This window comes from Nicotiana tabacum, chromosome 3, assembly GCF_000715075.1.
Source record: "Nicotiana tabacum cultivar K326 chromosome 3, ASM71507v2, whole genome shotgun sequence".
NCBI lineage: Eukaryota > Viridiplantae > Streptophyta > Magnoliopsida > Solanales > Solanaceae > Nicotiana > Nicotiana tabacum.
The window spans coordinates 213,723,605-213,795,693 of record NC_134082.1 but is presented as its reverse complement, the minus strand read 5'-3'; the positions used below and the strand labels follow the sequence as shown (position 1 = coordinate 213,795,693).

At 37.4% G+C, this 72,089-nt stretch overlaps 3 protein-coding genes across 3 annotated transcripts; 2 read left to right on the top strand and 1 right to left on the bottom strand.

Annotated features, from left to right (window-relative positions):
• The first annotated feature begins 27,014 nt into the window (after positions 1–27,014).
• Positions 27,015–31,119, top strand: LOC107803251 (protein NUCLEAR FUSION DEFECTIVE 4). Its single transcript, XM_075250577.1, has 3 exons — positions 27,015–27,793; positions 29,252–30,186; positions 30,295–31,119. The coding sequence occupies exons 1-3, from the start codon at positions 27,449–27,451 to the stop codon at positions 30,800–30,802; spliced, it is 1,788 nt and encodes a 595-aa protein (XP_075106678.1). The 5' UTR covers positions 27,015–27,448; the 3' UTR covers positions 30,803–31,119.
• A 354-nt stretch (positions 31,120–31,473) lies between these two features.
• Positions 31,474–33,016, bottom strand: LOC107799807 (peroxidase 55-like). The gene is made up of 3 exons (XM_016622957.2): positions 32,636–33,016; positions 32,289–32,480; positions 31,474–32,194 (listed from the first exon to the last, which is right to left on the bottom strand). The coding sequence occupies exons 1-3, from the start codon at positions 32,843–32,845 to the stop codon at positions 31,619–31,621; spliced, it is 978 nt and encodes a 325-aa protein (XP_016478443.1). The 5' UTR covers positions 32,846–33,016; the 3' UTR covers positions 31,474–31,618.
• Positions 33,017–49,052: 16,036 nt separating this feature from the next.
• LOC107793185 (uncharacterized) lies at positions 49,053–52,109 on the top strand. The gene is made up of 4 exons (XM_016615477.2): positions 49,053–49,261; positions 49,344–49,408; positions 50,620–50,818; positions 51,269–52,109. Exons 1-4 carry the CDS (start codon positions 49,127–49,129, stop codon positions 51,635–51,637), a joined length of 768 nt encoding a protein of 255 aa, XP_016470963.2. The 5' UTR covers positions 49,053–49,126; the 3' UTR covers positions 51,638–52,109.
• The last annotated feature ends 19,980 nt before the right edge of the window (positions 52,110–72,089 follow it).

Genomic DNA, 72,089 nt, shown 5'->3' with positions numbered 1-72,089 from the left:
GATAGTAGCCTGCCAATCCCAAGAAACTCCGAATTTCTGTAGCTGAGGTTGGTCTAGGCCAGTTCTTGACTGTCTCAATCTTTTTCGGATCAACCTGAATACCCTTTGCTGATACAATATGACCCAGAAATGCAACTGAACTCAACCAGAACTCACACTTCGAAAACTTAGCATATAATTGACTATCCTTCAGAGTCTTAAGAACCACTCTGAGCTGCTCCTCATGCTCCTCCCGGCTGCGGGAATATATCAAAATATCATCAATGAAGACGATCACGAACGAATCCAAATAAGGCATGAACACTCGGTTCATCAAACCCATAAAAGTTGTTGGGGCATTTGTCAACCCGAATGACATAACCAAGAGCTCATAATGCCCATACCGAGTACGGAATGCCATCTTAGGGACATCAGATGCCCTAATCCTCAACTGATGGTAGCCAGATCTTAAGTCAATCTTTGAAAATACCTTGGCCCCATGAAGTTGATCGAACAAATCATCAATCCTCGGCAATGGATACTTATTCTTGATTATGAACTTGTTCAACTGCCGGTAATCAATGCATATCACATGACATAACACTTCATAAAATCTCATGAGAGATTTATGTACCTGAATATATGAATGAAGAGATCTCTATGTTATGTCTTTATGAAAAATTATTGGAACCGATATAAAATGTTTGTCGATGACATCTATCATAGCGCTAAATATAGATGAGGATCTTAAGTCTATCGAATATAGACACAAAAGTATTGGCCAAATGGAACATAATTCAAGTAGAATTGATTCTATATGAAAGACATATAATTTTGTCTATGTAGTTCAAATACTTGAAAGTATAAAGTCAATGATATGTGCAATCAGTTTTCGATATCTTATATGTCTATCATGACATGAAAAGTTGATATGCATCTAAAGTCTCTTTAAATAGCTTATTTGACTATACTTATATGACAATCCCCAAAAGGATTAAACTACTTAAATCATATACAATTCTTGATCTTGAAGTACCACTTCCTCAGTGCAATTTGTGTACAAATGTATCTTGCTATAACTATAAGCATGATAATGTGATAGCGAGAATACCTCTATGAAGATATTGAAAATGCCATTTCATGGCAGTTTATGAAGACATTAATCTCTATCAAGAATGATGATTTCAAGATGCAATATATTCATTCAAGTTAATATGGCTAATTTATTTATCAAATCTCTACCAACGATCTCTTGAAGATGGTGTACAAAATTGAGATGCGAAGGCTCAAGGATGTGAATTGATGCTCTCATCAGGGGGAGTTAATGCGCGTTGCACTCTTTTTCCCTTACAAGGTTTTGTCCCACTTGGTTTTCCTTGCAAGTGTCGCACCTCCTTTTTACATACCCGAGAGGGTGCAAGGGAGTTTTCTCCAATTAAAGGACAGTCGAAACGGGATTTGTTTGTTTGTTTCAGAGTCGCCACCTGGGAATTTTAAGGCGTCCCAAGTCACCGGTTTTAATCCCTGAATCGAGGAGAATATGACTCTGTCTATTTAACAGTCTGCGTACTAAAAATCCGGATAAGGAATTCTGTTAACCCGAGAGAAGGTGTTAGGCATTCTCGAGTTCCGTGGTTCTAGCACGGTCGCTCAACTGTTATATTCGGCTTGATTATTTTGATTTGTAAAATACATTTTTATTGCATGATTTTATTGTTACCGCTTCTATTTATATTTAAAGACCCTTCTTTGAATCGAATCACGCGTACGTATATTCGTGTTATAAATTATATTTTTAAAAATATGCGGAGTTGTGTCACGCGCACGTGTACACAATAAAATAGATAATATTTTTATTATAATAATTATTTTTGAAATTATGCTTTAATAAAATCAAGAACATTCGCCCTTTTTGTATAATTAAGTAGTGAACCTCACATCTCGGTTTTTTATGAAATTAATAATGATATTCTCCGAGGAATCCCTTTTATTAAATATTCGATCGAAGTTGCGCGAACGCATAATCCGAATTGCTTTTAGAAATATAATCAGGTTACGCGAACATATCCCTAATCACAAAAATATTCTTGATAAGGTTCTCTACAAATTGTTATTATGTGTTGACCGCGAGCCTTGTTTTACACATATGAATCATATACCTCAAATTTTAAAGAATTAATGACGTGAAAAAGAAAACAGACAATATGTATCTAAAACTAACATTTTTTCGTGGATACAATATTTGGATGTCCATAAATCGAATCGTGTATAAAATTGGGAAAGAACTTGAAAAGTAAACAAATTAATAGTTTCCGCAGAATCTTCATTGTTTCATTTAAGGCAAACTCCTCTTCTATATATTTTTTTACATAAAATGCCATGATTCGTTTATAAATCCTATGTCCTTCTCATGTATTTGTTTTAGTCCAAAGTTGCAATGGTTTGGTTAATGTTTGCAATGGAAGATAAGAGTCAAGTTGATAAGAAAGAGAACTATTATACAAATTGATTCAATAAAATTACATCACATGCAATATAGTTGTACGTTTGAACCATTCCTAATATTGTATCAACTCACCTTCCACATATGATTATATATATACTCATCATCATGCCATATATGAACATACAACTTATATTAATCTAAACCAAAATCAGATTTTTTACAAGATATACTAATAATGTAATTTCTTGATACTTCCATTCTACTTTACATTTAGCTAACAATATTACGGGATGTAATTAATGGCCCATTTTATGCCATGTTCCCTACCTTGATATTTCAATCATGACTTCACTTAATGAAAATTCCGAAATAGATGATATTATTACAACACTTAAACGAATTTTAAGAGGTAACAATTATCTTATATTCATTACGCCAAACGTACTACTATATTAATCAACTGAAACAAAAACCAAATTTTTAACTAATGAACTTGAACGAATGGAAAACAGAATTATAATTCCCGAACTTCATTAATTTGTCATGTTGAAGCTTTTCGTGACATGAATTTACAGATATGTACCTGATATTGGAAGCAAAAGAAAATGAAGATGAGAATCAGCAGCAGTAATAACAGTACAACAGCAACAACTGCCCAACAACAGTAACAACCCAGTAACAGACCGGTGGAGTAGTAATCCCAAAAACAAAAGCTTTAAGCTTTAAATGAAACAACAACCATTAATACTAATTTCAAACAAAGAAAGAAAGCAGTAGATTTTTAGTTTTATTTTTATTTTGAAAGCTTAAATATTTTTCGGAATTTTTCTCTCTTCTATTCTCTGTCCGTTTTTTCTCTCTATCTGTGTGTGTATTTTATTTTGTCCGTATTTTGTTTTGATATTTTTCGAATCTAAAATCGGCGAATGTTTGTTTTGTTCATGTCTATGGTTAGATATTTGATTTTTGGTTTTGTTCATGTTCATGTTGTTTGTTAAATTAATTTTCAGATTTCAAAATAGAAGTTTAATTAGTTGTTTTCATATTCATTTCATGTTTGTATTATTGTTTAAGTGAATATTTGTTAGTTTGATGTTTGTTAGATTCAAATTGAAATTTAATTAACTATTTCTTCAATTTGTTTCATGTGTTTATGTATTGTTAGAAATTGTTAATATTGTTAAGTTCAAGTTTAAGTTCATAATTGTTTCTTCGTCGATCTTGTTATTTGTTTAAAGAATTTAGTTGTGTTAGAGAAATATGTTGGTTTAATCGTTTAAATCCATCATGTTTGTTGTTTAAAATAGATTTAATTCATGTTCATACTTTGTTTGATTGTTCTTGAATCCGAAATTTGTATAGCTTGATTTCTTGTTTACCATTTGTGATTATTTCTTGAATTTGTCTCATAAAGTTTAATATAGGAATTGTTGTTGTAATGTTGTTAGAGTAGTTGATTTTAAGTTCAATATGATTGAAGTTAGAAATCTAAATATACTTGTTTGTTGTAGTTATTGAATCCGAAAATAGGATTGTTTGTTGCTAAAATATTGTTCAATCAAATTTTAGTTGTTCTTTGTTGTTCAATTTGTGTTCATGTGATTTGTTGTTGAAATGTTGTTAAAATCGTGTTCATGTGATATTGTTGTTATGATGTTCATCCGTGTTCATATTGTTGTTTGAACATTGTTAGAAATTGATCATATTGTCTATATTTTGGTTAAGTTTGATTAATTGATGTGTTATAGCTGATGGGTAGTTTGGTAAATTTGTAATACGTTCAAGGGTAGTTTGGCTCTGTTTATTATTCTGCGAACTAGAAATCTGGATAAGGAATTCTGTTAACCCGGGAGAAGGTGCTAGGCATTCCCGAGTTCCGTGGTTCTAGCACGGTCGCTCAACTGCGAACCAGAAATCCGATACATTGCCATTCCTTTCTTTAGGTTGGCAAGATTTCAACAACTTTTAAAAATGCCTTTCCTCTCTTCAGGCGGGCTCCTGACTTCAACAACAACTTTGAAAATAATCGCCATTCCTCTCTTCAGGCGGGCTCCTGACTTCAACCAATACATCGCCATTCCTTTCTTTAGGTTGGCAAGATTTCAACAACTTTTAAAAATGCCTTTCCTCTCTTCAGGCGGGCTCCTGACAACAACTTTGAAAATAATCGCCATTCCTCTCTTCAGGCGGGCTCCTGACTTCAACCAATACATCGCCATTCCTTTCTTTAGGTTGGCAAGATTTCAACAACTTTTAATAACGCCTTTTCTCTCTTCAGGCAGGCTCCTGACTTCAACAACAACTTTGAAAATAATCGTCATTCCTCTCTTCAGGCGGGCTCCTGACTTCAACCAATACATCGCCATTCCTTTCTTTAGGTTGGCAAGATTTCAACAACTCTTTAAAACGCCTTTCCTCTCTTCAGGCGGGCTCCTGACTTCAAACCTTACATCGCCATTCCTTTCTTTAGGTTGGCAAGATTTCAACAACTTTTAAAAATGCCTTTCCTCTCTTCAGGCGGGCTCCTGACAACAACTTTGAAAATAATCGTCATTCCTCTCTTCAGGCGGGCTCCTGACTTCAAACCATACATCGCCATTCCTTTCTTTAGGTTGGCAAGATTTCAACAACTTTTAAAAACGCCTTTCCTCTCTTCAGGCGGGTTCCTGACAACAACTTTGAAAATAATCGCCATTCCTCTCTTCGGGCGGGCTCCTGACTTCAAACAATACATCGCCATTCCTTTCTTTAGGTTGGAAAGATTTCAACAACTTTTAAAAATGCCTTTCCTCTCTTCAGGCGGGCTCCTGACAACAACTTTGAAAATAATCGCCATTCCTCTCTTCAGGCGGGCTCCTGACTTCAACCAATACATCGCCATTCCTTTCTTTAGGTTGGCAAGATTTCAACAACTTTTAATAACGCCTTTTCTCTCTTCAGGCAGGCTCCTGACTTCAACAACAACTTTGAAAATAATCGCCATTCCTCTCTTCAGGCGGGCTCCTGACTTCAACCAATACATCGCCATTCCTTTCTTTAGGTTGGCGAGATTTCAACAACTTTTAAAAATGCCTTTCCTCTCTTCAGGCGGGCTCCTGACTTCAACCACAACTTTGAAAATAAATCGCCATTCCTCTCTTCAGGCGGGCTCCTGATTTCTTCTTTAATTATTCATCCTTATTCTCCAGGTGGATGCCTGATTTCTTCTTAATTCTCATCCTCATTCTCCAGGTGGACGCCTGATTTCTTCTTTAATTCTTCATCTTCATTCTCCAGGTGGACGCCTGACTTCTTCTTAATTCTCATCCTCATTCTCCAGGTGGACGCCTGATTTCTTCTTTAATTCTTCATCCTCATTCTCCAGGTGGACGCCTGACTTCTTCTTTTCATCCTCATTCTCCAGGTGGACGCCTGACTTCTTCTTTTCATCCTCATTCTCCAGGTGGACGCCTGATTTCTTCTTAATTCTCGTCCTCATTCTCCAGGTGGACGCCTGATTTCTTCTTTAATTCTTCATCCTCATTCTCCAGGTGGACGCCTGACTTCTTCTTTTCATCCTCATTCTCCAGGTGGACGCCTGATTTCTTCTTTTCATCCTCATTCTCCAGGTGGACGCCTGATTTCTTCTTAATTCTCGTCCTCATTCTCCAGGTGGACGCCTGACTTCTTCTTAATTCTCATCCTCATTCTCCAGGTCACCAATTTTAATCCCTGAATCGAGGAGAATATGACTCTGTTTATTATTCTGCGAACCAGAAATCCGGATAAGGAATTCTGTTAACCCGGGAGAAGGTGCTAGGCATTCCCGAGTTCCGTGGTTCTAGCACGGTCGCTCAACTGTTATATTCGGCTTGATTATTTTGATTTGTTAAATACATTTTTATTGCATGATTTTATTGTTACCGCTTCTATTTAGATTGTTTATAATTAAAGACCCTTCTTCGAGTCGAATCACGCGTACGTGTATTCGTTTTATATATTATATATTTTTAACGTGAAAAATCAAGTCACGCGTACGTATACACAATATAATAATTATTATTTATTTTTTTTTCGATTTTTTTTTTATTATAAAAAAAGACTTAAGTTCGAAATTGTGCTAAAAATAAAATTAAGAACGTTCGTCGCTCTTGTATAATTAAATATTGAACCGCACATCTCGAGTTATATGAAATTAATATTGATATTCTCCGAAGAGCCCCCTTTTTATTAAATGTTCGTTCGAAGTTGTGCGAACGCATAATCCGAATTGCTTTTAGAAATATAATCAGGTTACGCGAACGCATCCCTAATCACGCAAAATGTTCTTAATAGTAGTATAGATTTTCCATAAATTGTTGAATGTTAACCGCAAATTATATTTTTTGCGTAAGAATTATATTTCTCCAAGTCATTCAAATTTAAAAGGGTAAAAATAAACGCGGGATTAATAATACCATTTTTCCGTATATACAATATATGCATACCCAAAAAATGAATTGCATATAAAACTAGGAAAAAGAATTAATTTGATAAACAAACTAATAGTTTTCGAAGAAATTATATCTCCTTCTCATCTACTTGTTTTTAGTCCAAAGTTATAATGGTTTGGTTAATGTTTGCAATGGAAGATAAGAGTCAAGTTGATAAGAAAAAAAGAAATGTTACAAACTGATTCAACAAAATTGCTTTATATACAACGTAGTTGTTCGTCGGAACCATTCATAATATTTTAACGTCGTAACAAGCTAATCAATTCGTCGGAACCATTCATAATATTTTAACGTCGTAACAAACTAATCAATTCACCTTTCTTATGGTTATACATATACCCGTTATCTTACCATATATGAAAAAATACAATCAACATCATTTTAACCTTATTCAACAACAGAGGTTAGAATGTAGTTTTCTTGATATTTCTATTCTACTTTACATTTAGCTAACAATGTTACGGGATGTAATCAATGGCCCATTTTTATGTCATATTCCCTATTTTGACAATTCAAATATAACTATACTAATGAGATTTCGAAATGGACAATATTATTACAAAACTTATGCAAACTTTAAAAAAAAAACGATTAGATAATAGTCTTCATGTCAAGCATACTACTTTGTTAACCAACTGAAACAAACTGAAACTTAAACTAATAGACTTAAGTGAATATAACTCCAAACTTCATTTATTTGGCAACGTTGAAGCCTTTCGCAATATGAGTTTACAGATATGTACCTGATATTGGAAGCAAAAGAAAATGAAGATGAGAATCAGCAGCAGTAATAACAGTACAACAGCAACAACTGCCCAGCAACAGTAACAACCCAGTAACAGACCGGTGGAGTAGTAATCCCAAAAACAAAAGCTTTAAGCTTTGAATGAAACAACAACCATTAATACTAATTTCAAACAAAGAAAGAAAGCAAAAGATTTTTTTAGTTTTTATTTTTATTTTTGAAAGCTTAAATATTTTTCGGAATTTTTCTTTCTCTTAAATGTTCAGCCCTTTTTTCTTCTCTCTTTTTCTTCTCAGATTCGTGTGTATTTTTTCTTGTCTGTCTGTGTGTGTATTTTTTCTCGTATCTTTTCTGTGTGTCTCTTATTTGTCTCTCTCTATTGTATTGTGTTCAAGACTTCTTCTTATAACCCATCCCATAAACCTTTCAATTAATTAAAATCCATACTTTTTCTCTACTCAACCCATTATCTTTCCACTCATCTCCATTACATTAAATAAACATATCACACCACCCCATTATATTTTGTCCCCCATGCTTCAAAAATAATGCAAGATTCCCCCTTTAAATTAAATCTTGTCCCCCCTTTATATTAAATAACCATATCACAACCCACCCCATTTTATTTTGTCCCCCATGCTTCATATAAACAATTACAAAATGTACAATTCTTAAACTACCCCTCTGACCCTATTGCAAATTACTATTTTACCCCCGAAAGTACTATAAATTACCAAACTACCCATCAGCTATAACACATCAATTAATCAAACTTAACCAAAATATAGACAATATGATCAATTTCTAACAATGTTCAAACAACAATATGAACATGGATGAACATCATAACAACAATATCACATGAACACGATTTTAACAACATTTCAACAACAAATCACATGAACACAAATTGAACAACAAAGAACAACTAAAATTTGATTGAACAATATTTTAGCAACAAACCTATTTTCGGATTTAAACAACAACAACAAACAAGTATATTTAGATTTCTAACTTCAATCATATTGAACTTAAAATCAACTACTAACAACATTACAACAAACAATTCTTATATTAAACTTTAAACAAGATTATGAGACCAATTCAAGAAATAATCATAAATGGTAAACAAGAAATCAAACTATACAAATTTCGGATTCAAGATCAACCAAACAAAGTATGAACATGAATGAAAATATTTAATAACAATAACAAACAAACTTTGTTCAAACTTCGAATTAAACTTAAACAAAACAAATAAACATATTCAAATCACTAATCTTCAAATAATCAACTAATCTTTCTTAAATTAAATCCAACGAAACTTATAACAAAGATGCATGATCCAAAAATTAAAACCAAAACATAACTTCACATTAAATCACTAAATTAAAACCAACTTCAAAAAATGAATACGAATTAAATCTATATTAACAACAAACAACGGATTTAAACGATTAAAACTAAATCCTCTTAAAATAAATAAAACAAACTGAAAATAATTAAATTGAATCTTCAACTTAAATCTAACTACAATATAATTAAACTAACAATTTTTATCTAAAACAAAATAAGAAAAATAAAGCAAACTAATGCTAATTAAAAATCTGAAAATATCAAACAAATTATGGACGTAATAGAACTTAGAATAACTAACCGTGAATGACCAACGACGAACATCGAACGAACTCTAAACGAAACCAACGAACTTGGGCATAAACGGACTTGAAGACGACAAAGAAACAAGCATCATTTGAGGTGACAGATGAAGAAAAACGCAGCAAGAAGCAGCTGGAACGGAGCAGCTGTAACGCGATGGAGTTGGGCTTCGATGAAGAAGAAACAGCAGCGTCCATGGATGTCGAGCTCAAGCTTGAGCTCGACGAAGAGGATGAAGGCAGACCCGGCGAGAAGCAGCTGAAGCAGAAACGTGAGCAGCAGCAGCAATGGTGAAGCTGAAGACGCAGCGACGCAGCAGCACGACGGAGCGATAGTGGAGCTCGTTTTTGGGCTGGTTTCGAGCAGCTCTCATTGCTGTGTTTTGGAGAACGGAGCAGCTTGGTCATTTGGACTTGAGGTTGAGAAGATGGAAGCAGAAGGACCTCCATGGATGACGAAGGAACAGCAGTAGCAGCTGCAACGACTGGAAGAAAACGCAGCAACAATGGCGGACGTGAAGCTACTCCAATGGTCGTTTGGTTTCGACAACGGGAAATGGGGGGGAAAGCAGCCATGGCTGCTCGTGTTGGGGTCGATGGGACGATGGAGAATGTCGTATGTGTGTGTGTGTGTTGAGGTGGTGGAGGTGTGAGGAAGGGCTGCCATGGATGTGTGCTTGAGAAAGCTTGAGGAAGAAGAAGAAGATAGGAGGGGGCGGATGGTTTAGCAATTTTTTAGGGTTTTCTTCATTTTGTTTTGATTTGTTTTGTAAAATGTAAGACAAAAGGGTTTGGGTATTTTGGGTTATGGACTGGGTCGACCCAGTTCAAAATGGACTGGGTCATAGGGAAGATTGGGCCATTTTTGGGCCTATGGCTTGAAATCGAAGAAGAGGCCCAATTCCGACTTTCTTTATATTTTCGCTCTTTTTTCTTCTTTTATTTCTCTAAAACTAAATTATAAAAATACTTAAACTATTATTAAGAATTAAATTAAGTTATAAAAGCGCAAATTAACTCCCAATAACAATTAACGCACAATTAAGTAATAATTAAGCATAAAATTGTATATTTGGACATTAAATGCTAAAAATGCAAACGATGCCTATTTTTGTAATTTTTAATTTTTGTAAAACAAATTTAATTACTAACAACTATAGAATTAAATCCTACATGAAAAATACGACATATTTTTGTATTTTTTATTAATTTATCAAATAAACACGCACAGACAAATACAAATAATTATTCAAAATATCACAAAATTGCACACCAAAGAAAAATCATTTTATTTTTGAATTTTTTGGGAGTAATTCTCATATTGGGCAAAAATCACATGCTTACAGCTGCCCCTCTTTGCCCGAAGACACGAAGGGTTTTCGTGCAAAGATAAAGCGAGCGATTTTTTGCCCATCCGAGTACTCCGTGTGAAGCATTTTTTGAAAAAGATTTGACCGAACCTTTGCTTCAAAGGTTTCCTACATATCCTGGGCTAAACAGGAATCAGGTCAATGTAGTTCGGGAAGTTTTGATAGCTGGGACTACCGGGGAACTGCATTGTTACTGTTGTTGCATGCTATTACCACTGCTTACCGATCTCCTTGTTACACCATGCTTAAAAGAAAACAAGAATCTAGGCTAGAGTACAATTTGTTTTTGTTGCCTTGCTTCCTTGTCTGCTTGCATTTCTTCCGGTGCTGTTCTTCTTTTGACACATGTACTTGAGTTTGTACTGTGACCTCTTGTTGCAACCTTCTGTTTCCCGGTGCTGGGGATTTTTATTGTTTCCTGCTGGGGATTCCTATTGTAACCCTCTATTTTATTGTCCTCTGACTTGATTTTGAAATGTATGCCTCTGTTATCTGGGCGGGCTCCCAACTTCAATACTTGAAAATTAAAGACTTGAAATGTATGCCTCTGTTATTTGGGCGGGCTCCCAACTTCAATGCTTGAAATATAAAGACTGAAATGTATGCCTCTGTTGTCTGGGCGGGCTCCCAACTTCAACAACTGAAATGTAAAGACTGATATGTATGCCTCTGTTATCTGGGCGGGCTCCCAACATCAATAACAACTTTAGAAATAAACGTCATTCCTCTCTTCAGGCGGGCTCCTGACTTCAACCAATACATTGTCATTCCTTTCTTTAGGTTGGCAATATTTCAACAACTTTTTAAAAAAACGCCTTTCCTCTCTTCAGGCGGGCTCCTGACTTCAACAACAACTTTGAAAATAATCGCCATTCCTCTCTTCAGGCGGGCTCCTGACTTTAACCGATACATTGCCATTCCTTTCTTTAGGTTGGCAAGATTTCAACAACTTTTAAAAATGCCTTTCCTCTCTTCAGGCGGGCTCCTGACTTCAACAACAACTTTGAAAATAATCGTCATTCCTCTCTTCAGGCGGGCTCCTGACTTCAACCAATACATCGACATTCCTTTCTTTAGGTTGGCAAGATTTCAACAACTTTTAAAAATGTCTTTCCTCTCTTCAGGCGGGCTCCTGACAACAACTTTGAAAATAATCGCCATTCCTCTCTTCAGGCGGGCTCCTGACTTCAAACCATACATCGCCATTCCTTTCTTTAGGTTGGCAAGATTTCAACAACTTTTAAAAATGCCTTTCCTCTCTTCAGGCGGGCTCCTGACAACAACTTTGAAAATAATCGCCATTCCTCTCTTCAGGCGGGCTCCTGACTTCAAACCATACATCGCCATTCCTTTCTTTAGGTTGACAAGATTTCAACAACTTTTAAAAATGCCTTTCCTCTCTTCAGGCGGGCTCCTGACAACAACTTTGAAAATAATCGCCATTCCTCTCTTCAGGCGGGCTCCTGACTTCAAACAATACATCGCCATTCCTTTCTTTAGGTTGGCAAGATTTCAACAACTTTTAAAAATGCCTTTCCTCTCTTCAGGCGGGCTCCTGACAACAACTTTGAAAATAATCGCCATTCCTCTCTTCAGGCGGGCTCCTGACTTCAAACAATACATCGCCATTCCTTTCTTTAGGTTGGCAAGATTTCAACAACTTTTAAAAATGCCTTTCCTCTCTTCAGGCGGGCTCCTGACAACAACTTTGAAAATAATCGTCATTCCTCTCTTCAGGCGGGCTCCTGACTTCAAACCATACATCGCCATTCCTTTCTTTAGGTTGGCAAGATTTCAACAACTTTTAAAAACGCCTTTCCTCTCTTCAGGCGGGCTCCTGACAACAACTTTGAAAATAATCGCCATTCCTCTCTTCAGGCGGGCTCCTGACTTCAAACAATACATCGCCATTCCTTTCTTTAGGTTGGCAAGATTTCAACAACTTTTAAAAACGCCTTTCCTCTCTTCAGGCGGGCTCCTGACAACAACTTTGAAAATAATCGTCATTCCTCTCTTCAGGCGGGCTCCTGACTTCAAACCATACATCGCCATTCCTTTCTTTAGGTTGGCAAGATTTCAACAACTTTTTAAAACGCCTTTCCTCTCTTCAGGCGGGCTCCTGACAACAACTTTGAAAATAATCGCCATTCCTCTCTTCAGGCGGGCTCCTGACTTCAAACCATACATCGCCATTCCTTTCTTTAGGTTGACAAGATTTCAACAACTTTTAAAAATGCCTTTCCTCTCTTCAGGCGGGCTCCTGACAACAACTTTGAAAATAATCGCCATTCCTCTCTTTAGGCGGGCTCCTGACTTCAAACCATACATCGCCAATTCCTTTCTTTAGGTTGGCAAGATTTCAACAACTTTTAAAAATGCCTTTCCTCTCTTCAGGCGGGCTCCTGACAACAACTTTGAAAATAATCGACATTCCTCTCTTCAGGCGGGCTCCTGACTTCAAACCATACATCGCCATTCCTTTCTTTAGGTTGGCAAGATTTCAACAACTCTTTAAAACGCCTGAAGAGAGGAAAGGGAAGTAGAGAAAATGATTTATGTATATAAGAAATCGAACTAGGAAAAAGATATAATTTCTTTGAAAACTATTAGTTTGTTTATCAAATTAATTCTTTTTTCCTAGTTTTATATGCAATTCATTTTTTGGGTATGCATATATTGTATTTACGGAAAAATGGTATTATTAATCCCGCGTTTATTTTTACCCTTTTAAATTTGAATGACTTGGAGAAATATAATTCTTACGCAAAAAATATAATTTGCAGTTAACATTCAACAATTTATGGAAAATCTATACTACTATTAAGAACATTTTGCGTCCTCATTTTGAATTATTGGAAAACCAGAGCTGTCGCACCTCCTTTTTACATACCCGAGAGGGTGCAAGGGAGTTTTCTCCAATTAAAGGACAGTCGAAACGGGATTTGTTTGTTTGTTTCAGAGTCGCCACCTGGGAATTTTAAGGCGTCCCAAGTCACCGGTTTTAATCCCTGAATCGAGGAGAATATGACTCTGTCTATTTAACAGTGTGCGTACCAAAAATCCGGATAAAGAATTCTGTTAACCCGGGAGAAGGTGTTAGGCATTCCCGAGTTCCGTGGTTCTAGCACGGTCGCTCAACTGTTATATTCGGCTTGATTATTTTGATTTGTAAAATACATTTTTATTGCATGATTTTATTGTTACCGCTTCTATTTATATTTAAAGACCCTTCTTTGAATCGAATCACGCGTACGTATATTCGTGTTATAAATTATATTTTTAAAAACATGCGGAGTTGTGTCACGCGCACGTGTACACAATAAAATAGATAATATTTTTATTATAATAATTATTTTTGAAATTATGCTTTAATAAAATCAAGAACATTCGCCCTTTTTGTATAATTAAGTAGTGAACCTCACATCTCGTTTTTTTATGAAATTAATAATGATATTCTCCGAGGAATCCCTTTTATTAAATATTTGATCGAAGTTGCGCGAACGCATAATCCGAATTGCTTTTAGAAATATAATCAGGTTACGCGAACGTATCCTTAATCACAAAAATATTCTTGATAAGGTTCTCTACAAATTGTTATTATGTGTTGACCGCGAGCCTTGTTTTACACATATGAATCATATACCTCAAATTTAAAGAATTAATGACGTGAAAAAGAAAACAGACAATATGTATCTAAAACTAACATTTTTTCGTGGATACAATATTTGGATGTCCATAAATCGAATCGTGTATAAAATTGGGAAAGAACTTGAAAAGTAAACAAATTAATAGTTTCCGCAGAATCTTCATTGTTTCATTTAAGGCAAACTCCTCTTCTATATATTTTTTTACATAAAATGCCATGATTCGTTTATAAATCCTATGTCCTTCTCATGTATTTGTTTTAGTCCAAAGTTGCAATGGTTTGGTTAATGTTTGCAATGGAAGATAAGAGTCAAGTTGATAAGAAAGAGAACTATTATACAAATTGATTCAATAAAATTACATCACATGCAATATAGTTGTACGTTTGAACCATTCCTAATATTGTATCAACTCACCTTCCACATATGATTATATATATACTCATCATCATGCCATATATGAACATACAACTTATATCAATCTAAACCAAAATCAGATTTTTTACAAGATATACTAATAATGTAATTTCTTGATACTTCCATTCTACTTTACATTTAGCTAACAATATTACGGGATGTAATTAATGGCCCATTTTATGCCATGTTCCCTACCTTGATATTTCAATCATGACTTCACTTAATGAAAATTCCGAAATAGATGATATTATTACAACACTTAAATGAATTTTAAGAGGTAACAATTATCTTATATTCATTACGCCAAACGTACTACTATATTAATCAACTGAAACAAAAACCAAATTTTTAACTAATGAACTTGAACGAATGGAAAACAGAATTATAATTCCCGAACTTCATTAATTTGTCATGTTGAAGCTTTTCGTGACATGAATTTACAGATATGTACCTGATATTGGAAGCAAAAGAAAATGAAGATGAGAATCAGCAGTAGTAATAACAGTACAACAACAACAACTGCCCAGCAACAGTAACAACCCAGTAACAGACCGGTGGAGTAATAATCCCAAAAACAAAAGCTTTAAGCTTTAAATGAAACAACAACCATTAATACTAATTTCAAACAAAGAAAGAAAGCAGTAGATTTTTAGTTTTATTTTTATTTTGAAAGCTTAAATATTTTTCGGAATTTTTCTCTCTTCTATTCTCTGTCCGTTTTTTCTCTCTATCTGTGTGTGTATTTTTTCTCTCGTATCTCTTTCTCTGTATTCTATGTCTTGTGTTCAAGACTTCTTCTTATAACTCATCCCATAAACCTTTTAATCAATTAAATCAATACTTTTTCTCTACCCAACCCATTATCTTCTCACTCATCCCCATTACATTAAATAAACATATCACACCACCCCATTTCATTTTGTCCCCCATGCCTAACATAAAATAATGCAAGATTCCCCCTTTAAATTAAATCTTGTCCCCCCTTTATATTAAATAATCATATCACAACCCACCCCATTTCATTTTGTCCCCCATGCTTCAAATAAACAATTACAAAATGTACAATTCCTAAACTACCCCTTCCGATCTTACTGAAATTACCAAACTACCCCTGAACGTATTACAAATTTACCAAACTACCCATCAGCTATAACACATCAATTAATCAAACTTAACCAAAATATAGACAATATGATCAATTTCTAACAATGTTCAAACAACAATATGAACACGGATGAACATCATAACAACAATATCACATGAACATGATTTTAACAACATTTCAACAACAAATCACATGAACACAAATTGAACAACCAAGAACAACTAAAATTTGATTGAACAATATTTTTAGCAACAACAAACCTATTTTTCGAATTTAAACAACAACAACAATCAAACAAGTATATTTAGATTTCTAAATTCAATAATATTGAACTTAAAATCAACTACTCTAACAACATTACAACAAACAATTCTTATATTAAACTTAAACAAGATTATGAGACAAATTCAAGAAATAATCATAAATGGTAAACAAGAAATCAAACTATACACATTTCGGATTCAAGATCAAACAAACACAATATGAACATGAATTAAATCTAAAAAAAAACGACGGATTCAAATGATTAAAACCAACATACTTCCCTTATTACAACTAAATTCTTTTAGGCAAATGACAAAACAAAACCTAAGAAGAAACAATTGTGAATTTAAACTTGAACTTAACAATATTAACAATTTCTAACAATACATAAACTCATGAAACAAATTGAAGAAATAGTTAATTAAATTTCAATTTGAATCTAACAAACATCAAACTAACAAATACTTACTTAAACAATAATACAAACATGAAATAAACATGAAAACAACTAATTAAACTTCTATTTTGAAATCTGAAAATTAATTTAATAAACAACATGAACATGAACAAAACCAAAAATCAAATATATAACCATAGACATGAACAAAACAAACATTCGCCGATTTTAGATTCGAAAAATATCAAAACAAAATACGGATAAAATAAAATTCAAAATCTACCAACCGGATTGAAACGACGAACAACGACCAAACAACGACGAACGGACGACCAGTGATCGACGACATCGACCAAAACTCATCCATGTACGCGAACTCGACTGGAGTTGACGCCGAAGTGAAGCAATAGTCGACGCAGCAACGTGGTTTGTTTTAACCTCGGCTGCTCGTCGTGCACAGTAGGGTCATGTGGGCTGCTTAAAGCAGACGAAGTGACGAAGGAGTAACAACAGCAGCTACTGCCGTGACGAGCAGCAACGTTTGGTTGTAATGGCTGTTTTAAACAGTCTTTCAAAGCGGACGCATCTTGACGCAGCAGCATTTTCGTTGGTGTCGAAGAAAGATGACGAAGCAGCGGGCAGTCCATGGACGAGCTGGAAGGAGGGATCGTTTACAGTGGGGTTTCCACCATGGGAGGGCAGTTATGGCGAAGTCGGGGCAGTAGATGAAGCAGCAGCTGCGGCGAGGCAGCGATGGCGACGGGGTCTGTTTGGGTCTGTTTGGTAGTGGTTTGGACGTGATGCTGGTGCAGGTCAGCCATGGATGTTGATGGCGAAGCTCAGAGATGACGGGGATGAAGCGGGCAGCGGTGGGTTTCCTAGTTCTTTGGTTGAGGGTTTTCCGGCGATGCAACGGGGAGGTCGACGTGGATAGTGGTGACGTTGGTTGTTCTGGGTGGACGAAGAAGAAGGTAAGCACAGCCATGGGAGGTGAGGTTTTAGGGCAGCCATGGCTGTGTAAGATGGAGATGGAGAAGAAGGAGCAAAGGTTTGGGGGGGGCGGATGACTTAGGTTATTTTTAGGGTTTTCTTCATTTTTTCTTTTTGTTTTGTGTTGTTTGTAAGATAATAGGGTGTTGGGTTATGGACTGGGTCGACCCAGTTCGAAATGGACTGGGTCGTAGGGAAGATTGGGCCATTTTTTGGGCCTATGGCTTGAAATCGAAGAAGAGGCCCAATTCCGACTTTCTTTATATTTTCGTTCTCTTTTCTTCTTTTATTATAAAAATACTTAAACTATTATTAAGAACTAAATTAAGTTATAAAAGCGCAAATTAACTCCCAATATCAATTAACGCACAATTAAATAATAATTAAGCATAAAATTGTATATTTGGACATTAAATGCTAAAAATGCGAACGATGCCTATTTTTGTAATTTTTTTAATTTTTGTAAAACAAATTTAATTACTAACAATTGTAGAATTAAATCCTACATGCAAAATGCGACATATTTTTGTATTTTTTATTAATTTAGCAAATAAACACGCACAGACAAATACAAATAATTATTCAAAATATCACAAAATTGCACACCAAAGAAAAATCATTTTATTTTTGGATTTTTTGGGAGTAATTCTCATATTGGGCAAAAATCACGTGCTTACAGCAAGGTTTTTAACGAGGCAACTAAAAGGCGTATTGTTAGATATGTGTACTCTTTTTCCTTCTCTAGAATTTTTTTCCCGCTGGGTTTTATTTAGTTAAGGTTTTAACGAGGCACATTATCTGTTGAATAGACATTCAAGGGGGAGTGTTGTAAATAGAATTTTATTTATGGTGAATGTTTATATTTAGAGAGATCTTAGGGTTTGTTACTTGGTGGCTAAGTCACTCTTCCCCTATAAATAAAGGAGTTCTATTCCATTGTAATTGATCCCAAAATCAATAAGAGTTCTCTCTCCCTACTTTTCTCTACAATACTATTCTTCTTCTTTTATTGTTTCATAACAGTTAGAGATTTGTTCAATATCGATTGATATTTTCGAATATTATGTAATAATTATTACTATTATTACCAATCTTTTATATGAAATACTTATCGACTGAACTTTAAAAATGGCCAATAGTGATATGAAAGGACATATATATAGATGCAATCTTGACCTTGATTGAAATAAAAACAAAAAATACAAAATTTATTGTGGAATTTCGTTGTTGGAAAAGGTATTATATAGATTGTTTTTACGTATATGCTTTTATATGATTTTGTGTTTTAGTTCATATCTTTAGATTGCGATAGTTTTCCCTTTTACATTTTTAACGATTTATAGAAAGAAAATTTTAATTGATTATAATATCCTAAATATTAGGACTTTGTACTAAATTCAAATAAGGAATGATTTAATAAGTAAGATTTTAATTGATTTTGAATTCCTAAATATTAGAAAAATAACTTAAATTATAATTTTGTTCAATATGATATATATTTTTAAAGGGCAAAACGGCGAACGACATTTCGCTAAGGGCCTTCGTGCTTTTAATATAGTATAGATAGATTAGTCTTTTCCCGAAAAAATGATATATATATATTTGAAAATAATTTAACTTTAAATTTTTTATTTATCCATATTACTTTAATAAGAAACTTTTATAATCACATTAATGCTATGATTCCACAAAACTTTTACTCTTTAAACTTTAGAATAACAAGTTTTAAAACGTTTTTTCAATAAATTTCGTGCGGAATCAAATTATATCATACTCCCTCCATTTTAGTTTATGTGAACCTATTTCCTTTTTAGTCCGTGCCAAAAAGAATGACCTCTTTCCTTATTTAGAAACAATTTACCTTTACACACAAAATATATGTGCATCATTTTACACCACAAGATTAAAAGTCTTCTCTCTTTTCTTAAATTCCGTGCACAGTCAAATGGATTCACATAAATTGAAACGGAGGGAGTATAAATTAAAACAGAAGGAGTATAAAAATATATAATTAATCTCAATATTTTATATATTTTTTTGATTATTATTTTTATAGCGGCTATACTGTATTTTTTTTTACCTAGTATTTTTGTGCTTGGGAGTTGGGACAGCTTGGGTCCAAGTGGAAGCTGCGGGCTGCGGCTAATCATCAACCCCACATGATATTATTGGCATAGGATCCAAATAAAACGTTTTATTCCTCTATTTTCTGCAACGTCTGTCGGCTGCACGTGGTCAAGAAAATTAATATTGTCCTTCTTCCAATTAATTTCACTCTCTAATTTTTTTTCCCCCCAATAATGTCTATTTTAAAAAGATATTTTTAAGCTTTACGCTTATTAACATCTTTTAGTAGTTTGTTTATAATAGAAAGAATACATTGGATCCACTTGAACCTTGTTTCTTTGGTATACAACAAAATTAAATTATTTTACAATGACAATAACATCTAAATTTTAAAAGAGGCAGTATCATGACTCGTTAATGTCATGCATCCTCTCCAATTTCAATATCTAAATAAAAATGTCCCTTTGACGGCAAACAATACAACTTACTATTTGTCAGTGAAGCAGATCAAGCCACATAAAAGTTCATCTTAAGATCTGTTTGTCTCTTTGCCACATTTCGTGTCCGTAATAGTGGTTATAAGTAATAGACCTAATACTGCTGGATTTACAGCTTAAATATTTTTTTCTTGTTTATATATTTACAGCTTATATATATTTTCTTTCTGTTTTAAGCGGTTAATCCAGCAGTATTAGGTCTATTACTTATAACCACTATTACGGACACGAAATGTGGCAAAGAGACAAACAAATACACACACACAACAACAACAACAACGACCCAATGAAATCTCATTAGTGGAGTCTGGGGAGGGTAGTGTGTACGCAGACCTTACCCCTGCCTCGAAGGGTAGAGAGGTTGTTTTCGAAAGACCCCTGGCTCAAGAGGACAAAAAGAAGACAAAGATAAAAAGAAACAATATCAGTATCACCACAAAAATCATAAGAAAAAAAGGAATAACATGAAATCCAGAAGAAAGATGCAAAGCAAAAGTGATAACTGGTAAATAGATCCGGCACTGAAAAGCGAAATAGTAAGACACGACATTGCCACTAGCTATCTAGACAAAAACCCTATCAGACTAGTCTAACAACGGTACGAAGTAAGATAAGACTCAACTACCTCCTAACTTACAACCTTAATACTCGACCTCCACATCTTTCTATCAAGTGTCATGTCCTCGTGTTACACCCTATGTTTTCGTACGTAAGAATACGTCGTAAGTCAATTGATGTAACCTCAGAAATGAAATCATCTTTGAGAGGTTTATAAAGTAAGTTAATCATGTTACCATGGAAGTTACAAATATTTAAGCTCATGAATAACAATTACCAAGATGGTTGAAAGGCTTAGAAGCTAAACGAATTGAAGAGGATAAGTTTTGTCGAAAGTCGACAAGTTTGGTGTTACACCTTGTGCGTCCTAAGATGATGTATAATGAATATGAGACTTGTCAATAATGATTTGAATAAGTGTAAAGTGATAATATGACTATATATGATGTTTGGAAATAAAATATAAAAATTGGAAAAAATTGGATTTAACTTACGGAAAAATCGAGTTAAGATTTGCCTTATAACGAGCCGTTTGAGAAATTAAATCGTAAGATTTATGATGTCATTTTAGGACATATCTCATACCAAAATGAAGGTCTTGGAACCTAGTTTCCAATGCTTCAAACCATTTATTCATACGAGAGAAATATGGGTTTTTAAAATAGGGTCGCTAAGTCACGTTGCCGTACTTTGGAGAAACTGGCAGATTTATAGGCCATGTTGCGACGCCATTTTCTCCTAATCTATTGAGAGTTACTAGGAGATCTTTATATGGAATTAAATATCTATGTCTCTAGTTTCTAACGCTGAAAACCGTTTGTCAATACAATATCAGAGTAGAGAGATACAAGTGTCCGAAGTTGCACTACTCAAGCTGCCAAGCAGGCAACTTACCCACCTGCTTGGAGAATTGAGGCGGTGGGCTTATAAATTATCTTTACCCATTACATTTCGTCAATATACAGAGATATCTTACACCAAAACACTCTCAAGCTCTCTAAGAACTGGTCCAAGATCCCAAGAACAAAACTCAAGAGAAATCAACACAAATCATCATCAAAGGTGTTAAAGACTACAAGAGAATGCTTCTATGATGTTGTGGTGTAATTGAGGGCTATTGTGAGCTAAGTTGAGATAAGGTTTCGAGTTGTAGATGTTGTACAAGGTATGTATAATATCTTCTTGATTGTGCCTAAGGTTAATCTTGTATTGGTTGTGTTGTTTGAGTGGAGACCCATAAGATAGCACTTGAAAGAACGTGGGATATGGTTGTCTTTTTTATTGGACTATTTTGTGGCTAAATATATAGTTTGTAGTGGCTGGAAATTGTAAAAAGTAATTTGATATTGTTGTGGCTGTTGTTGTTAATCTTTTCTAGGTGTTAATTAAGTTGCTTGAAGAAGAAAAGGTAAAAAACAAGTGATTGACGATAAAAATTAAGGTGTTAGATGTATGAGGCTGTTTTGGAAGGCATTTTGTGGATGTTTTAAACTAGAAATAATATGGAACATATAATCATGATGTTATGAAGGTTGTAAACTAATTTATGAAATAAGATTTGGATTAAATTTATATCTTGTTATGAGTAAAAACGAGCTTGCCGCTCAATATGATTGTTAAGATAATCAGATAAACTCATATTGGATTATATTGTTGTTGTTGCTATTATTGGTTATAGTTGTTATTGTTGGGCTGTTGATGAACCTTAGTGGTCTTTGGGATGTATTAGAAAATAGGGGAAGTTGCTTCCCGATTTTCCTTAAGTCATACGACTAGCCAAATACGATGGTACGATATTATATGTTAATGGCATTATCATTTCACTTGTTGTAGAAGTTGTGTTGAGCTTGGTTGAGTAATAAGAAAGATATCATACAGGCATGTTAAAGCTAATCCTTCCTTTTTTGGCATGATTCAAGTAATGATACGTAAACGTAATGCTATTCCATAAGTGGTTCTACTCTTAGTAGTTTATAATATAGTGATACATGCATCTTCATGCATTTACCATTGTGTTACGGCCGATTGGGCAATCATGCATACTAATTTACCACCGTGTTGCGGCCGGTTGGGCAATCATGCATCTTCATTTACCACCTTGCTACGACCGGTTGGGCAGACATGCATCTTCATTTACCACCGAGCTACGGCGGGTCGGAAAGTTACCACTTATCAGTTGGGCAATCATGCATCGATATGGATAATGATTTCAAAGAGGTTATATATATATATACATGTACATATAAATATAATAAGTATACATATACGGTAGCACCTCAGAGGTTCAGGTGATTCTTATATCTCTTCCATTAATGTTGACTTATTATTATGTTTCAGTTCTTCCTTACATACTCGGTACATTATTCGTACTGATGTCCTTTTTGTTATGGACGCCGCATTCATGCCTGCAGGTATAGGTAATCAGTTTGGCGAGCCCTCATAGTACACGAAGTTAGCATCCAGTGAAGGATCGGTAAGACTCCACTTCATTCAGAGTGCAACTGAGTCTATAAGTCATCGTGTCAAAGTTTTTCTACAGACTTATTGTTAGGCAGGGGCCCTGTCCTATTTGATGTCGAATAGTCTTAGAGGCTTTATAGATAAAGGTTCATTTTACAGTATGTCAGAGGTCTTGATGGCCCATATGTATTCATGTTTTAAGTCCAATGGTTTGCTAATACAGTGTTTCCCCACTTACAGTTGTACATTACAAGATAAGGCCATGTTGGCCCATGATAGTTACAAAAAAAGAGTTATAGAGTGGTTCGCCCGAGCCAACACGTCGTTGGGTGCCAGCCACGCCTCCCTAGGTTTGGGGCGTGACACCTCGGAAATCTGAAGCCTCGCCATATCCTGCCTGATCACCTCTCCCCAGTACTTCTTAGGCCGCCCTCTACCTCTTCTCGTGCCCTCCACAGCCAGCCACTCATACCTCCTTATTGGAGCATCTGGGCTTCTCCTCTGTACATGCCCGAACCATCTGAGCCTCACTTTCCGCATCTTGTCATCAATGGGGCCACGCGCACCTTCTTCCGAATATCATCATTCCTAATCTTGTCCATCCTAGTGTGCCTGCACATCCACCTCAACATCTTCATTTCTACTACTTTCATCTTCTGGATATGTGAGTTCTTAACAGGCCAACACTCAATCCCGTACATCATTTCCGGTCTAACCACCGCTTTATAGACCTTGCCTTTGAGTATCAGTGGCACTCTCTTGTCACACAGGACTCCAGATGCTAATCTCCACTTCATCCATCCTACCCCAATACGGTGTATGACATCCTTGTCGATCTCCCATCCTTCTTGGATAACCGACCAAAGGTACTTGAAGCTGCCTCTACTTGGGATGACCTGTGAGTCAAGCCTCATATCTATGCCAACTTCCCCCGGCTCAGCGCTGAACTTACACTCCAAATATTCCGTCTTCGTCCTGCTCAACTTGAAACCCTTAGACTCAAGAGCCTGTCTCCGAACTTCCAGCCTCTCGTTAACACTGGTTCGCGACTTATCAATCAGAACTATGTCCTTGGCGAATAGCATGCACCATGGCACCTCCCATTGAATATAGTGTGTTAGCGCGTCCATCACCAGGGCGAACAAGAACAAACTGAGCGTAGAACCTTGGTGTAACCCTATAACAACTGGAAAATGTTCAGAGTCGCCTCCTACTGTCCTTACCGAGTCTTAACCCCATCATACATGTCCTTAATCGCCATATGTAGGAAACCGACACACTTTTTGCTTCCAAGCATCTCCAGAGAACTTCTCTAGTAACCTTGTCATATGATTTATCTAGGTTAATAAACACCATATGCAGGTCCTTCTTCCTATCTCTGTACTTTCACCAACCCCCTAACAAGGTGTATAGCTTCTGTAGTAGAACGACCCGGCATGAACCCGAACTGGTTGTCGGATACAGACACCGACATCCTCACCCTCGCTTCAACCACCCTCTCCCACACTTTCATGGTGTGACTCAGTAATTTGATACCCCTATAATTGTTATAACTCTTGATATCACCTTTGTTCTTATACAATGGAACCATCATACTCCACCTTCACTCATCCGACATCCTCTTTGCCTTAAAAATAACATTGAACAACCTAGTCAACCACTCCAAACCTGCTCTCCCTACACACTTCTAAAATTCCACTGGAATCTCGTCAGGCCCGGTCGCTTTGCCCCTACTCATCTTACTCATAGCTCCCACGACCTCCTTAACCTTGATGAGCATGCAGTACCCAAAGTCACGGTGACTCTCGGAATGCTTCAATTCACCTAACACAATATCCCGATCCCCTTCTTCATTCAGAAGTTTATGAAAGTAAGTCTGTCATCTCCTCTTAGTCTGGGAATTTTCCATCAATACTCTACCATCGTCGTCCTTGATGCATCTCACTTGGTCCAAATCCCGAGCCTTCTTCTCTCTCAACTTGGCCAGCCGAAATAACTTCTTCTTCCTGCCTTTTTTCCCTAGTTCCTTGTACATACGACCATAAGCTGCAATCTTAGCCTCCGTGACCGCCAGCTTAGCTTCTTTTCTAGCTATCTTATACCTCTCTATGCACACTCGCATCTCCTTCTCACTTTTGCTCCTCACTAACTTCAGGTACGCCGCCTTCTTCGCTTCTACCTTACCTTGGACCATTTCATTCCACCACCAGTTTCCTTTGTGTCCGCCAGAGATGCCAGTCGAGACCCCTTACACCTCTCTCGCAGCCTCCCTTATACAGTATGTTGTCGTTGACCACATAGTGCTCGCGTCACCACTGCTCCTCCAAGCTCTCACAGCCGACAACTGCCCCTCTAACTCTTGGGCTTTATCCTTAGTTAAGGCTCTCCACCTGATTCTCGGTCTTCATCGAGCATACCTTTTCCTCCTCTTTAACATAATACCAATGTCCATCACCAAGAGTCTATGCTGCTTCGCGAGTATCTCACCTGGAATCACCTTGCAATCCTTGCATAACCCTCTATCACACCTCCTGAGGAGGAGATAGTCAATCTGAATCTTCGCCACCGCATTTTGAAAAGTGACCAAATGCTCCTCCCTCTTCGAAAAGGTAGAGTTCGCAATCACCAACCCAAAAGCCTTAGCGAAGTCCAACAATGAGGTACTTCCTCCGTTCCTCTCCCCAAAACCGAAGCCTCCATGCACCTCGCCATAACCACCTATGGTCGACCCAATATGACCACTGAAATCCCCTCCTATGAATAGCTTCTCAGTAGGCGGAACCTGGCGCACAATCTCATCTAACCCCTCCTAGAAACATCGTTTAACCTCTTCATCTAGGCCCGCATGTGGCGCATAGGCGCTAACAACGTTTAAAGTGTACTCTCCAACCACCAACTTAATAATCATCAATCTATCATTCACTTGTCTAACCTCAACCACAAACTCTCTAAGTTCCCTATCCACCAAGATACCCACTCTATTCTTACCTTTCTCGACTCCTGAGTACCAAAGTTTATACCCGTCCGCGTTCCTCGCCATCGACCCTATCCATCTTATCTCTTGAACATACGCTATATTGACCCTCCTCTTCTGGAGGATCTTCGCCAACTCTATAGACTTTCCCGTCAATGTGCGTACGTTCCATGACCCAATTCTCAACCAATGGACTCACTTGTTCCCTTTATATATATATATATATATTTCATTATTCATTTAAGAGAATAGCTTTATTAATACTGTGATGATCAATATAAAAATTAATTCTCATATTTATAAAAAATCAATAAATACAAGATACATATATTTTATACAACTTTTGTAATCATCAAACATTACTGTGTCTGTAACTTACTAGAGGCTCGGAAAACAAAAGGAATATGTGTACGAACGAGATATCCAGCAAACAAAAGGATTCTTTTCATAACTCCAAATGTTCCATACTAACGTATTCGAGTCCATAACCATGTGTTTTAATGCACGAGATCTTGTAGCACTTACCAATGAGGTCCCATCGATTAATATTACACAAAAGAAATTAATTATAGACACTAATATAATTAAAATCCATTCTTCATAGACAAACTTGAGATTCGTGATCCGGATAAGATCGGTTCACGATCATGGTTCCTTTCCTATCAGATAGGAAGGGTTATAGCACAAAATGTACTTCTAAGTAATTATCCCCATAGATCATATATCTATCTATATACTAAAATAGGCATATACTAAATTACATGATAAATTCAACGATTATGTTCAATTTGACGATGTGGTAGAATGAAGGTGTTCTTGGCCCGACATATTGGTTTTGTTATCAAATAATCATGATTTAGTGATTTGCTTTAATTTTAACTATTAAAGTAAATTATTTAATTTATAAGTGGTTACCCAAAGTTTGCAAATCTCCCGATACAACAACTCAGCATGAAGTTGACGTAACACAAATCCACAGCGCCGTGCCGCCGTCACTACCAGTCCTGGGAATGCAATAGTGCTCTCCAATTTGTTTCTTCTCTAACAAATACTACTATACTGAAAATGAAACATTTTACTGTTATCTTTGAAAGGTCATGGATCATCACAAGAAATGAGTGACGTTTCAATGTTATCTTCTATGCCATATTTTTCTAGCTTATTTAATTTAATGGGCGACAATTTTTCTTTGCTCAAGTTGGCCTTTTTTATTTTTATTGGTTTATTTATATCACCGTAATGCATTATGCATCCAACACAAAACATCATTGGACCCAAAATATAATCTTATTTTATACTCCGATTTTCGTGCTTGTTCTTCATTACAAAAGAAAAAGGTGAAACATAGCCAGGTTCTTTGACTTCCCCCAAGAGAAATTCTAGAGATAATCTGAAAGACTCTTAAATGTTTCAAATGGTTCGTTTGAAAGAGAAACTCTGTTTATTCTTCAACAATAGATGGCTCGTATTCGTTGCAGCAATGTGGATTCAGAGTTTTGCTGGTATTGGATATTTATTCGGCAGCATTTCTCCGATCATTAAAAGCTCTCTTAATTATAATCAAAGGCAACTTTCACGTTTGGGTGTGGCTAAGGATTTGGGAGATAGTGTTGGATTTTTGGCTGGAACTTTATCTGAAATCTTGCCGTTATGGGCAACTCTTCTTGTGGGTGCTATTCAGAATTTTATTGGGTATGGCTGGGTTTGGCTCATCGTCACCGGTCGATCTCCTATTCTTCCCTTATGGGTTGTGAGTACCTATCTCTTCTCATCATCTCTTTAGCCAATTTGTTTAGTGCTGAATTTCAAAACTTTCAATAGTTTATTTCTTTATACTTTATCCCTTTGATATTATAAAACCCTCTGATGTGATACTGGATCACCTTAAAAAAAGGTGAGTCCAGTGCACTAAGCTCCCGCTATGTGCGGGTTCTGGGGCCGGACCACAAGAGCCTATGAGACCTTGCATTTCTGCAAGAGGCTATATCCACGCGCTCGAACCCGTGACCTCCTGGTCACATGGCAGCAACTTTACCAGTTACGCTAAGTCTCCCCTTCAAATACTGGATCACCTTGTAGTAGTCAATTATCACCTAATTAGCAGGGGCAGAGCTAGTAAGGGAGAAAGGGGTTTAATCGAATTCCCTTCATCTAAAGGTTATAGTGTGCAGATAGGATAAAAATGTAATGTTTTGGTTATATTTAAACCATTGAATCCACTTTAACATAGGAGAAAATTCTAATGTTGTGGTAAAGGGGGTCCAAAAGTTGCTTTGAGTCATAAGTTCAAGTCTCAACTATGACATTCTAATACATTTTGAATCTCCTTATATAAATTCATGGCTCTACCACTGCTATTTAGGATGCGATGCTCTAATCGAGTTATGAGGTTACTATTGGTAGTATCAGGGGTTTATAAGTCTATTGATGTCTCATTTCTGTCTTCTGAATTGCAATTTTGCTTCTAGAGTATCACACTTTCAGTTCAAATTTGGTCTTGGTGCTCCTGAATTATGCAATTTGATCAATGCACTAGTTGCAGTCATCAACTTACTATTAGGGTATTTGATTTGCTTTTTCTGAAATTTAAGGCCTTGAACTCAGGTAGGCAAGAAGAACCTGCTGCTCTATCTACATTGAGTTTCATCAATCTGATATTGTTCTTGTCTGACATTTCTATTTCTGAAGAACTTCAAATATAACTAAAGTTACAAGTCTGGATTAAGGCTGAAGTGCAATGGGTTTTACTTGTGAACCAAATAATTATCAGCTTGCCTTCTCTTCACGATTTTATCAGCATGAAACTCCATCATCTATCATTTCCTCTCGGAGTGTAATTAGTGAAGACGAAGATTGCATGTCTTTGAATGAATGAAGGAGAACAAAACTGAACCGAAGTCTACCATTTTCCTAGTATGCATGGGCAAGAACTGCTTGTTTTCTCCTTATCCAACAAAAAAAAAGTGCTTGTTTTCTGTTGTGTAGCTGAATGCCTTTCTCGAAATATGTCTGGTCACTCACCCGAAGATGTTATTCACTACTATTTTGTTTGATGGATCAAATCGTTTATTTACTGACTGCTATAAACAATTTGGGCCATATCCATGGGATATTTGCATAACTTGTATGTGTTTCTTTTAGATCACTACCTTGGCATGTACTTCTAGTTTTGTCTGATAATTGACTTATTTCAGCTATTTCTCTGCAGATGTGCATTCTTATATTTATAGGTACAAATGGCGAAACCTACTTTAATACAGCCGCACTTGTCTCATGTGTGCAAAATTTCCCTAAAAGTCGCGGTCCTGTTGTGGGAATACTTAAGGGGTTCGCTGGCTTGGGTGGTGCAATTATGACTCAGATATATGCGCTAATCCATTCCCCAGATCATGCTTCCCTTATATTTATGGTTGCCGTTGGACCTGCAATGGTGGTTATTGCTCTCATGTTTTTAATCAGGCCTGTTGGTGGCCACAGACAAGTCAGACCTTCTGATGGATTCAGCTTTTCATTAATTTACAGCATTTGCATTATTTTGGCTTCTTACCTGATGGGTGTCATGCTTGTTCAAGACCTTGTTGACGTGAGTCACACCATCACTACAATCTTCACAGCTATTTTATTCGTTCTATTGGTAATCCCGGTGGTGATTCCCATCTCCTTGAGCTTCTCTCAAACAACAAGAGGACCATCAGAAGAGGCTCTTCTATCCGAGTCACAAAAACAAGATCCTGGTGTATCTAAACATAATGATGATCAGGAAATTATATTTAGTGAGGTTGAAGATGAGAAGCCTAAGGACGTAGACTTGCTTCCAGCATTAGAAAGGCAAAAAAGAATTGCCCAACTGCAAACAAAACTAGCTCAAGCAGCCGCAGAAGGAGCAGTGAGGATCAAAAGAAGGCGGGGCCCCCATAGAGGGGAGGACTTTACCTTAATGCAGGCTTTGATAAAGGCAGACCTTTGGATTATATTTTTCTCACTACTTTTAGGATCTGGATCTGGTTTGACTGTGATTGATAACTTGGGTCAGATGAGCCAATCTTTAGGATATGATAACACACATGTATTTGTTTCCATGATCAGCATATGGAACTTCCTCGGTCGTATTGGGGGTGGATACTTTTCTGAAATAATTGTGAGGTACATGACATTTGCTTCTTACATATTGACGATATTGACTGAACTTTACAATGTTCTTCATTTCAATGAATATTTTTCTCATACAACCTTGTCCTATTGACAAAACAGGGATTACGCCTACCCAAGACATGCAGCCATGGCTGTTGCCCAAGTTATAATGGCATTCGGGCATTTCTTCTTTGCTATGGGCTGGCCAGGGGCTATGTACATTGGTACTCTTCTGGTCGGGCTCGGGTATGGAGCTCATTGGGCTATTGTGCCAGCTGCTGCTTCTGAATTGTTTGGCTTAAAGAATTTTGGAGCTTTGTACAATTTCCTCACTGTTGCGAACCCAGCTGGTTCATTAGTATTCTCAGGTATTATTGCTAGTAGCATATATGACAGTGAAGCTGCAAAGCAAGCTCAAGAGCGTCATCCCAGCCAATGGAATGGGGCATCTATTTTGTCAAGTTTTCTAGCTGTGGAGGAACCTCTAAAGTGTGAAGGTGCCATATGCTTCTTCTTGACTTCCTTAATACTATGTGGACTCTGCATTATTGCTGCTTGTCTAAGCATGATTCTAGTTTATCGAACAAAGGCTGTATACAATCAGCTTTATGGAAAATCTCGTACATAATCCATCACTCAAGTGAAGCTTGGATAGAAGTTTGAGTAATTTGCACAGATACTCTCAACCAGCTTATGGATCCAAGCATTTCACTGAGGTGACATTGTTAGCCATTACCAGAAAACATCCTCCTGGATGAGAGCAAGCAACAATGGAGATGGCGCAACTGATTTTTTTGGTGTTAGAAGCTGTTCCTCGTACTGTGATATAAATGTTTGATTGCAATTCTTGATTGGTGTATATTTTGCTTTGTCTTTGAAACTTGAAATTGTTATATTCTGGTTGTCAACCATCATTTATTGAATGAGATCTTCCATTTTTTTAAACTTTATTTCTTTAAATTATCCTTGCACCAAGTTCTTTTAACGGGTGAAAAGCTTTACACTGCACAACGCAGTGACATTGACCGCTTACTATGTTCTGAAGAAAGTTGTGAATCGTGATAGCTGATGGTAATGGCGTCTAGCTAAATACCAGTACCATGAGATACAAGCAGATTAACTATGTTCATGCTTGTGGATGATGCAAATTATTGCACCAGGTGCAGGTCAAGATTAAAGTCAGTAACACAGATTGGATTAGGGTATCTTTATGTTAAAACTTGTTGCTTGTCTCAACTCACTAATTATACTGTTCATATGGTTCCACTCAGCTCATATAAATGTCTAGTATAAGAATTATTGCAAAACTCAAAACACGTGATTTATTTTGCAAGTTACATCAAATATATTGCCAAAAACAAATTATTTTAACTTTTCGGACTTCTAACATGGATTTACAAAGTAGTAGCAGTTGTTCCTTTCGTTGAAAGCTAGAACTTGGGCCTCATGAGTTGAACCTGGTGCAATCCAGTCTTATTTCACCTTGATTACCAGTTTTGACATCAACTCTTCCTAGTTTTCTCATTGCAGTGACAAAAGCTCCATTAAAGTCGAAAGCATTATTAGCAAAATCATTAACAGTGCGTTGAGACGCTTCATCAGTGAAGAGCACCTGATCTGAGGTGAACAAACCCTTTCCTCCAACCAGATTCTTGTAATACTCATTGTCAAATGTTCGCGGAGTCACAGGATCCATGTTTATAGCAATGGAAGGATCTACTTTTTGAGGGCACATTTGCATTAGTTGTTTAGCATATTCAGGATCCAAAGAAGGGTCAACGGGGTTGGATGAGGTAAATGAGTAGAGACGGTTTGCAAAACGGTCACAGTGAGAGAAGCCAAGTGTATGAGCACCAGAAAGAGCTATCATGTCAAACTGGCTGAGATTGTGGTTGGCAAACATAGTTGTTAGTTGATTGAGATTGAATTGAGGTTCTGGCAATTTTCCAGCAACCCGAGATGCCTTGGAGATGAGCCCATCGCGACGTCCCAATTCTACATTGTATGCAGGGCCTCCTGCCTGAATGTTTTCACCAGAAGAAATCAACAAGTCAAGTGACAGTTTACATTTTAAGGTAAATCAAAGAGAAAATGGTTTCTCTGTCCTCTATTACCAGCACTACAACATCTCTGGTGGCGATAGCTAAAATATCTGCGCATGATACTACTCCAGGGCACTGAGCCTCTACTGCTTCTTTTGCCTTTATTACAGTGTCAAAGCCATCTCCTGCAAGGGAAATATTATCTGAAGAATCTTTTTCCGCGTCTCCGTTTGGTGAAGCTATGAGAACAGAGGCGTCACATCCCTGAGAAAATATGCAAAGAATATAAATCTTGGAAATATTGATCACTTGAGACTCTAGTACTGGACATCCCAAATCTGTTAACATACTGAGATAGTTTTCTCATCATCATATCCTATTACAGAGAATCAAATTGTAGAAGAAGATTAGGCTGTTACCTCAACAAAACAATCATGGAAAAAGAGACGCAGAGTTGCTGGAATAGTGACAAAAGTCTGGCTGAACTTTGTAGACACAGCCTGTTGAACTATGAATTCCACATTTGGACAAGTAAAACCATAGAAGTTCTCTACTAGTTGCCCTTCAGCTCCACTCACAATAATTATGACTGCCACAATCAACACATACAAGCCCCTCCTTCTCTCCATTTTTCACTTTCTTGATGAAAATTTGACCCTTTCTTTCTCTTTACTTTTCCCTCTCTACCATCCAGTGGCTGGTAGAAACAGAACAAACTTGTGCATTTATACTAAAAGTAAAGTATTGAGGAAGGTAGATGAAGGCTGATTCTTGTACCACTATTTGTTATAGGCCGTTATACTTGTTCCAAGTTCAAAAGGTCTAACATTTATAGTTGTCCTAGTTCTATTCACGTGACGTAACCGGTAAAGTTGTTGCCATATGATCAGGAGATTACGGGTTCACGTGGAAACAACCTCTTGCAGAAATGTAGGGTAAGGCTGCGTACAATGGACCCTTGTGGTCCGGCCCTTCCCTGGACCTTACGTATAGCGGGAGCTTAGTGCACCGGGTAGCCCTAGTTCTATTCACTTGTACCTAGTGTTTACACCGAACCAATTAACACATGAAACCTCACTCATACTAAGTGTTTACGTACACCGAACCAATTAACTCATGAAACCTGTCTTTTTTATGCCTTTTAGTCACTGACCATGGTTATTTAATATATATTGTATCACCTCAATCTTTCTCTTAATCGTAGTAAGCTAATGTGGTTTGGTATAAACACGAGTAATTTTTTAATGAGTGTGAGGGTAGAGCTCCATTTAAAATAAGCAGCTCACCCTATTAAGTAGCTCCACGTGACTATTTCCATCATCATACTTCATACATATTTCCTTAATTAGCCTCTTTAAGTATAAGAGGTTAATTCTAGTTCTTTTCACTACACTACATTTGTGTTATGAAAAATGTAAATTATTTGCGGATGATCGAACCAGTCAGATCTGACGGCTGAGGGAAAAGGAAATTTCAACAATCGAAACAAATTCTCGTTTTTACTGGAATTTGAGCATTTTATAATTTGTAAGTTGATTATTCTTGCTAATGTCTACGTGTTTGCGTGTGAAGATTGAGTATTTAAATCTGTTTCTTATTGGCAAATTAAAATTCAACCCTGTTGTTTGGTGACATCGAACATGGAGAGTAGTTTCTTTTTTGTTGCCCAATTTGATCTACTCCCACCTATCAAGTTATTGTGACTTTAAGAAAATGACATTTTAACTAATCAGATTACAATAATCTAAACGATCCTTATTTGGGAAAAGGCTATAATCTGAAATAAACTAACAGCTTGAATGATTGTTACGTGTTGTTTCATAATGTATTGTATTGTATTGTACTTCATTGTATTGTATTGTTTGATGAATACAATGTTTGAATATATTGTATCGTTTGCCGTTGTTTATGATGTCATGCACCAACAATATGAATAATAAACTTGCAATATTATTAAGAAAAAATAGGACACGAAGTAGAAATATAATATAAAAAAGTAAAATAAAAGATAAAATATGATTATTTAATAATAAGAAAGGGCAAGATGAGGAAAAAAAAAGCAAGGTAACGACACCACCAAACCAAATCCGTCGTTACATAAAGTGGAACACAATAAAATTTAAGTAACAATTAAATCAAATATTGTAATTAAAGTAAACAATACGATATAATACAGTAGGTAACAACCATCCAAACAAGTTGTAATACGGAAGTTGTATCCAGATCTCAGTCCCTTCTTCTACTTAGATCAAATCTAAAGCATATGCAATTCAAGAATGGCATCTTCAACAGAACATCATACACGATGGAATATAGCAGAGGCAGAGCTAGAGTTTTAGATATGCGTTCGGCCCAAAATCTTGTATATATACAAATAATTTATTCAGAACCAAGTAAGCTACTATAATTTTTAGAATCGAAACCCGTAAACTTAAAATTCTGAATCTGCCTCACGTACAGAGTCGTACAATTTATCGTACCTCAAGCCGTTGATGGTATAAGTTAATTAAACTCTAGGTAAAATTTTTTGTTAATGATAATATCACGAGCCGAAATGTGACGTGCATCTGCAGCTGGTAACTTTTTTCAGGTCAAAGTTTGGACACTGTTTTTAAGCAAAGGCTTTTCTGAAATAAGAAATTGTTTTACGCCTTATGAAGTGTAGCGGGGGCCTGGAAGAGACAAACGTGGGAGCTATTAATTTATCCTCCCGTTTCAATAGCGGCTACACTAATATTAAATTAAAAGATGGGGGGAAACAGGGGAAGTTTGTATCTATTGACCAAAATATTGAGAACCCAACTCGAATGCACTTGATTCGGGGCAAATTCAAAAATAGCTAGATTTACATGCGATAATTGAAAAATAGCCATAGTTTTAAAAGTAATTGAAATTTAGCCATTTTTCATGTTAAGATAAATTTGAACGAAAACACTGTTCAAAATCTGAAAAATATTCCAGCATAGCATACTGGAATTCCAGCATAATATACCGGTCCAGCGTAATATGCTGGAAATTCATACACAAGTGCTCCAATCTCCAGTATATTATGCTAGAACTTTCCATGTGTTGGAGTTCCAGCATAATATGCATGAAGTTCATACACAAGTGCACAAATCTCCAGTATATTATGCTATTTTTCAATGACTTTGCAAATGCTGACTATTTTTCAATTACCAGTTCGAAAACTAGCTAGACCGTGTTATTTTCACCTTGATTCTATTGGTTTGTACTATGCGATTATTTTGTGAATCACGTGAATTTTGATACCATACACTTCATTTGCCATTATGGATGGCAAACGGGCGGGTCGGATCGGATATAGGACAGGTCAAAAATAGGTAATGAAAAACGGATAAATTATTCGATCTGATCCATATTTAATACAGATAAAAAATGAGTTAACCGCCGGATAATATGGGTAACCATATTATCCATAGCTTCATGAATATGATCACTTTTAGGAGAATTCTTAGTCTGCCAAACTTGAGGAACCCCCTATTTGATGTTTTACAAATGTAAAAGTTAAACTCATTAGTTATTCATTGGTTATACATTTTCTAAATGGATAATATGGTTCTTATCCATATTTGACCCGTTTTTAAAAAGTTTATTATCCAACTCATTTTTTAGGGAATAATATGGGTGGTTAACTATTTTTTCTTTTAACTATTTTGCCATCACTATGCACAATACTTATTCACATATCTAAAAGACTAAAGCGTCATTACATTTTCGAGTATACTAATGTATTACTCAAATCCTTTTTTAAAATCCATTAAAAAAGAAGGGACCATATCTGTAATGACCCGCTCGATCGTTTTGCCTTCTAGAACCCCGTTCTCTTAAATAAAACTTTTCGTATTTTCTTTAGCTAATTTTCGACTTGCGGAGATGGTTGGTTCGGGATTTGGAAGAGTTTGGAATGAAATATGGCCATTTGATTCCTTAAAATTTTCTTAAAAGACTAAGTTTGACTTTGGTCAACATTTTGAGCAAACGGACCCAAATTCGTGATTTGACGGTCCCGAAGGGTCCGTAGGAAAATATGGGACCTGGGCCGCTAGGCGTATGCCCGGAATCGAATTTCGAGATCCCTAGACCGAGTAATGAATTTTTATTAGAAATTGTTAATATGAAGTTTTAAGGATTTAAAGAAACTAATTAATGATTGATTTAATAGGTATCGGGCTCGTATGTTGGTTCCGAAGCACGATACAGGTCCGAAATATCATTTAAGACTTGCCTGTAAAATTTGGAGTCAATCCGAGTAGTTTAAGGGCGTTTTGGCACGTTAGAAGAAAATTAAGAACTTGAAGTGTATAAGTTCGATTCATTTGGTTTTAGGGGGTGATTCCTAGATTTATCATTGTTTCGGGTGTTCCGAAGGTTCGAGTAGGTCCGTCTTGTGATTTCAGACTTGTTGGTATGTTCGGGCGGGGCCCGGGAGCCTCGAGCGTCAATCGGATGAGGCTCGAGTGAAGTGGAAATTTTTGAGAAGAGCTAAAGTTGATGCTTCTGTCATAACCGCACCTCCGGTTGGTGGACCGCAGGTGCGAGACCGTAGAGCGGTCCTTTCATCGCAGATGCGGCCCAGGGTAGGCCAGGCCAGGAACCGCAGAAGCGGCTCCGCAAATGCGGCCTCAAGACCGCAGAAGCGGTCCCAGCCATTTTAGCCCCTTTCGCAGATGCGGTCCTCTTCTCGCAGATGCGGAAATTGCTGGGCGGTGAGGTTCATTTAATACGGGTTCTAAGTCATTTTTATCACGTTTTCACTCTTCCATTGGCGATTTTAGAGCTTTTGAGAGAAGATCTTCACCTAGCATCTTGAGGTAAGTGTGTTCTACCTATTTATAGTTTAATGATTTTGTCTTGGGTAGATTAAACACTAGTATTAAGGTGAAATCATGGGGTTAGAGCAAAAATCTAGGGTTTTAGTAAAAGTTAGATTTAACCACGAAATTGGCTATGGAGTAAATTAGAAATCATATATTATCGATCCTTAGGTTATAGAGAACAACTTCCTTCGAAAAATTTCGGAATCCGGGCACGTGAGCCCGGTGTCGGATTTTAGGAAACTTGTGTTAAAGGTTGGGAAATTGCTTAAATAGCTAGAATTCGATCTTGTAAACCTATATTGACTAGTTCTTGCCTCATTTAACTAGTTTGGGATCGTTCGGCTCCGAATTAAGGGCTTGAACTCGTTCTTGGTATTGGAAGTGCACTTTGGAGCGAGGTGAGTCTCCTTTCTAACCTTGTAAGAGGGAATTGTCCCCATAGGTGTAATAATGGAATTAATTTCTATTATATGCGGGGGTTACGTATGCACTAGATGACGAGAGTCCGTGCGTAGAAATTACTATGTTAAGTTCGGGTAGTCTAGGACCCAAAAGCATGCTCTACGTGATATTCTTGTAACTTGATGATAAATTCGGATTCATATAAATTATTTTGATTAAGGTAAATGAGACTAGTGGAGGAACCTTATCCTGTTTGGTCTTTTAAAAGAGAATTTGGATATTCCTGTGAATAACTACCCCTCCTCATACATACATACATACATACATACATACATACATACATACATACATACATACATATATATATATATATATATATATATATATATATATATATATATATATATATATTAATATTATTGTCTGCTTGTTGATGAGCTTATTTATATTTGACCGCGTCACACGTGAAATTCGCAGAGCGGGGTATTAGATGCATCTACGGTTCGAGCCGTTCGACCCTCGGCAGTGCACACTTTACTTTTATGTTGGATCGGGCCGTACGTCCCTCAGTGTTATTTGTGCATGCTTTACTTAGTATTTCTCGGTGGACTGAACTTCATTGCCATTAAACGTTAATAAATTGTGTTATCCATGCTTATCATAAATTCTTCTCATATTATTTGACCCTAGTAGGCATCAAGTCGACCTCTCGTCTCTACTTCTTCGAGATTAGACGGGATACTTACTTGGTACATATTGTTTATGTACTCATACTATACTTCTGTACTTAATTGTACAGGATCTGAGGCAGGTGTATCTGGTTATCAATCTGGTGCGCATCCTTGAGCGAACTCGAGACTTCTACGGTGAGCTGCTTCCCTCCCATGTCGTTCAGCAGCCTGAAGAAGTCTTTCTTATGTATTTTTGCTGTCTATTCTGTTTCGGACAGTAGGATAGTGTGATTTTTTTGTATATTCTACTAGTTGCCCACAACTTGTGACACCAGGTCTTGGCACACACATTAGTAGACTGTATCATTTTGGGGTTGTTTGATTATTATGACTTTATTAATTATTTCTGATTTTTATTTCAACTTAAAGAATTATTTCAACTATTTTTGGGTAAAGGTAAATGAAAGTTTACTTAGTATTTTCCGCATTGGCTTGCCCGACAATGGTGTTGGGCATCATCATAACCTATTATGGAAATGAGTCGTGACAATATATGTGAAAACGTATGTATATATATATACCTTTTAAGCTTGGATTTATTTACTTGTTACCACTTGTTACTTGTTAGGGTGAATATTTGATTATTTCAAGTTGTAGTTGCGTAGGTGCATCTTCTTCCATTTCCTCGTCAACCATATTCCTCTAATATCCAACTTTATTTCTTAGGCCTTCTGGTAGATGCATTTTTTAATTCCTTTTTTTTGGCACTCAAATTAAAATTTTAAAATGCTATAGGTCAATGTTGTAGTAACCCTTTGGCAGAGTGCTACTTAGGAAACAAATTTAATTTACTACTTATAAAATATTAACTAGATATTAGTTAAAAATATCCAGAATAATTTAGTAGTGGAACTAGGCCCATGCGAAAAGGTTCAAAGTGTAATATTTTTTTTTTGAAAATACACTTCATAATTTTATGTTAAATGAAATACAATGTCAAAATATCAACATAAGGTGATATAACCCTTCTTGAACAATCAACAGATTAAAGCAACTTCCTAATAAATTTATACTTTCATTCAACATCACTGCAAGTTTGTATTGTATATAAATTTCAAACTATCGGGTATATGTAAAAAAGGAAACTAGTTTTCTCTTTTGTACATATTTACAAGACAAAGTGTAAATTCAACATATTACAAGACTTGAGTAATTAACATACCCTAAAATAGCAAAACAAGTTACCAAATTCAAGTTACAAGATTTTGGTCTTAAAATCCAACAAGCCTTCAAATAACATACATAAATGTGACATATATATATATATATATTATGTACAAGTAATACAACAAATTACATTACAGAAGTATGCAAAAATTTATAATCTCAGAGGTATTTTCCAGAAAGGAAATAACAACAATTACTAGGTACGATCACAACAAAAAAAAAATCATAGAATCGCAAACCTAGGCTCTGATACCAAAACTTACCACAAAGAGAGGAGAAACTTGATCTTCACCAAAAACAAATTTTTGTTGGTTGATTTAGTAGAAATTTATGGTGGTTTCATGAAGTTTTCAGCGGCTAAGAAGGAGAGAAGGTAGGTGGTTTTGTTTCTTTGTCTTGCAAGAATCTAAATTTTGGATAAATATGAAAAATATGGCTGCTCAAACTACTAATATCTTTCGATAAATACAAAAGGTTGGCAGCCCAAAAATTTAATTATATACTATATTTAATAACAATTCATCAAAATAATATTAAGTGTTACACATAGCAACACCATGGAGCTTCTTTGTCAATATTAACACAACCTAAAGTAAGAAATTTTTATATATTGTCAATTTCACGTTTAGGAAGTGCAAAGTAAAACATCTCCTCGTTATAAAAATGCTCAATCAAGAATTTTTGACCATACGTGGGATTTTTTAACAGTTTTAGTATGTAAATAATTTTAAGTTTAATCTACATATTTTAAACTTTATTTTATTTTTAGTAGGTTTTATTTAAGAAAATTTAAAATTAAAAAAATATATATTTTCTTGATTTTAAAATATTTAGCCAGTATTTTTATTTTACACTCTTAAAAGAAAAGAAAAAATATTAATTAAAGCAAGAGCCAATGAGTTATTTCCATGTGGCAAGATTCTTCCTTATCTTTTGTAACAAACTCACATGTTCTCCCTCAAAACTCACATGCACATACACACTTTTTTTTTCTTGGCTACCAATTAATCCCTATACCCTACACCTATATATATCTTTCCCTCACACACAATTAAAGGGGACACACCAAAAAACAAAAACAAAAAACGGACAGAACCCTAGAGACCTAAGGACCCCCAGCTGCCACCCACCCCTCCTCATGTTTTCCATCCCCCACCAAAGAGAGAAAGAAAAAGCTAGCAGCACACACACGCAAAAGGAAACGGGAAAGGGGCGTGTAAAGGGAAGTGACGAGAAACAAATTGAAAAAAAGGAACAATTTTTGGGAAATAGGTTTTGGAAGATGGGGATGATTGCTTTTTTGTAATCTATTGAACACTATTCAAGTGAGAAGCTGAATATTAGGAATATCAATTTCAAGCTTCGATTCCAATACTTCAACGCCACAAACAATTCGTCTAACAACAAATTGTGAATGCGTCATCTCTGAAATCAGTGTGGCATCTTCCAATTTCAACTTTGTTCAAACTCCCTAAGCTACCAATTCTCCAATTACTCGCACTTTGCTTTTGTGTTTCACTGTTTCCCTGATTCTCAAGATCGAACACGTCGCCCATTACTCCTGGTGCTAAATTGAGTCTGTTTGCGCTCGGTACACGGTTCCATCGAGTTTGTTGCTCTTGACGTCCATTGTTTCTTCTCCTTTGTTTTAGTTTGATAACACTATCTGCGGGTTTCTGATTGTGACGATCCAAAATCCACTAAGGGTCGTGATGAAGCCGGACACCACTGTCAGGCAAGCCACCACAGAAGTATTAATAAATTCTCATTTTATCTAATTGTTTTGAAATAATATTTTTCCTTCAATGTTACTAGTATAAGACAATCTTTACAATGTAAATAAAAGAATATTTGGAAGTAACTACAAGATACCCAATAATCATCCCAGAATCCGATGTCACAAGTGCATGAGCATCTACTAAGAAGGAAATAAAATACAACAACCACCCGGAATACAATATTGGACAGGAAATAAAAACATATAACTGAAAGACTCTGCTGGTTGCGGGTCGCCTCGAGAAATGCAGCTCACCTAAGTCTCCGTATCAACCATGCTGCTACGCCCAGTAGGCCACTAGAGATACATATGCATGTGCAATAAAAATGCACAGAAGTGTAGTATGAGTACGAAAACAACGTGTACCCAATGAGTATCTCGTCTAATCTCGAAGAAGTAGAGACGAGAGCTCGACTTTGACACTTACTAGAGGTTTGATAACAATATAGTGAAAATGTGAGGAAATCATGGATTTTTATAAAACAATTATAAACTCGTAAAACCAGATAGCAGGTAAACAAAATCTCAAATAAGTGTGGATTTTAAAAGTTTAATTTTCATTATGCTTATCAACAACATCTGGCCAGGGAAGGCAAATATTATCGCATAACATTCTCAGGAAAGCAATACAAGCATGCACATCTCATGCCGAGGTCGTACGGCCCGATCCAACAATATTTAAACTGTGTACTGCCGAGGATCGAACGACACGAACCATAGATGCATCTATTTAATCTGCCGATACGTTCGGCCCGCTCCAAAAATAAACACATACAGACTGACAACCAAGAAGTCCACACGAATTTTTTTTTCAAAGAAAGCCAATCCTCTTTTAACCATTTAAGAAAAATGAAGTTTAATCAGTTTAGAAATTCATTTACTAATTCAATGTGATTTAAGCAATTCAAGCTGTCAATAAGTTCACAAATAATCCAAGTATAATATGCTCTTGGGTCCTAAACTACCCGGACAATAGCATAATAGTAGCTACGCACAGACTCTCGTCACCTCGTGCGTACGTAACCCCCACAAATAGGAGCACATAACCAATTAACTCACCTATGGAGACAATTCCCTCTTACAAGGTTATAAAGGAGACTCACCTCGCTCCGAAGGTCCATAACCGACATTCCACGCTCTTCCGAAGACTCAAATTGATGCACAATGCTCCAAAACTAGTCAATAATTATGCAAATCCATTAATATACGCTCAATTAATCATTACAATCCAATTTATAACAATTCCTAACCCCGATCGAAAAGTTGACAAAATTGCCCTCGGGCCCACGTGCCCGGATTCCGAATATTTTCGAAGATTAAGCTTACCCATAATTCCACGAACTTAAATATATAATTTACTCTCAATTCCATACCCAAAATCGTGGTCAAATTCCAAGAATATAAATTTTCTAGGTTTTCCCTCAACCCCCAAGTTTTCTACAAATTCCATGCTCAAATCCGTATATAATCAATATATTTAACTCAAGATAAGTGGGGTTAGCTTACCTTATTGTTGATGAAGAAATTTCCCTCTTGAAGCTCTCCAAAATCGCCCAACAAGAGTAAAAATGGAGGAAAATGGCCAAAACCCCGATTTTAAAGACACTCACTGCCTCAGCAGTTTTCGCACCTGCGGTCTCCTGACCGCTTCTGCGGTTCCACAGGTGCGAGACCAGATTCCGCTTCTGCGTTCCGGGGCTCCCCACCCATTCCGCTTCTGCGCCCTCTCTACCGCAGATGCGATCCCGCATCTGCGGCCAAACGACCCTATCTGCGGTCCCAGCTCTCTTTCGCCCATACCGTATCTGCGACCCTAGGGCCGCTTCTGCGGTTCCGCACCTGCGGTCCTAGACTCGCAGGTGCGGTTACACCAGCAACCAACAACCTCAGCTCTTCTTCAAACTCCGAATTCGATCCGTTAACCACCTGGAATTCACCCGAGGCTCCCGGGACCCCAACCAATCATACCAACCAATCCCAAAATACATTATGGACTTGCTTGAGGCCTCAAATCATATCAAACAATGCCAAAACCACGAATCGACCTCCAATCCAAGCTTTATGAACTTTAGAATTTCAAACTTCTACTTTCGATGTTTAAACCTATCAAATCACGTCTGATTGACCTCAAATTTTGCACGCAAGTCATATTTGACATTACAAACCTATTCAACTTCCGGAATCGAAATCCGACCCCGATATCAAAAAGTCCACTTCCGGTCAAACTTCTCAAAAACCTTCAAATTTTTATCTTTAGCCAAATGACTTCAAAATGACCTACGGACCTCCGAATTCACTTCCGATCGCGTTCCCAACTCCAGAATCACCATACAGAGCTATTCCCAGACTTGGAATCCTAAACGGATATCGATAACACTGAAATGCGCTTCAACACAAACTTATGAAATTTCTTCCAAAATGCTAACTTCCACAATAAGCGCCAAAACTTTCCCGGGTTATCTAAAACCAGACCCGAGCATACGCCCAAGTCCGAAATCATCATACGAACCTGCTGAAACCTTCAAATCCTGATTCTGAGGTCGTTTACTCACAAATCTGATCTTAGCTAATTCTTTCAATTTAAGACTTCTAAAATGAGAATTTTCTTTCCAAATCAACTCTGAACTTCCATAAGTCCAATTCCGATGATACGTACAAGTCATAATACCTGAAGTGAAGCTGTTCATGGACTCAAACCGCCGAAGAATGGGCCAAAGCTCAAAACGACCGGTCAGGTCGTTACACTGATTGTTGTCACGGTTTTGGGTGCTTAATATGATGAATATGGTTGAATTTTTTTTCTTAGCTTAATACACTTAGTGATATCATTAGAGTATAAGATTATTTGTTGTTTGAGTAACAATTAAAGGCTTTTAACTAATGATGAATCCTATAATGCTAGGTATATGGGTTGGATTTGAATTGATTTAAGCAACTAAAGGCTAATGAAAATTAAATGAGGTTTAGGTTCTCCTGTTAGGCTACACGATATTTGACTAATTCAGTTAATTATTGATTGTCTAGATTTCCTAGGCTACTGAACAAGAATTATTAAGGTTGGGTTCGAATAAAATTAAATAAATTTGGGCTTAATATGAATTTGTTATATTTTATTCCTGTCTTAGTCAATTGAAGCGTTAGAATACTTTGGGGACGTTTTAAATTCAATAAATTGTCGTAATTATGTATACGTTCACGTGAAATGATTATGACTCCTAAAAATAAACCAAAGCATGCATTCGTGCAACGTTAGGTGAAACAATCTTAATAATAATAAAATGTTATTAATTATGTACATGTTCGCGTGACACAAGTACGATTTAAAAATGAATATTCGTAGTAAACACTTTAGGCGCGACTTAATCTATCATCTTGATTGTGTACACGTTCGCATGACAGATTTACGATTTTCAAAATAAATTTCGGTATGCGGTCGCGCAACTTCGGCCAAACAATCTTAATATTAATAAAGCGTGATCAATTATGTGCACGTACACATGACATGATTCTTGATGCGCCAAACGAAATGAGTACACATACGTGTGACTCGTTTCTAGTTAATTTCTTAATTAAAAGCGGTAAAAGGTAAAACACACATAGTTCTAAAAATACGTAATTAGATGATAAATTAAGCCATGTATGATTAAAGCGACCGTGCTAAAACCACGAAATCTGGGAGTGCCTCATACTTTCTCCCGGGTTAACAAAATTCCTTACCTGGTCTTCTGTATTTGCATACCATAAATAAAGTCAATTTTCTCGATTTGGGATTTAAGATAAACCGGTGACTTGGGACACCATAAATTATCCCAAGTAGAGACTCTGAATAAATAGATAATCTCATTTCAATTATTGTCACTTAAATTAGAAAAACTTTCTATCCCTTTGGGAAAAAGGAGGTGTGACACAAATATTAATAAAAGTTTGAGGTGTTACAACTCTCTCCCCCCTTAAATAAATTTTGTCCCGAAATTTACCTTGTACTATTCCGAAATAAATGTGGATATTGAACTCGCATATCCTCTTCTCGCTTCCAGATAGCTTCCTCGCGTGAATGATTTTTCCAAAGAACATTCACTAAGGGGATTCTCTTATTTTTAAGATCTTTTATCTCATGCGTTAATGTTTGGATTGGTTCTTCTTCATATGTCAAATCAGGATTGACCTCCATAGACTCAATAGGAAGAACATGAGATGGTTCTGAGCGGTATCTTCGAAGCATAGAAACATGAAAAATGTTGTGGATCTTGCCTAATTCATGTGGCAAAGCTAGCGTATATGCCACTAGACCAATTCTCTCAAGTATTTCATAAGGTCCAATGAATCGAGGACTAAGTTTACCTATATGAGAGTTCTACTTAGGAAACAAATCTAATTTACTACTTATAAAATTTTAAATCGATAATAGTTAAAAATATCCAGAATAATTTAGTAGCAGAAATAGGCCCATGTGAAAAGGTTCAAAGTGCAATGTTTTTTTTTTGAAAATACATTTCATAATTTTATTTTAATTGAAATACAATGTCAAAATATCAACATAAGGTGATATAACCCTTCTTGAACAATCAACAGATTAAAGCAACTTCCTAACAAATTTATACTTTCATTCAACATCATTGCAAGTTTATATTGCACATAAATTTCAAACTATCGGGTATATGTAAAAAATGAAACTAGTTTTCTTCTTTGTACATATTTACAAGACAAAGTGTCAATTCAGCATATTACAAGACTTGAGTTATTAACACACCCTAAAATAGCAAACAAGTTACCAAATTCAAGTTACAAGATTTTGGTCTTAAAATCCAACAAACCTCCAAACAACACACAAACATATATATATATATATATATATATATATATATATATATATATATATATATATATATATATATCAACAAATTACATTACACAAGTATGCAAAAATTTATAATTTCCGAGGCATTTTTAAGAAAGGAAATAACAACAATTACTAGGTACGATCACAACAACAAAACAAAACATTCTAGAATCGCAAACCTAGGCTCTGATACCAAAACTTATCACAAAAGAGAGGAGCAACTTGATCTTCACCAAAAATGAATTTTGCTGGTTGATTTAGTAGAAATTTATGGTGGTTTCATAAAGTTTTCATAGGCTAAGAAGGAGAGGGGGTAGATGGTTTTGTTTCTTTGTCTTGCAAGAATGAAACAAGAAAGAAGGATATGGAAAAGCAGGCCTTCCAAAGTAATATCTAAACTTTGGGTAAATATGGAAAATGTGGCTGCCCAAACTACTAATATCTTTAGATAAATACAAAAGGTTGGCATCCCAAAAACTTAATTATATAATGTATTTAATAATAATTCATCAAAATAATATTAAGTGTTACATATAGCAACACCATGGAGCTTCTTTGTCAGTATTAATACAACCTAAAGTAAGAAATTTTCATATATTGTCAATTTCATGTGTGGAAGTGCAAAGTAAAATATCTCCTCGTTATGAAAATGTCAATCAAGAATGCAAATATTATTAAAATTTTGAGGTGTTACAAAGGTTGCCAGTATAATCAGTGCATAACTTAAATACTCGATCAAAGTTTGCTCTTTTAATCAAACATTCACACGTACAATTTACGGAATTTGCTTTCTATCAAGAAATTAAGATCATATTCATATAACCAACTCCAAATGCTTACCAAGAATATGAGCGGGGAATGCAAATATTCAAAAAAAAAAACTACCTATTTCTATTTGTAATATGCTTAGAACCCTAGGAAACCAAAACATTGCAAGTGACACTATAATAGCTTTTTGCATAAAGGGCTATCTTGCCCCAATGTCACTTCAAGTGACACTATGTTATGTAATATGTTGAAAGATGCTTAATAACTAATATATATAATCCTATTACTACTCAACAAAAAAACTCCAACTAATTCTTTGTCAGTATATGTATTAGGAGTATAACGTTTTGCGGCTAAACTATTGTTATAGATTTAAACTTCAAAGAAGAAGAAGATGAAGAAATATTTCCTTACTCTGTGGCAAATATTACAAATACTAACAGCCTACAGGCAACGATAAAGTTCTAGTATTTTTTAATGTCAAGAATTTCCCCTAAAAGACGACCAAGCTTTAGTTTAATGACTTATTAAAAAAGGAACCAATAAAAAGAAATATACTCACTCATCCAATCTTGATCCCCTAAAATTAAGCACCCTCTTTATGTAATTTGCCATTAGTAGAGAATGGAGTATATGAAAATGCTCTTTTCATTTCATTTTAATTAATTTTACTGTTTTACTATATTAATAAGAGTTTAAGTTTAAGTTCTATGAACTTGCGAGTAATATATATTTACAATAACAACAACAATAACATACCCAGTATATTCTCACAAAAGGAGTTTGGAGAGGGTAGAGTGTACGCAGACCTTACCCCTGCCTTTAAAAGGCAGAGAGGCTATTTCCGGAAGACACTCGGCTCAGAAAAGGAAGAGGGGACGGGCAAGAACAAGCAATCCGATCTGACAACCAAAGCAAAAAAATACAAACTAACAAAAGGTAATGTAATCAGAAAACTAAAACACAAGACAACGACAAGTAGTAACAGGAGACTAGGGTTACAAATACCAAAAAAAGAAATACGGAAGGCACCAAATGGTGTATCAAAGCTACTGCTACAAACAAGGACAACACTCGACCACCTAACCTTTACCTTAATTCTCAACCTCCACACCTTCCTATCCATAGTCATGTCCTTAGTGAGTGAGCTGGAGCAATGTCATATCTTGTCTAATCACCTTTTTCCATTACTTCATCGATCTGCCTCTACCTCTCCGCCAACCCTCCTATACCAGCCTCTCACGCATCCTTACCGGAGCATCACTGTCCCTTTTCTTCACATGCCTGAACCATCTAAGTCTTGCCTCTTGCATCTTGTCATCCACAAGGTCCACACCCACCTTGTCCCTAATAACTTTATTTCTAATTTATCTAACCTGGTAGACCTGCACATCCACCTCAACATCTTCACCTCCACCACCTTCATCTTCTAGACATGACATGTCTTGACCAGCCAACATTCTGCCCCATACAGCTTAGTCGGTCTGATACCGCTCTGTAGAACTTACCTTTAAGTTTTGGTGGCACATTCTTATCACACAAAATACCGGAAGCGAGCCTCCATTTCATCCACCTGCCCCAATATGGAGTGTGACATCCTCATCAATCTCCCCATTCCATTATATAATAGACCCAAGGTACTTGAAACTTACTCTTTTAGAAATGCCTTGTGACTCAAGCCTCGCGTCTTCGTCCTCTTCCTGAGTCGTGCCACTGAACTTGCACTCCACGTATTCTGTTTTGGTCCTGCTCAATTTAAAACATTTAGACTGCAAAGTCTGTCTCCAAACCTCTAACCTCTCATTAACACCACAACGCGTCTCATCAACTACTAACATATATTTACACAACTAGGTTAATTAAAAGGTAAGTAGGTAAATCAATGATAAGCATTAATTGATGAATTGGTAAAAATAATAAACAACCGATTATAACAAGTTAAAATACGAGTAATAAAATCTTTACACTATCATTATTTATAACTTAAATCATGTTAGTAATAAAGGGAAAATTTTATTTTGTGTCTCATACAATTGACATTAGTTGTATGAGGCAATTTTTTTGTCTCACAGTTTTGTGGACCCAGAAGTGTAAGATTGGGATCTATAAATTTGTGAGACACTCATACAACTAGTGTAAGTTGTATGAGATATAAAATAAAATTTCTCGTAATAAAGTAATAATATTGATAATAAACGAATAACGCTTAATAAAATTCACCTGAAAAATAAAATAAATTCTCCAGATAAGCTTAAATATTTTATTTAGAATAAAATGTGTCAAATATTTTGGGACTTTCAAGAAAAAATATACTCTAGTAAGGTGCAAGTTGGGCAGCAAAAAGGTATAGGTGCGGTCGCGGAGCCAGGGAATGAAATTTAAAAATTATGGCGATGGAAGTAGAAACCCAAACTCAATCTCAATTAGGGTTTCCGTTCTGGAGCCCAATTCGTCGACGGTTTCGTCCTGATGATCCTTTCTTCACTGCCGGTAACATTCAAAGAGAGCTTTTCGCTAAGCAGGTTCCTTCTTCTGCCCTCTCCCCTGTACATAATTTGAACTTGCGATCTCTCTAGTTTTACTATCTTTTTGTTCATTTCTTAGCTTGCATTGGATTTGACCGAAGAAGAGAAGCAGCTGGTTCAAAATATCACCGATGAGGAAAGCAGGTATCACTATTCAAGCTGCTCCCTTATTTATCAGATTTATTTGCTTTATTTAAACTGTTACTATTTAAAGATATTTAGATTCTGATAAGTGAACCATCAAAGGCAGTGTCGTCTAACTATAATGTTGAATAAGATTTTAACAGAATTCAGGATCATGTTCATATGCAAAATGAGTCTTTTTTTATTGAGATTGAGGGAAATACACTTCCATATTTTCTCGTTGAGATGTGTTTTCTATAGTCTCAAGTACAAAAGAGAAGTAGGAGTATTTCGGATATATACGTTAGGATGTGTTGCAACATTCTTATTAGAACAGGCTTGTCAATATTTTGGTGTTGTAATGTTGAGTTTGATGTCGGAGCCTTGCTTGTTGATTTAGAATAGGTGAGATGTTGATTTCTGTTCTTTAAATATACCTTTTAATGCAGAAACCTGCAAAGGTGTCGTAATAATCAGGAATTTAGCCTGAATATACTTTGTTGAATATTGTTAGCTTTTTTTATTTTTTTATTTAACATTGTAACATATGCAGCAGAAGGGAATAGAATGTGTAGGGAAACGTTGAGCGTTGTGCCTGGACAAGGAAATTTAGGCGCACAAGCAGAAGAGAGATGGTGAACATAATCGAATGGGGAGAAAAAAATCACCAAAACAGTGTGTTACCTAGTAACAAATTATTGTGAATTCTCAAATAGAGATGAGCATGGGGAAGAAATGGTTATCTCTGTTTGTCAGTTCTTTGGTTACCCCAAATTGAGGATGTAGAAGTAAGATTGATTTTGCACCTTTGTGTCTAGGTACTTAGAGGAGCTGAGATAATTAACAAGAAACTAGGCGAGGCGGTTAACTTCGCCTACTAGTCAGGATATTGATTGACAGGAAGCTTACCGTAGGTTGAGTAACGACATAGTTAGTGCTCACTGTCACTGTATCACTTTCTCATATCTTCTTGGCCCTGCTCAATGTTATAGGGTTACATGCATATACCTACATCTACTGCTGCTATTTTTTTCCTTATTATAAAATTTTAAGACCCTAATTATGTGTGCTTTAACTTGATAATTATTTTTTAAGAAAGTAAAGGCTAGCTTTGTAATTATTTATCATCCTTGAGGTGATTTTGGTCTTATTAACTAGCATGATGTTTGACAATTGGGAAATCGGTTAATACATCACTAACGTTGGATCGAAATTTGTTAAACACTTGACAGCAATGTCTTCTGTCCAATCGTTGGTTGCGGTGCACGGATGAGATCCCTGGATGACTTTGAAGACCACTATGCTACGCGACATACTGCATCCTGCTCTGTCTGCTCTCGAGTTTACCCAACATCACGCCTGCTCAGCATACATGTATCAGAGGCACATGATTCTTTTTTTCAGGCAAAAGTTGCTCGTGGATTTCCGATGGTAAAGTTTTCTCTCAATTAGCTGATTCCCTAGGATGTCTCGTAGAAAATGTCAGCAAATCCATTGCATATCCTTTGTGTAGTGCCTGTATAGTAAAAAGGCTGAACAGGTCTGTGCAGGCAGAAATGTAAAGAGGTTACATGCATATTTTCGGTTAATGGGGATTTTTACATAATACATCCTAACTTTGAATCATTTTGCGCCTCCCATCCCATGGCTCTCTCAAAGAGATAGAAGTTTTTCGTGTTTGGATGTCTTTCCAAATAGAAGTTGCGCGAAACCGTTTTGTGGAAACAGCTCTTTGCTCGTGGTGTGTCTTGTATATATGAAGTCTGGATGAACTTTTATGTGTGGAGACTGCTCAAAGAGAGTTAAGATTAACACTATATCTGTTTTGATCTTGTTTGAAATGTCTATATGTAGCTATTTATTGAGAATTTTGTTCTGTAGTATGAATGCCTGGTGGAAGGATGTGGTGTCAAGTTGAAGAGCTACAAAAGCAGGCAGCAACATCTAGTTGACAAGCATAAATTTCCAGCAACTTATGAGTTCTTCAGAAAAGCTCGTCCATCAAAGAAACAGAGGCAGAAAATCCACCATAAACAAGCATCACCCAAGACTCAGGAAACATCAAATGCAATGCAAGTCGAAGATGAAACTATGGAAAACCTCGTTTCAGCAGTATCAAAATTAACTACTTCAGACTCTCCTTCAGCAATCAACTTTGGCCGTAGTAGGGCTCGAGGTTTGTCATTTGTGCCTCGTGCTGTAAATAGGCAGATAGGACCAGTCAGCTCAACAGGTGGAACGAAAAAGTAGCAGCCTGCCAATGGAACATACAACCACTGGAAGTTATCAGACCCGTATTACAAAAGAGAATTTGAAGCTGATCTTTTGAGCATCTACTTGCCACTGAAATTGGGTACAATGAAATTTCATGCCGGTTCTGACATGTTAACCAATGCTCATTATTTCTTGCCCCAAGTGTATCGTATTTTTATCTATCCAAAGCTTGTATAAACCTCTTGCCAGAAAGATGGAAGGGATAGCTCTCACATATGCGTATGCAGAAAGTAGTACGCTTTGGAGGGCAGAATTTTTCTAGAAAACAAATGAGCTCGATCCAAACTTGTGGAAAATTTATGAGGAATTTTCAGAAACCACTATTGTTTAGTGGCTATCACAAGACAAAAAGTACTACAATCCTTTTAGGAATGAAGTTTTATTTCTACAAGAAAACAAAGTTATAAATAGAATTACTGGATCAATGCTTAACCCTCTTTCTTTCTCTGGAACAATATTACATTCTTTCACTGGAGCAGCACAGCTAGCAGTCGTTGGCCTTCTCTAACAAGGTGAGTGTATTTAAATGCTAAACTAATTTTCTTTTCTGTCCTTGTTCTTCGTTTTGCATAAATCTTCCTAAAGAATTTTACTCCTTCAACTTGTGAATATATGTTCGTGCTTAACATAGCTTGTGAATATATGCTTTTTGAATTTACGTAGCTGTAATAGAATTGCAAGTGCATCCTCATCATCCGGCACAATGTTCCTCTCTAACTGTTATTCCGATATCCCAAACCAAAAACAAAGAAAAAAGAAACAAAAAGAGTAGAGAGGAATATTCTACAACTGTTGCGGGAAAAATACTTACATCTACCAAGCGACGTTTTAATTGTTGTGTGATTAGTTATAATTCTCTAACAATTAAGAGGTTTTAAAGAAGTGATTTATTTTGGTATCACATATATGATGTTTAGAACTTGATACAGTACTTTGGTAGAATTAACCTTGCTATGGAACCACAAGAGAATCAATAGTAGTTCTGTTTAACCAAAAAATAAAATTTTAGTCAAAGCTAGAATTTAGAAGAACACGAGTTACTGATAATCAAAAGAATGTATAAAAGGAAGTAATTTAGGTAGCAAGAGAGTAATCAAGAGAAAAACAAGTAAACCAAAGTTTATTCCAATAGTGTCTTGTGTCCTTACAGTTGATCAGATATCTCCCTTTTATAGATATGTTGGAGATATACGTTTTGCCCAAATCATAATGAGGCTATTATGAGTAATTTAAAGACATTGAATGCTACGTTACATAATCATTACATTCAATACAAATTCTCTAACGTATTCCACATTTAATGCCTATTAAATGTCGTATCTGTACTCTTTTCTATTGTCAGATTCATTCCTTTTGATTCTCGGACATATATGACTTAGATAGGTACGGATGCTGAGTTATTTGAATAATTGCCCGTGCCTCTTCCTCTGTCATTTGCTCGTATCTGTTGCAACTCGTGCCTATTGGTTAGTTGTAATTCTTTGACCATTTGACCAGTCTACGTGTCTCGACACGTCACCTTTATATTTAAATATAATTTTTCCCAATACAAATAGTCCACCCACTTTCCATTTATTCATCAGTTGAATATTTGGAAAGTTGATTTCATTAAAAGAGAATTTTTGTCACCATTAATGCTATGACAAAATTGACGCTTCAATTGTCGCTTCCATTTAATGCTTCGTACACGTGTCATTTTTCCATTGATTCTGCAGTTTTAAAGCCCTTTTCAAGGCTTTTTTACGGCTCCACTATTCACGAAGTGCCAGTTATCATTATTATGGTCCTTCCATCACTGCACTTTTACCTTTGGCGGTTGCTTATTAATATAAATATAACTTCTTTCCTTGTCTTTTACCACATAAAGCTTATTGAACACTTAATTCCTCAAATCTCAGTTCACTTCTTCCTCACATTATTCTTCTTCGCCATGTCTTCACCAAACTCTAACCGTAGGAGAGTTCCCATTGTTGATACCTTCCCTAATGCCCCCATTAGGCATAGAAGGGGAGGTAGGCTTCGTAGCTTAGGGTCTACTCGTGGTGGTGGTTCGTCTATACCTTCAACAGTTCTGGTCCTTCTTCTAGAACCAGAGGTTCCCTTTCTCACAAATCTTCTTCTAGGGGTAAAGAACCTTCTGAACCATTACGTGAGCCTTTAGTAAAGGAGACTATCTTTTTACCATGATATGGAATCTCTTAGAAACCTGGTTTCCGCTTTAGATCGTGTTGATGCTTACCTCACTCAAATTACAGAAGTTTTGACTCCTGTAGTTCGCAAAGACTGCCATTGGAGTAATAATTTTCCCATTATTATCCCTAATCCAAATCAGAGAATTACTTCTTACTTGACTGGGTTCTCTTTTGTTTCTACATACCCTTTCACTTTAGGATTCAAACCAGCTATTGACCCAGTCATTCTTGAATTTTGCCGTTTCTTTAATGTCTGTTTGGGTCAAATTGGCCCAATCATATGGAGGGTTGTTGCCTGTTTGAGGCATTTAACCAATATGACTGACGTTTCCTTTACTTTCCCTCACCTAATTCATCTTTACTCCCCTAGGCTTTTCCGTAATGGTGTTTTTTACCCTAGTGGCCAGGAGTAAAAGGGTTTTGGTGAGCCCTGAAGATGACAATGACCGTGGCTGGTATGCCCGGTTTGTTGCTGCCCCCACTGTTGGCTTAGTGGGTGAGGATAATGTTCCCTTCCATGAGAAGTGGAATTTTGCTCGTAAGTCTTTTATCCTTCCCGTACCTTTTTTCTTCAAGTTTATCAACTTCTCTAATTTTGCCCCCTTTTTTTTAGCAACCATGATAGTTGTGGAGGATATTCCTAATTTCCATAGTTGGGTAGATAAATTGCTGAAGATCGCACCAATAGATGGTAGGTCTTGGAGAACACTTTCTAACCGTTACGGTTGGAAAGTAAAGGCTCATGGTAAGAGTTTTTATTTCATCTTTCACGCATATATATATTGCTCTAACTCCCATCCTTCTTCTTATCAGGATTTGCTATTCGAGGAGTTACTGCTGAAGCAGTTGCGGCCTTTCGTGTCTCTTTGGGAACCCGTACTCCTTCGGGGACTCGTATCTCTTTAGAAAGAGCCCGAGAAATAGTCTTGGGTTCTTCTTTTGTGAAAAGGAAAGCTGTTGAAGAGAAAGACTCTAAAGAAGAGGAAGATGGGGGCTCCCTGGTGACGAGGCCATGAGCTAGGAGACGCATCGTCTCTGATGACGAAGCTGAAGTTTCCCCTCGTCTTTCTGTTTCTCTTACCAAACTTGTTGAAACCCCAGTAATAATTCCTGACGATGACGTCACTCCTTATGATACCCGTGAGTCTGTTGATCAACTTTTCATCAATGGTTTTGGTAGTGGAAGTTTAGGGCTTGTTTTAGATGAAATACCCTTATCTTCTTTTTCAACTCTTGTGCCTATGATTCCTTCCTTACCAGCCCCAACTATTTTTGTTCCTTCTTCTACTGTTTTCACTTACCGCTCCTCCTTTGACAATTCCCCCTCCTATCGTTCATCATACGAAAGTGGGCTCTTCAAGTAGAAGTGCCGCTATGAAGAGGGTAACTATTGAAATTCTTACTGATAGCAGTCTTTTGAGGAAGTCAGGTCAGGCAAATGTATGGCTGGAGCGTTTAATTGGCCCAATTGAAAAAGCAAAGCTGGAGAGCCATAGTTCCTTGACTCTAATGAATGATATCGTGCATGCCACTTTGAAGGTATTTTCCTTCTCTCCTTTGTTAAAAATTTTTATCTTTGGGATTCTTATTTCCCTTCCTTTTTTTAGTCCAATCTTATCGGCACAGAAATGATGAACAGAATCCCTCTCTTGGAGAAGATAGCACGTGATTCAGAGAAGATAACACGTGATTCTCAGTTGGAGGCGATCAATTGGAAGGAACAATTTGAGAGTGCACAAATTGATATGAAAGATTTACAAGAGTACCTTAGAGCAGCAGGCGCGGGTTTTAACTTCAGAGTTAGCGATTGTAAAAGCTTCCTCAAGCCAAGTAGAAAAAGAAAAAGAACGTCTCGAATCCTCCTTCTCAGAGCAACTATCTAAGGCCAGTGAAGAGAACTGAGAGTTGAAGGCTCTTTTGAGTCAAAAAGAAGTTTACGTTGGGGAGCTCGTGCAAAGCTTAACTAAAGCACAAGAAGACCTTCGAGTCTCTGCTGATAAGGTGCGTGCTTTAGAGAGCTCCCATGCCTCTCTTCAAGCTTCTTATAACTTCGCCTTGCCTGAAAATGAAGAGCTAAAGAATGAGATTGCTGATTGGGAAAAGGATTATGAGATCCTTGAAGAAAAATCTGTTGTTGAGGTTAGTTGGGCATTTTTGAATTCACGTCGTGATACCCTAATTGAAGCTAGCCAGGAAAACTTCAACCTGGAGTTGGAGTTAGCTAAGATCAATGAAGCCATTGAAAAAGCTCAGCAAACTCAGGAATTCCCGTCTCCCGTGGTTGAAGCTCCCGTGAATGTTGAAGCTGATACGGGTATCCCAACTCTTTCAAGCCCAATCGAGCCTGTTGCTGCAAGCCAAGTTGAAACCGCATCAGTTGATGCACCTGCCAAAATTGAGCCCGCTGCTATTGATGCTCCTGCTTCAGTTCCACAAACTTCTCGGTGACCAGTTTTAATCATTTGAATGATTTTGTTTTTGTATTTATTTTGGAAAATTGTAATCAAACCCTTAGCTTCATTTGAGGGTTGGTTTTGGATATGCAAGTCCCCAAGTCTTTTATGGGGCAATTTGTATAAACAATTTCATAGTTTTATGACTAAGTTCGTACTTAGTCTTCAGTTTTTAAGTATTAAGAAGTTTTTCATGTTATTATCTTAAACTTCTGTCTGCTTTATTCTTGCCTTTATTTTTAAGGACTTATAGAATAATTTGCATTTTTGTTCTTCGAAAATGCTTCTGTTAATCTCATGACTAACTAATTTAAACATGAGTTTTATAAAAGAAGGCCCTTTTATATCTCGACACTTAATGAAGAAGACGTCTCAACTTTATAATGGTGTTATCATACGATAAAAGAAATAGTAACACACATGTTTCTTTGAAATAACTTTAACAAGTTTTGAATAATACTTTACATGTATTTGAATTACATCTATAACTTTCTCGTAACTGTTTTTCTTGTAACAGATTTTTACAAAAGAAGAATAATAGACACGGGGTTTTTCCTTATAACTCGTTTTAGTACATAGCCTTTACCCTAACTATAGTGAGGTTTTTCTTTGGCCTTAGCTCGTGGCCCCATCTCGTGACTTTGTGACTTTTACTCTCCACTTGACTATTTTAGGCTTGATTTTTCCTCAATCTTCTTTGCCTTCTTTATACACATGTCTGTGTATATTATGTAGTCCCCAAGTGTTTTAGTGTTGAAGTATGAAGCCTCGAGCACTTGATAGTTTCTCTCATTTGGTCCTTTTCCTGAAAAGGAAAAACATACGGGACTCGGAGGTGCGATTATAGATGAAGACTGCTTAACCCGTTTGAATTTCTATCAGAATAATTGTAACCCTAGGCCAGGAATTTTAGGTTATTCCGTGTGCATTACAGGTCGTGACTCATTATTTAGTACGGGTTAGCTTTTTGCCTATCATCTAAAATCGTTAGTAAAATTTTAACAATTTAAAAATTAAATTTAAAATGGTGATACCTGACCGTGGGTATTCCTTAGAAATAGTATCTCTTCAAATGAACAACATTCCAATGTGAAGGTAGTATCTTGCCATCCATTGTCTCCAGTTCATATGCTCCCTTTCCTGCAATATCACGAACTCTATAGGGTCCTTCCCATGTTGGACTTAATTTACCCGCGTTAGTTGCTTTTGTAGATTGAAAAACCTTTTTAAGCACGAAGTACCCCGCTTTGAAGAATATGAGGCATGCTTTTCGGTTGTAATATCGTTCTATGACTTGCTTTTGTGCTGTCATTCTTATTAATGTAGCTTCTCTCCTCCCCTCGAGTAAATCTACATTGACCCATATCTCCTTTTCATTAGATTCTTGTGTCGCCTGTGTGAACCGTGTACTTGATTCCCCTATCTCAACCGGAATTAAAGCCTCAACTCCATAAACCAATGAAAACGGTGTTTCTCCTGTACTTATTTTTGCAGTTGTGCGATATGCCCATAAAACTCTAGGTAACACTTCAGGCCAGTTACCTTTTGATTCCTCTAATCGTTTCTTTAAATTATTGATAATAACCTTGTTCATTGATTCTACTTGCCCATTACCTACCAGATGATAAGGTATAAACGTAATCCTTTTAAATTGCCAACTTTGAAAGAATTCCGTGATTTGAGCTCCAATAAATTAAGGTCCATTATCACACACGATTTCTTTTGGTACACCGAATCGACATATGATATTTCGCCAAATAAAATCTTTGACTTCCTTTTCTCGTACCTATTTAAATGCTCCTGCCTCCACCCATTTAGTAAAATAATCAGTGAGTACGAGCAGAAACTTTACCTGTCCTTTTGCTTGTGGTAATGGACCCACGATATCCATTCCCCATTTCATAAATGGTCATGGCGCAATGACCGGATGTAATAACTTCGCAGGTCTATGCATATTGTTACCGTACCTTTGACATTTATCACATTTGGCCACAAAACTTTCTGCTTCTTCTTCCATTTTAGGCCAGTAATAACCTGTCCTAATTAAGGTTCTTACCAATGACCTTCCTCCTGCGTGATTCCCGCAATGTCCCTCGTGTATTTCTTTCATTACATACTCTATTTGTGAAGGTCCGAGGCATCTTGCTAAGGGACCACCGAATATTTTACGACATAAATTGCCTTGCTTTAAGCAGTACCGAGCAGCCTTCTTTCGAAGCGCATGAGCTTTTTTCTTATCATCAGTGACGATACCATATTGCAAAAAAGCAACAATCTTGTTCCTCCAATCCCAAGTTAAATTATTAAAATATACCTCATTCTTATCAGGATCGAGAACTGAATAAAATAAATGTATAACTGAGGCGTTTGCATCGCTTGCTACATCAGCTGCAGATGCGAGATTAGCTAGGGCGTCCGCTTTAACATTTTCATCCCTTGGTATTTGTATAACTTTCCAGGTTTGAAGTTGCTTTATCAATTCCCGTACATTTTCTAAGTATTATTGCATCCTTGCTTCCTTAGCTGTATAAGTCCCCAGCATTTGATTAACCACGAGTTGCGAATCACTCTTGATTATAATCTGATTTATGCCAAGCTTTCGTGCCAATTCTAGACATGCAATCACAACCTCATACCCCGCTTCATTGTTAGTTATGGAGTGACATTTAATAGCTTATCGAATGGTTTCACCCGTAGGTGGTACCAAGATAATCCCTAAACCTGCACCTTTTACATTAGATGAGCCATTAGTGAATAAAGTCCAAGTTCCCGGGTTAGCTCCATTGAATACCTGTAATTCTTTTTCTGCTTCTAATTGTATCTCCTGGCTAAATTCAGCCATGAAATCAGCTAACACTTGTGATTTTTATAGCAGTTCTAGGTTGGTATGTGATTTCGTATTCACTTAACTCTATTGCCCACTTAGCTAACCTACCTGATAACTCATGCTTATGTAATATATTACCTAAAGGGTAGGTAGTTACTACAGCGATAGGATGACACTGAAAGTAAGGTCTTAACTTTCTAGATGCCATAATTAATGCAAGTGAAATTTTTTCTAACTGAGGATACCGCGTCTCCGCATCTAACAAAGATTTACTAACATAATAGATAGGGGATTGTTTACCTTATTCTTCTTGGACCAAAACAGCGCTTACCGTAACTTCCGAAACAGCAAGGTACATGAGTAGTCTTTCCCCAACCTTTGGTTTTTCCAGCAAAGTTGGATTTGATAAGTACGTTTTCAAATTCCTGAGTGCTTGTTGACATTCCTCATTCCATTCAAAATGATCCTGCTTCTTAAGGGCTGAGAAGAATTTAAAATACTTCTCTGATGATTTAGAAATGAATCTTCCCAAGGCTACAATTCTCCCTGTTAATCTTTGAACTTCTTTCTTGTTTGAAAGTATATTAAGAATTTCTTCAATGACCTTAATCTGTGCAGGATTCACTTCAATACCATGGTTAGAAACAAGAAAACCCAAAAACTTACCTGATGCAATGCCAAATGCACATTTTTCGGGATTTAACTTCATATTAAATTTGCCAAAATTGAAAATGTGCCAGATAAGTGTGATATGTGATCTTTTGAATACTGAGTTTTAACAAGCATATCATCTATATATACCTCCATAGTCTTTCCTAAATGCTCTTGAAACATTTTGGTAACTAACCTCTGATACGTTGCACCTGCATTCTTTAGACCAAAGGGCATTACTTTATAACAGTAAGTCCCCCTGTCTGTTATGAATGAAGTTTTTTCTTCATCTCCCGAATCCATTTTAATATGATTATAACCTAAATATGCATCTAAAAAACTTAATAGTTCGTGACCTGCAGTTGCATCAATCAATTGATCTATGTGGGGTAGTGGAAAAGAATATTTAGGGCAAGCTTTATTAAGATCTGTGTAATCTACACAAACCCACCACTTACCGTTCTTCTTTGGAAGTACAACAGTGTTAGCTAACCAGTTAGGATACTTTACCTCACGAATAGAAACAATTTTTAGCAATTTTTGGACTTCTTCTTGAATAACCTGATTCTTGAAAGTTCCTTGCTTTCTTTTCTTTTGCTTGACAGGAGGGTATGATGGATCTTCATTTAGTTTATGAGTCATCACCTCCGATGGTATTCCTGTCATGTCAGAGTGGGACCAAGCAAAGCAATCCACGTTAATTTTCAAAAATTCAATTAACTTACCTCTCATACCTTGGCTAAGATTGGCTCCAACATAGACTTTTTTATCAGGCCATTGAGCAAATAACACCCAGGCTCTAATTCCTCTATTGTTGTTTTGATATTTTCATTCTCTTCTGGTTCTTGAATGGTATCAGGCCTTGAATCTACATCTGTTTGCCCTTATTCAGTTGAGGTTTGTGTTGTGGTGTCCTCAACTGCCTTCTGTGATTGCTATTTACCTTCATTTCTCGTGCTTGTATCTGCAACAGAGTTGAGAGCCCTAGTTGTATGTTGATCTCCACGAATTTGACAGATTCCCCATGGCGATGGAAATTTAATAACTTGATGCAAGGTTGAAGGAACAACATCCATTTCGTGGATCCATGGTCTCCCAAGAATCATGTTGTAAGCCATCTCCATATCTACCACCTAGAACTTTGTATCTTTGATGACTCCTTCAGCGAATGTGGTGAGTGTTACCTCTCCTTTCGTGAGGACACTAGAATTATCAAATCCAGATCGAGTATGCGCCTTTGGTATCACTTTATCTTCAGCTTGCATCTCACGTAATACTCTTAGCAAAATAATGTTCACGGAACTACCTGGATCAATCAAAACTCGTTTTACATTAGTATCATGTACAATTAAAGATATTACCAGTACGTCGTTATGAGGGGTTAATACGCCATCTGCATCTGCGTCAGGAATATAATGTTGTCTTCCTCTAAAACCTGCCGCACCCGTTTCCCTTGGGTAATTGTTACTTTGGAAATTTTGTTAGCTGCAGTATATGATATACCATTGATGTCTTCACCCCCACTTATAACGTTGACGGTTCTTTTGGGAGAAGGTGGTTTTGGAGGCTCCTGCCTGTTCTTCATGTAAGCTTGCTTGCCTTTCTCACTGAACAACTCAGTAAGATATCCTTGTTTTAATACATGATCAACTTCACTTTGTAAAAATTTGCAATCTGCTATTTTATGTCCGTGGTCATTATGAAACTCGCACCAATGGTCAGGGTTGCACCTGTTTGGATTTGATCTCATTTCCTTTGGCCATCGAACCTTATCTCCCATGCTTCTCAAAACAGCTAAGAGCTCGGAGGTGCTGACGTTGAAGTTGCAACCACCGAATCTCGCTTTTAAATTTCTACCATCATCTCGTGACTCATAGTTGTTTCGCTCGTTCCTGAATCTTGATGAAGAACATGATTCTCTGTTTCTTGATCTGTGATCGTACCTTTGATTATCCTGCTTTGATCGTGAGTCCTTTCCCGCAGGTCCCATGTAAGGCTCGTACCTGTCACACCTCCTTTTGCCGCGCCCGAGGGGCGCAGGGGGAGTTTTTCCAATTAAAGGACAATCGAACGGGATTGGTTTAATTATTTCAGAGTCGCCACTTGGGAGATTTAGGGTGTCCCAAGTCACCAATTTTAATCCCGAATCGAGGAAAAGAATGACTCTATATCATGGTCTGCGTACCAGAAATCCGGATAAGGAATTCTGTTAACCCGGGAGAAGGTGTTAGGCATTCCCGAGTTCCGGTGGTTCTAGCACGGTCGCTCAATTGTTATATTCGGCTTGATTATCTGATCTTATACAAGTGTGAACTTATGTGCAAAATTTAACTTTTAACCGCTTTTATCATTTACTGTTTTTATCAAGAATTGCAACGTTGTGAAAACATATCTTGAATCACGTTGCATCAATGCACCCGTGATTGTTGACATATTTTGACTCGGTTGAGATTTGGATTTGGGTTACATAAATGTGCACCCGAATTAAGGAGAGTAAATTATTAAGACGTGCCTAAAGCAACTAGCGTATTTGTTGTTTTGGGTAAGGCCGAAAAGTTCGCTAAACGACCTGTCCCGAATTCTAAGTGTTTTAATATATATACAGTTGGAGGGCCCCGTAGCTGTGTACATTTTTTATTTGGCGAGGCTCATCTCAATTTTTTTTAAAAATGAAATTGCAACGTCATGGACACGCATCTCGAACCACGTCACAATCAATGTACCCGTGATTAGAAACACATTTCGACTCCGTTGAGAATTGGATTTGGGTCACATAAATGCGCACCCGAGTTTAAGAAGGTAAGATTTATTAAGGCGCGTCCTAAAGAGTCTAACGTATTGTTATTTTTAGGAGAGTTGTGAGATTTGCTAAACAACCCGTCCTGGAACCTAGATGCTTTGATAATACACATTTAAACAAGGGCCCCGCGTCTGTGCGTTTTGTTTATTTTCATCGAGGCTCATCTCGTTCTTTTTTTTTTATTATTATTATTATTATTATTTTTTTTAAAAGGATATCCTATAACACCTACGTTTCTCGTCGTGTTTGTCTTTATCAATTGAAAACAGTAGATAGTCCTAATTAATTAAATGCTTGCAAGTTGTTTGTAATGACATTCAGAAAAGCTAAAAAAATTTCAGAAATGAGGTTGTATGTACGGTCAGCCGAACAAACAATTATAGGCCCAAATCCAGCCCATGCGTGATAGGCCAGACCTGGGCCTCTGCCTGTTCTACGCGGGCCTACTTGGTTTGCTTCGATTTGGGCTCGACCTTCATGAGGTTGAGGCCCTGAACTGATTCTTTGTTTTGTGAAATGAGTTTATCAATTTATGTGACAATATGGCAAAAGGAGAAAGAACTTTAACTAAAACGGATAGCTTTCCTATTTGGCCTACATTAGAGAATATACTACACCATCAGACTAAGTCTGAAATACAACTTATTACACTGGGTATATTTTCACCTAGCAGTATACATACAAGGCTAGCATTCGTTAACCTACATTGATATACTTAGTATGTAGGCTGCTTCTATTGTCCAAACAAAAATGTAACTATTTCATGACATTTAGAGTAACAGTTCATGTACATATATAAAAAACAATCTGCAGGTCCTCTCTTTTGCATTCATGCTCAAACTTTCAGTTACATTTGTGGTATTAATTGTGTACCTGGTATGGAGGACAAAGAAGGAAGGAATGGTCAGCTAGGCAGTATGCAGTAAACACAGCAACAACAGATACACAACAACAACACAGCAACAACCAGCTGAACCAAGTGTTTTCCACAGCCACAGACAACCAACAATATCTCCCAGAATACAAAGACTAGCAGATAGTCGAAACCAAGCCAGCAATCCCAGGAAAGAGTAAGGAAATAACAGCAGTAACTGAGGGTTCAAATGCAGTAAAACTAACAGTTCAACAACCAACAACCAACTCAGCCAATGCAAGCAACAGAACTTGGCCAAGACAGCTTTGACCAATATGCACTCTTGTACAACTTTCAGGCAGTGTTTGGTTACAATGTCTATTGGAAACTACCTTGTGTTTACGCTATTGTGATTTGGGACTCACTAGACCTCTCTTCAGACTAAAGTTTTTTTTCTTCCTGAAGACTCCAAAGTCCAGCCTTTTTAAGTTCTCAAATGGCTTATTTATAAGCCAAAAACCAGTGCAGTTAAGCTGCCTTTTTGCTGCAACTTGCAGCCTGCCCATACTCTTTAAAGCCCATGCCTAAGCATCTTTTTGTGTCATCCCCCTTTATTCCCACGCCTGATTTTGTTTAATCAGGAGTTATGGGCATCATTTTTTATTCAATTTAAGTCCTATACTCTTATGTCTTGTTCCCCATTGGCATTAATTTAATCCCAAATTAGTACCCTACTTGTCAGCTCATTTAAACTAATCATTTTTGTTCTTTGCAAACCCCAGACTACCCCTGTCAACCTTGATTATTACTGCCCCTGCCTATTGCAGCATCATGGCATTTTTGAACTGATGAAAGTTCAAATTCAAGACTGCCTCGACTGAACCCTTTTAGTCATTTTTACAATGCCAACAAACCATTTCCAACATTACTGGGGCATTCAGTCAGTGGCCGAGTTCAATTAGTTACGTGAAAATACTAGCTCATTCGATTCATTAGTTATAGCAAACTAATCGACGACATTTATCGAGTCGACTATACTAATTATAGCAGGTAATAATCAGTCGCTCATATAAATAATACGTTCAGGGACCTAAAGGGTATCAGACAACTTTTGTTCAATTACTGGGGCCTATATGAATTATTTATGCGACGACTATACTAATCGGACATGCTTTTCACAGAGTGTATTCAGAACACAAACAGAAGACAATCGACCAAATAAAAGGTCTTTACAGAGATGAAAGAAATCCAAAAAATAACAAAATAACAACCAAACACAAAGAGATATGCTGACAACTTATTTAGAAATAAAACAAAAGAAAGGAAAACTTACCAAAATGTTTAAATCAAACAGACCCAAATCTGATTCAACTTCGAATTTTTGAGGCCGAACAAACTTTAATCAGGGTGTTCTCACATGAGAACACCTTGATTAAGGTCTATTAGACCTCAAACCCATGTCAAAACTGGCCGGGTTCCCCAGGTGCATGTGTTTCAAGTTCTGGATTTCCAGATCTGGATTTTTAGGAGTTGTGGGTAGATTCGGACCAAACCAAGCTTGGTTTGGTCACGAGGAAGGTCAGGGGAGTGTCTGGTATGAAGATGGGATGGTTTGGCATAGATCCGGGTTCGACTCAAATCTTCAAATGAAGATTCGAGACGAACGGAAGTGATTCGAGGCTCGTGGTTAGTGGATTTGTGTTCAGGACAGTGAGGTGGTCCTAGGGTGTTCAGGAGGCGGTCACCGGCGTTCGTGCCGCCGGGTTCTGGTGAAAGGGAAGCTAGGGCGGCTGCTAGGGTTTGGGGGGGGCTTCAGTGTTTGGATGAAGACGATGAGTGGGGGGTTAGAATAGGGGGCGTGGGGTATGATAGGAGGCTTATATACGGGGAGGCTGATTCAATCCTGGCCGTTGGATTGATTAAAATTGATGGCCAGGATTGGGGAGGCTAGACCATACGGTGCCGTTTGGTTAATCGAGGGGTCGGTCAAAAACGGGAATGGGTCGGGTCATGAGGGCTAATAAGGGCCATCGGATCAATGGAAATGAACGGCCCAGATTAACCGTCCCTGAAACGACATCGTTTCAGGAGGTGCCTGGGCAGGCCTGGTCTGGACCGGACTTGTGCTGGTTTGGGTCCATCTTTTTGTTTTATTTCCTGGGCCTAACCCGATTTTCAATCCCTCTTTTTGTTTTCTATTTTATTTTTTTCTTTTAAAACAAAAATGAAATAACAAACCATAAAATAATGAAATTAAAACCAACAACAATGCAACATTTTAACACAATTATCACAAAAAATATTTCGGTAAGTTAACTAAAAGCCTAGAACGAACGATGCACATATATTTTTTGAATTTTCTTTTACTGACCGAATTATGGTTTAATCACCCTGACATGCATATTTTGTATTTTGTTTGTTAATGATTAAATGCAAAATGGACAGATCCACAAATGACTAACAACACATGTCACGAAAAACTCGAACAATTGTACAGCGAAATCATTTGTCACTATTTTTATTTTCTTTTGGAGCGATTGCTCGTAAAGCAAAAATCACGTGCTTACAGCTGCCCCTCTTTGCACGAAGACACGAAGGGTTTTCGCGCAAAGATAAGCGAGCGATTTTTGCCCGTCCGAATACTCCGTGTGAAGCATTTTTGAAAAAGATTTGACCGAACCTTTGCTTAAGAGGTTTCCTACATATCCTGGGCTGAAAACAGGAATCAGGTCAATGTAGTTCGGGAAATTTGGTAGCTGGGACTACCGTGTGACTGTAGTGCTTGTTGTTGTTGTGCGCTGTTGTATGCTGATGTAGGATGCTACTGCTCAACCGATCTCCCTGTTACATTGCTCTAAAAGGGAAAAACAAGAAGCTAAGCTAGACTGAGGATCATGAGATCTTATCCATCTTCCCCTTGTTTTTGTTGCCTTGCTTTCTTGTCGGCTAACGCTTTCCTCTTATGGCTTTATCTTGTGACTTTGGGAGAGGATGTTGGTCCTTTGCTGACATTTGAATGCCAGTTTTCACCACTTCGCCTGGTCCGCTGGGAACATGGCCTTCTTCTTTAAATCTTCCACTGGTTTCTTCAGTGGTATGGCTCTTCATCAGTATTGTCATACTGGGCATGCTACAATGTTTCCGAACTGCTTCTTCTGAGACGCGTTCTTTCTTCCTTTTGAATGTGCGCTTGCTTTGGCAGACTTCTGCTTCTTGGCGCTGGGGATTTTATTGTTTTTCCTGCTTGGGGCTTTCTGTTGTAACCTTCCGTCTTCAGGTGGGGCTACTGATTCCAAACTCTAGAGCTAAAATATATTCCCGCATTATACTGGTGGGCGACCTAGAACTTAAAATGTATTCCCGCATTATACTGGTGGGCGACCTAGAACTTAAAAAGTATTCCCGCATTATACTGGTGGGCGACCTAGAACTTAAAAAGTATTCCCGCATTATACTGGTGGGCGACCTAGAACTTAAAAGTATTCCCGCATTATACTGGTGGGCGACCTAGAACTTAAAAGTATTCCCGCATTATACTGGTGGGCGACCTAGAACTTAAATGTATTCCCGCATTATACTGGTGGGCGACCTAGAACTTAAAAGTATTCCCGCATTATACTGGTGGGCGACCTAGAACTTAAAAGGTATTCCCGCATTATACTGGTGGGCGACCTAGAACTTAAAAGTATTCCCGCATTATACTGGTGGGCGACCTAGAACTTAAAAGTATTCCCGCATTATACTGGTGGGCGACCTAGAACTTAAAATGTATTCCCGCATTATACTGGTGGGCGACCTAGAACTTAAAAGTATTCCCGCATTATACTGGTGGGCGACCTAGAACTTAAATGTATTCCCGCATTATACTGGTGGGCGACCTAGAACTTAAAAGTATTGAAATTGTTTCCCCGTTCTTCCGAGAAAATTTTCGACAATCGGCAGAAAATTTTCTGCCCCGGTTTTTGGTGACTTCCATGGCATTGCATCTTGCTGCCCTCATCAATCCTCTGTTCCCCTGCAACAGACAAAAGGATTTAATTAGTTTTTATCGTGGTGGTAGAGGGTGCCTTTCTGGCGAGCAATTTTTCTCTCTTCCTCTTTTCTTGCTCTTTGTCCCCATAATTGGTTGGCGGGCAAAGTTGCCTATTGGGGGTCTCTAGCCTGCTGGGGATTGGTTTTCAGTTTATCCCCTACTCTGCTTTCTCTTTAAACACATGATGTGGGAGTCTGCTTCTAACTCCCGAAACCACTCCCTTTTGGAGCTTACTTCTTCCAAAATTTCCGGGCACAATCACTGCATTGCCCGGGACCGGCCTTTAAGACTGTTTGTATTATCCTGCACTGGATGAATTCCCCTTTGGTTCCTGGTAGTAAGCTTTGAAAAATCCTTTAAAGACACTTTTTTAGGAAAAGAAATAAAGATATGGAAAAGAGAAAAACTTTCTGAACCAATATTTTGTGGGAGGAGACAATCCACAGAACTTATCTGGAGGACAAAACTGATCCCCGTGATCATGGCGTGCACCATAGATTCCGACCCAGTCTATTTGTATCGATTGATCTGCTCGATGGTTTGACTTGCTGGGGATGATAAAGGAGTGTTCACTTCGTTTCGAATGTGGTAGCTTTGCTGATCTGTCTTGTCGCCTCATAATGCCCTTCGAGGGGTTTTCACTAATGAGACTCTCTCTTTTCTCTCATCTCCCGGCGCCTTATGGTGCCTGTGAAGGTTTTCACCAATAAGACTCTCTCATTTCATAGCCCTCATCTTACATCGCCTCTCGGTGCCTGTGAAGGTTTTCACCGATAAGGCTCTCTCATTTTATTTCTTTCGAGGATCCGGGGTGTTGTAGATACGACCCTCTCTTCCGGGGATTCCTTTGACTATCAACTCATTCCTAGTCTTACGATCCTCTTCTTTGCTGGGGATCAGTGTATTACTCTTGGCCTTATTTGCCGGATTTGGCATCTCTCGAACATTGATCGGGAGGTCTTTTGGATGTTGATGTTGGTTCTGGTGTGGAGTTAAAGAAAGGCTATGAAAAATGAAAATAATTTGATGGGTGATGTGCTACAACTTTTGGAATCAAACCTTTGTTGGAATTTTTAAAACATAACTTCTGCCCCAGTTTTCTTGCTTGGGGAATTTATTTATTTTTTACTCTTATGTTGTGCTACGTGCGTTACGCACGCTGTGTCTATTATGCACACTATGTACATTATGCATCCTATATTTATTATGATGCATACTATGACCGAGCCGTGAGGCGCCTACGTATCCTCTTTGAGGAATTAGGTCAAACGTAGTTCCCACGGTTTTGTATTTCTTATGATTTTATCTTCTTTTTTTTCTTTTTTTTTCATGTCCTTTCCATTAGTGATTCCAAAAGAGGGGTATGAAAGAATTACTTAAGGCTCAAAGGGGGAAGCAAGGGTTAAACAGTGTTTGGATAGAAGAAAGAATTGCCTCCGTCATCTCATTATCCAACAAATGCCAAATACAAACAAATAAACCAAAAATTGCCATAATTAAAGAAATTACGCATAATATCTCTTGACTGCATCTGAATTGATAGCCATGTCGACACATCTACCCTCGATATCTGTCAAACACAGAGCGCCGTTGGACAATACTCTGGTCACGATATAAGGCCCTTGCCAATTTGGGGCGAATTTGCCTTTTGCTTCGACCTGATGTGGGAGGATCTTCTTTAACACCTGCTGCCCTACCTCAAACTTCCTGGGGCGCACCTTCTTGTTATATGCTCTTGCCATTCTCTTCTGATACAGTTGACCATGGCACACTGCTGCCAATCTTTTCTCATCTATCAGGCTCAACTGTTCCAATCGAGCTTTTACCCATTCATCATCATCAATCCCGGCTTCAGTGACAATTCGGAGGGACGGAATTTCGACCTCCGCTGGTATCACGGCCTCAGTTCCGTATACCAACAAGTAAGGAGTTGTGCCTATGGAGGTCCGGACGGTAGTGCGGTACCCCAATAAAGCAAAGGGTAATTTCTCGTGCCACTGTCTGGACCCTTCCACCATTTTTCGCAGTATCTTCTTGATATTCTTATTGGCTGCTTCGACTGCTCCATTTGCCTTAGGACGATATGGGGTGGAATTGCGGTGTGTAATCTTGAATTGTTGGCATACCTCTCTCATCAAGCTGCTATTAAGATTCGCACCGTTATCCGTGATGATCACTTTTGGGATCCCAAATCTGCAGATGATATGGGAGTGAACAAAGTCCACCACTGCCTTCTTAGTTACTGATTTGAAGGTTTTAGCCTCAACCCATTTGGTGAAGTAATCAATGGTCACTAGAATGAACCTATGACCGTTGGACGCTGCTGGCTCGATGGGCCCAATGACATCCATGCCCCATGCTACAAACGGCCAGGGTGCTGACATCGTATGTAACTCTATTGGCGGAGAATGAATCAAATCTCCATGTATCTGGCACTGATGGCATTTCCTTACGAAAGTGATACAGTCGTGTTCCATGGTTAGCCAATAACACCCTGTCCGAAGGATCTTTCTTGCCAATATATATCCGCTCATGTGTGGCCCACAAACTCCGGCATGTACTTCCGCCATAACCGTCGTTGCCTGCCCGGCATCTATGCATCTCAACAATCCCAAATCCGGGGTTCTTTTGTACAATACTCCTCCACTGAGGAAGAAACCATTCGACAAACGCCGAAGGGCTCTTTTTGGTCCCCAGAAGCATGTTCTGGATATATCCCCATCCTGAGGTATTCCTTGATATCATGAAACCAGGGTTCGCCATCTGCTTCTTCTTCTACGGCATTGCAGTAGGCGTGCTGATCACGGACCTGGATGTGTAGAGGATCAACATACATTTTGTCAGGGTGGTGCAACATTGATGCTAAGGTGGCTAAGGCATCCGCAACCTCATTGTGAACTCTCGGGATGTGTTTGAACTTTACCGATCGAAATTTCTTGCTCAGATCATGCAAACATTGTCGGTATGGTATGAGCTTTAGATCTCGTGTTTCCCATTCACCCTGAATTTGATGTACCAAGAGGTCCGAGTCTCCCAAGACCAAGACGTCTTGGACACCCATGTCAGCAGCCAAGCGCAGACCCAGAATGCAAGCCTCATATTCGGCCATATTGTTGGTGCAATAGAAGCGTAGTTGAGCCGTAACAGGATAATGTCGTCCTGTTTCAGAAATGAGTACTGCTCCTATTCCAACGCCTTTTGCGTTTGCAGCTCCATCGAAGAAAAGCTTCCAACCTGGTTCCTCGGGTAATTCCAACTCATTCGTATGCATCACCTCTTCGTCAGGAAAATACGTTCTTAAGAGGCTCGTATTTTTCATCAACGGGATTCTCTGCCAAATGGTCTGCCAGTGCCTGGGCTTTCATGGCCGTCCTCGTCACGTAGATGATATCAAATTCTATGAGCAGAATTTGCCATTTTGCTAACCTTCCCGTGGGCATAGGTTTCTGAAAGATATACTTCAACGGGTCCAAACGGGATATGAGATAAGTAGTGTATGAAGACAGGTAGTGCTTCAACTTCTGAGCTACCCAAGTTAGGGCGCAGCATGTTTTCTCGAGTTGAGTGTACTTGACCTCATGTACTGTGAATTTCTTGCTAAGATAGTAGATGGCCTGCTCCTTCCTTCCTGTGTCATCATGTTGCCCCAGTACACAACCAAATGAATTTTCCAAGACCGTCAGGTAAAGGATTAGGGGTTTCCCGGGCTTAGGTGGGACCAATACGGGTGGATTAGACAGATACCCTTTGATTTGGTCGAAGGCCTCCTGACACTCTGCTGTCCAACCTACTGCAGCGTCCTTTCTCAACAGCCGAAATATGGGCTCACAAGTTGCTGTGAGTTGAGCGATGAACCTGCTGATGTAATTGAGTCTACCCAGCAAACTCATTACCTCTGTTTTGTTCCTTGGCGGTGGCAAGTCTCGGATGGATTCAATTTTGGAGGGGTCTAACTCAATCCCCCGTCGACTGACGATGAATCCTAGCAACTTTCCTGATGGAACCCCGAATGCGCATTTGGCCGGGTTAAGCTTGATATCATACCTCCGGAGTCTTTGGAAAAATCTCCTTAGGTCTGCGACATGGTCCTCCTGATGCCAAGATTTGATGATCACATCATCGACGTACACCTCTATTTCTTTGTGTATCATGTCATGAAACACAGCAGTCATTGCTCGCATGTACGTTGCCCCAGCGTTCTTTAACCCGAACGGCATTACCCGATAGCAGTAGGTTCCTCATGGCATAATAAATGCTGTCTTCTCAGCATCCTCTTCGTCCATTAGGATCTGATGATAGCCCGCATAGCAATCCACAAAGGATCCGATCTCGCGCCCAGCGCAATTATCGATCAGGATATGAATGTTGGGTAGCGGAAAGTTGTCCTTGGGACTTGCTTTGTTGAGGTTGCGGTAGTCGACACATACCCTGATTTTTCCATCCTTCTTAGGGACTGGTACCACATTGGCCAACCACTCGGGATATCGAGTGACCCGAATGACCTTCGATTGCAACTGCTGAATCACTTCTTCTTTGATCTTTACACTCATTTCTGTTTTAAATTTCCTTAGTTTTTGCTTGACCGGAGGGTATGCCGGGTCAGTGGGCAATTTGTGAAC

Bases quoted from the DNA above. Each gene is read 5' to 3' on its own strand.
- LOC107803251 (XM_075250577.1), top strand. From the start codon at position 27,449: ATGTTTCAAATGGTTCGTTTGAAAGAGAAACTCTGTTTATTCTTCAAC. The intron at 27,794-29,251 runs GTGAGTACCTAT...ATTTCTCTGCAG, and splicing joins CTATTCTTCCCTTATGGGTT to ATGTGCATTCTTATATTTAT. The intron at 30,187-30,294 runs GTACATGACATT...TTGACAAAACAG, and splicing joins TTTTCTGAAATAATTGTGAG to GGATTACGCCTACCCAAGAC.
- LOC107799807 (XM_016622957.2), bottom strand. From the start codon at position 32,845: ATGGAGAGAAGGAGGGGCTTGTATGTGTTGATTGTGGCAGTCATAATT. The intron at 32,481-32,635 runs GTAACAGCCTAA...ATATTTTCTCAG, and splicing joins TCCATGATTGTTTTGTTGAG to GGATGTGACGCCTCTGTTCT. The intron at 32,195-32,288 runs GTAATAGAGGAC...GAAAACATTCAG, and splicing joins CCAGAGATGTTGTAGTGCTG to GCAGGAGGCCCTGCATACAA.
- LOC107793185 (XM_016615477.2), top strand. From the start codon at position 49,127: ATGGCGATGGAAGTAGAAACCCAAACTCAATCTCAATTAGGGTTTCCG. The intron at 49,409-50,619 runs GTATCACTATTC...AACACTTGACAG, and splicing joins ATCACCGATGAGGAAAGCAG to CAATGTCTTCTGTCCAATCG. The intron at 50,819-51,268 runs GTAAAGTTTTCT...TTTGTTCTGTAG, and splicing joins TTGCTCGTGGATTTCCGATG to TATGAATGCCTGGTGGAAGG.